Source organism: Anas platyrhynchos, chromosome 5 (genome assembly GCF_047663525.1).
Source record: "Anas platyrhynchos isolate ZD024472 breed Pekin duck chromosome 5, IASCAAS_PekinDuck_T2T, whole genome shotgun sequence".
Lineage (NCBI taxonomy): Eukaryota > Metazoa > Chordata > Aves > Anseriformes > Anatidae > Anas > Anas platyrhynchos.
In genome coordinates, this window is record NC_092591.1 from 66,609,464 (window position 1) to 66,681,552 (window position 72,089).

Sequence of the window (72,089 nt, forward strand, 5' to 3'; positions counted from 1 at the left end):
AAACCTCAGGATGGGTACCAGGACCATGGCTAAGAGCCAGAAGATAAATGTAACCCAGACAAAATCCTTTTGTCTTTGTACTGCTATATCTGCTGCATGCTATATCATTTAGAGATAGTTTCCAGACTCGGGCCAGGGATGTTAGCAGAGCAACTATTTCACAGTAGCAACAAGAATTGCTTTTCAACATAACATGTGTTTCATCATGACATGGTTTCTTAAAGTATGATTTGCATTTGTCCATACTTTAATATCTGTGGATGGAATCTCCAGCAAGAATATTGCTCTCATTTACGCATTGAAGTTTTGTTTTGTCTTGAGTCTGTAGCTGTTCTTGTGATTTATCCAGGGCTCTACGTGTTTTGCCAGCCTGAAAACTTTGATGAAGAATGACAAATCTTTGCTAGGGGGCATGACTACATTACAGGAAAGAAAGTCAATGGCACTTCACACTCATTTTCCAAAATGAACTTCTAGCATAAATAAATCTTGCTGTCTCAGACCATGCACTTATTCATTTCTGTTAAGCCAAAGATGTGTTTTGATCAGAGGAATACAGCTATGTTCTGGCAAAGATCTATAGAGAAGGTGTAACCCTGTAGTCTCAACAGCAGGAAAAAAAAATAATTTACCTGCCGGAAGCAGTGTAAGTTAAAATAAATTTTGTCTTGGGAATGCAATGTGATAAAATCTTCCTGCATGGATTTTCTTTATATCATGTTCATTTTTAACTTTGTAAATAGTATAATTGCATACATCTTTTCCAGTTCTATAGTCAAGAGGGCCCGTATTTGTCCAGTCAGTGATTTATAGTAGGTTAATCATATGTGACAATCATATGTCCAGGTCACCAGGGGGCGTAACAGCAAAGGCCTGCGATGGCAGTAGCGGTGGGGGGTGCTGATGGCATAGCAGTCGGGATCAGAAAGGAGCCCGCAGCTCCCTCACTATCTGGCAAGCCACACGTTTCTGATTGCGGCCCCACATGGCTCTTAAAGGCCTCAGAGACTGCTCGCCAGGTGCCGAGCAATCCCACCGCAACCTTGTCGTTTTTCGTAGCAGAGTCTCACACCTTGACCTCAATTTGGTCCCATGTTTCAGGCTCATAAACTGTCCGATTGTTAATAAGGAGAATAAGCTGCAAGGTTACCAGGACAGTCTTTGTTCCTAAGGACGTATGATTCCCCATAATGTGCAGCTGCTGACCAGCGAGGGGCAGTTGTGTGCGCGGCTCCGCTTCTCTCAGCTCAAGCTTCTTTGCAGCTCCAGCGCGCCCATTTCCAATGACTTTCAGTACGAGCTTCTCGTACTTCTCGGTTTGCTGAGTTTGTCCGAACCTATCTTCATGAGGTGATCAATGTCCCTGTTCCCATCCTGGTCTCTGTTCTGCTAGACTGTTCCTTTTCATTCCTTCTTTCTATTTCTTTATTGATGACATAACTTCATCGTGTTGCCTTTTTTTTTTTCTTTCTTGAGGACAGGCTCCCCTCTTACACCCTTCTCCCCACAGCAGTCCTTTTCAAAAACAGCTTTTCATTGGTCAAACAACTTTGCATATAACAGCACCAGCAAACACCCAGAAACTTCCATGCCTTAATGGCTGGAGAACAAGCAACCTGAGACTGCATGGAGTCTCCTGAATCACACTTCTTTGTTCCCTCTAAACTCTTTTACATTCCTGATGGTCTCATCGTTTAGAGTCTGATGTTACCATCAACCAAGGGGCTTGCCAACCCCCATTGCCACACTCCCACATATCCCCTTCTTTATTAATATCAAACATATTCTCAACACAAATTACCACTCCATATATAACAGTATTATGGTCACTACACAGGAAAATGTGCCTTCCATCATTGCTCTGGGGATCCAATTCCAAATCCCACAGACAAACTCTGTGAGGGCTTTGTCTTTAACTATCTCCCCTACCCAATCAGCAACAGCGACACCCTGTGCCAGTGCACCTGACTGCAGCTAAGATAACTAGAGCTTTTTAGATAACGTGTCTTTAGGGCAGAAAGTATGGGCTTCTTGTGGACTAACAGCAAATAGCTCTGAGCTGTAGAGAACTGATATACATTGCTGACCTGAAGACAAGACCATAGTTCTCTGTGCTATCCCTGCAGCTCAATTTGGATAGGCAGTCACATGGTATAAGCAAATTGATGCCCAGCAATCTGGTATATATCTTTTCTGAATATATAGGCCTTACCCACTAACTATCCCTTGGAGTCACAGGACCAAGCAGGAGTTTTTTGACTCACTTTTCATTCAGTGCATGCTACAAAAAATTACAGATCCACCTTTCTTTAGGGAACTTTTCTGTTCTCTCTGGCTTACCCAACTCTCTGTTCTCTTCCTCCTCTGCTGCAGATGCCTCTTTCCATTCAGCATTTTCCTGCTACAGGGATCCACAGGCAGCTTCACAGGAGATACTTAGGTAACTGTGCCAGCCATGACATTGATGTAACTTACACTATTAGGTGTTCACTTCATCCATCCCTCTCAGTGGATAGTCAAGGCAGAAACAGTTCTGTCCCAGTTCTTCCACTACCCTACTGAAATCTGTTCTTGAGAACCTGGGCACTGTGAGGACAGAAACGAAAGGCAACAGAAAAGTGCCCTGTATTTGACAGGCTAGGTTTTCTCACCTCTGCGTATTCCTTTGATAAAGAGGGGCTTCAGTCTTCTGATCTGCCTGTCATGTCAAGTGGCAATGAATATAGTACAACGTTATCAAACAAAGGATAAAGGATCCAATAAACACCAACAAACTGCAAGCTTCTGAAGCAGTGATTATATTACTGATGAAGACATAGCACCTTATGTCATAGCTGAAAGTGTGAAATGTCTTACTTTTACCAGAGTAGACAGGGAAATATATGAATTATTTCGATGTTACAAAATCAGAAACAGTCACTAAGCTAAAAAGAAATAGCAGTGGTTGTAACACCGTTGAGAGAAGATGTGCTGCTTATAACAAAGGATATTATTAACCGCATACTAGAACAACAAAAAATATGAAGTAATCATAAGACAAAAGCTTGTGTAATTTTATGTAACTATAAAGATTGAGAAGATTGTCCTTGACATTGTAATAACAAAGACTGAGATTGTCCTTGTTTATGTGAACTAGATGTTGGTATGTGTAGTCGGTCCTTGAGAACAAATCGGAAGCTTATGCAAGAAAAATACAGCTGAAATATAAATAGAAGGGGGAACAGAACATGAACTCAAAGGTAGCAAATCTAAGAATATGTTATGAAATTATTAAGCAAAAGAAATAAGCATATTTCAGCAATCATATATGGAAAACTAATAGCTAAAATGAGTGAAAGTGAAGCATGAAATAAGCTGACAAAAGGAAATGGCAGCAGGCAATGTTGATGTGTGGACACACACTAGTGTAATTCAGTGATAAAATGAAAAAATATCATCAACGCAAATAATTAATGATTACCAGTTTGAATTGACATTAAAAGAGCCTATAGCCTAGAGAAATATGTAGGGGAATAAGTTTAATTTATATAGAAATGCTTATAGAAATGTGCTTGAGAACAAAAAACAATGCTATGTGCTAGAGCCTCAACAGTTTTAAATAACAGAAGAGGAAATGAGAACATACTTAACAAAGTCACATTTTTTATGAACTGATGACATGAGGTAGTTAATAGAAAAACAAACATAATGCTAAGCTTTCATCAAGAGATCTGTTTTCTGCAGAGGCATGAACGTATTTTTGTTTTGTAAGCTCTCAGTGAAACTTCTTCTGGAATACCGTATACAATTATGAATTGAATCCAGAAAATAAGTGAAGAAGGGCTCCCAGAATGATTAAGAAGGAGATTCTCTATACAAAAGAAAGTTTACAGAATGTGGCTATTCTAGCCCAATAAGATGAAAGCTGAAATGGGAAATAATTGTTCTCTATGCATGGAATCATTGAATCAAAAGGCAAGTGCTGGCAGAGAAAGAAAGGTGTACATTGATAAATACATTTAGCATGGAAATTAAAGGACAAATAAATAAATAAATAAATAAATAAAAGAAACAAACTAAAACTGTGTTAAAAATGGAATGCAATCATTTTACAAAGGGACACTTCTGACTCAGTGCCTTCGATAGCTGGGCACTAGAGTCCATTAGGCTTCTTTGATCGTATAACTACACTTTCTGTCTTACAGCTTTTTTCAGCCAGTCTGCTGTTCCTAACTGAGCAGTAACTTTCACATCTGTAATATCTGGTACCTTTCAACAACTTGTTCTATACTGGACTGTTATATTTTAGTCCTATGATCTGTATAGCCACATTCTTAAATGGTGTGATGACCTAAGCCTCACATGGCCATAACTAAGCCGCTGTCCTTCCTCTTAAAGGATCACCCTTCCTCTTAAAGGTTCACCTTACAGCACTTCTTGTAGATATCAGCCATTCCAAAATGCAATTACATCAGAAAATTTCAATAGAAAGTAAGAGAGAAAATATCAAACACAAATATAACTAATATTGAGCTGACAGAACATAGCATGGTACCAGTAAAGGTAAAAAGTGTTTTAGTCATTTTTTTTTTCAAAATAAGGAGATTTTCTGAGATTTATTTTCCAATTTTCTGAAACTTAATTTCCAAAGAAAAAAATAAATTTCTTTGGAAATTAAGTTTCATACTTTTGATCATACCTGTCTCAGGACAGGTACTTTTGCTACTTTTAAGTGAAGCACCAAGAATGCAAAAAGAGAAGTGACATTTGTGTGTAGTCATGCAGGAAAAGATGAGAATCAGCCATAGCTGATAGCTGAGCAGCTTAAGGCCTAAAAGGCAGAGTATTGCCCAATGAAAGACAAAGTGTGAGAGGCCAGTATTTTTCTGTAAAAATTTTTCTAGTGAATCTAGTCTTTTTGAACAAGCTTAATGCAAAGGAAACGCGCCATTGCAGACTGATTTTCAGTGAAGAAATCACATCTAATGATGACAAATCCACTAGAAAATAATCACCAGTGCTAAATACACAAGTGGAAGTAGAAGTTACTTCAATTCCTTTAAAGTCTGTTTTGGCAATACAATATATAATGTCATTATTAATGGCTTCAGTACAAAAAGGGAAGATACAGTTAATAATATCTACGTAATCAGAAAGCTGAAAGAGCCGAAAGGAACAGTATCAGAGTACATTTTGAGAATATGGTAGTCCTGAAGACTGAAGCAAGAGAAAATTGAATGAAATTTGATAGTACTGGGTGTTAGGCATTGGACCGAAACTGTTATGAAAATGCTACATGCTAGAGACTTGTTCACTGGAGAATGACACAGAAGGAGAAGTACATATGTACACATATGTAATTTCTTGCAACTATGAGAAAGACAAATAAAACCTAAGAGAAGAGTTTCCAGTAGGGGCGAGTTAAATATTGCTTTAATTGCTGTACATTATTATAGTTACTAGGCTCACGCTAAAGAAAGATGAAATCAGGAAGAGTGCAGAGAAGCACTACAAGAATGACTAGGGATGTAGAGATCTTTCATGAGAAAAGACTAAAATAACTTACTTAGCCAAGGAAAAGAGACTGCTGTAGAATATCATTATTCTTTATAAATTCAATAGAGACTGAATATTAATTAGCATTAATTAACAAATGGAAATGCAAAGTCCTGCCCCTGGGAAAGAACCCCATGCACCCATATAGATAGCACCAACTGGGTGGAAAGCAGCTTTGCAGAAAAGGCCCTGGGGATCCTGGTGGACAGCAAGTTGACCATGAGCCAGCAATGTGCCCCCACAGCAAAGATTAAATTTTAAAAACATCCATAATGCTAAGTACGTATACTCAATCAGTTAATTCATTTGTAAAAGACAAAAGCAGCACTTGACGAAAACCAGCATTACATCGTGGGAGAGTGAAATTGTAACAGTTTCTTCTCATGAGAGGTTTGCTCTGTTTTGAAGCCAAAGAAAGCTTTTAGTACTGTAACTAGTTTCAATACACAGATGAAAATAATTTCCTGGACTTTTCCTAAACTGGTTTAACTACTTTTGGTCAGGCCCTTTGCTTTCAACCATAGTATCTCAAGTTAGAAAACAAATAGTTTTACGTGTATTAATTACAGTATCCTGTACCTCATACAAAACCCTGGATTTGTGCTTTTGCAAAATCGCATCTCCCATATCACAATGAACTGCAGAAGCAAGTTTGTAAATTCTAGTATAAATTCTAGCATAAATCCCAGTCCTGGAATGCACTGCAGCTTAAGGGTAAGATCTGTTAATGCTCATAACATCATAAATACACTCTTCATAAACACCTATACATACAGCTGTTAACCCAATTCAAGTATAGTATCAGCACAAGCACAAAAGTGCTACTACCATGTAAGTTTGCTGAACAGAAACTGTCTGTGTCCATACTTCTGGCAGCATGGAAAGTAAAATTTGATAATTACTAATACTTGAACTAAATGGTTGCATTTACCATATAGAAGCTCACCAAACAGAAGTGAGCATCCATTTGGCTCTCACAAGTAGCTAACTTGTGGTAAATACATGCCTTATTTTATGCAGAAAAAAGCACCCTTTATAGTATGTCCACAGTTCAAAAAAAGAAAAAAAATGACGTTTTTTTGCCTAAAAACAGCTGTTTCTGAGGTAAATAGTGATAAAGTTATGCACAGAGAAACAAAGTTTTTATATGAACATCTTGTTCTTATGGCATGGCTGTCATTTCTAATGATACTTCATGATTTTGGTACTTGTCCTTTCTCACTTCTGCTGGTGGCACTTTTCTCAGTTTCCAAAGCAGAGAGACTGGGGCACCTAGTCTGGGAAGCAGGGTGTAAAAGTGAAGATTTAAAGGTCGATAAAATGCACAACATTTTTACAACAACTTGGGCTCACTTAAAATTGGAGAGATGCAACTAAGTCAGTCCTTTGAACATTCCTGTGAATGAAATAACTTGTAGGTAGGTGTCAGAAACCTGAATGGATATAAAGATGTGAACTGGGTCTCAGTCTCTCTTTCTCTTCCCCCTGACTGTGAATATGGGGGCATTTGTTTCATACTCTCACAGAGAACAAACCAAGGTTTGCCTTTGGAGGCTCTCTTGTTTGTTCACCTGGAGATTTATATAACCCTGTGTCACACTACATTTTTGTGCTGGGTAACAGGCTTTCAAACACCTTTTGTTTAAACTGATGCAAACCTATGTGTTAGTTTTTGTTTGTTTGTCCTTTTTTTTTTTTTTTTTTTTTTTTTTTTTTTTTTTAGTAATTTATTGAGCATTCCCAAACTAGAGCATGTTTATGTGCCTTCTCATTTTTTTCCTCAGATGAAGATTTCACATTGCTACCTACTATAACCAGTTGGGTAGGTTCTTTGAGAAGCCATATGTTACTGCACTAAAGTGCAAATGCATTGTGATACCACGTCACGGTGATGTTTTCCTGCTCATAAATAATTCAGGAAGGATAAATTAATTGTGACTTTGACAGAATTTTCTGGAAAAAAAAAAAAAAAAAAAAAAACAAAAAAAAAAACAGATCATTGGATCTCACAGTATTTCTAAAATTTCTAAGGCTCTTGAGAAGATGAAAAAGTTTTACAGCATTGTGAACTCATTCCGTATCACTGGAATGCTTTGCTTTGTTGAGACATTTTGTCATAGTGCAGCAAGAGACTGAGTCAGACAAATGTTACTACATTGAAACATGTTGATATTTTGAGTTCACTGAACAGAACTCACCAATTATCAGTGTGAATGGATAAGGCTGTGCTATGGCTGCTCTTATACTTGTAATGATCTGATGGCATTGAAGGTAGCTTTGTGATGTTGTGCTCTGCTGTGTTGCCGCTAAGTCACCTCGTGGTGCTGCATGCACCTGATGTGTGCTGATGATGTGGTGATCTTGTCAGAGGTATGGAGCCCACAGAACCCATGAATGTGAAGAAAAACTGTGACTTTCAGCGTATCGATTACATGTTTGATAACTTCTACATATATTTTTCTGGTTTTCCCCTATTCTGCCAAGAAATTTGATTTAAAGTTCTGATGCCAAAATTGCTTTATTATTATTATTATTATTATTATAGACTACAATTCATATCGAGTGCATCAGCTAAGGTATTGTCATTGCATTACAACATATCATTAATGAGTTATGACAATCATTAGATTATACGGCATTTATTATATAGAAAGTTTAAAACCCCACCATTTCCTAGCTGTTATCAAATGAGAAAATGAGACTGGACAAAATATACTGCTTTTCCCTTGTTGAAATACCACTAATATCTGCCCATTTACTTCCAACCTTCCAACTCCTGTAATACACACATTTTAAAAAGTGACTTCTGAAAAAATGCACCCGAATTGAACCACTGTAATAATTTGTTTGTGCCCAATAGGATGTGGACTTTTTTTTTTTTTTTTTTTTTAATAATCTTTCTAAAGAGTAGGTATGCACTGGAAGTAACTTTGCAACTGTATCTCTGAGCTGCTCCACCATACAGGGGAATCTGAAATGCCTATTTCACACAGGCATTCATTCCTATAGTCAGAAAGGCTACAATATGTCAAGATTTCACCAGAACAAGAAGGTGAAACATCCGTGCCATAATAGCTAAAAATTACTATAGTGAAGCAGTAAAATCTTTTAGCAGGATCATGAGAGATTTGAACTAAGATCTTTGCACTGCCTGAGTTCCCTGGTTCTCCTGTGTAGCAGATGATTGTATAATGCTTCAGCTTCGATAAGCAGGTATTACCTGAGGAATAACGTCTTTGAAAAACTGCCCACTAGATGTTCTGATATCCAGCGTTGTATGATTCTAAGCAGTCTGTTAAGAGATTAAGGTTTTCATATCCAGAGCATGGTTTAACTGCTCTGTAATAAATAAATCACGAGAGACTCATCTAACAATGAGGAAAATGTAAACTGAATAGCTGCTAATTACACGAGCACACCTCCCATTCTCATGGCCTGGATCAGGCAGAAACTGTTCCGAAAAAGTAACATGCAGTTGCACAAGCAAAGTCAATGTTTACGGCAGCTCTCATGTAATAATTTATATGCACTGTAATACCGGTTGGGCAAGCTCATATTGGGTATTTCCTAACTTTTGAACACTTGATGTATTTTTTTTTAAATCTGATGCACGTCCACCTGTGCAATGCGTAGTTGTGAAATGAATGGCGTACGGTGGCAGGGGATGGCACAACGGCAACGTACGGCCCGGCGGTATTTGGTAACAACCGTGGGGCAATGTAGCACAATAGCTGTTGTAGCGGAGGCGCGATGTGTACGGGCAATAGGCCGGTAATCAGAGCCAGGCACAGGGTCCAGGGGCGTTTGGCTGCCTGGTTTCTCAAGCGTCAGTTCAGCCAGTGACGGCCGAAGCCGGCCCGGCGCCTCCCTGCTCCAGCCCGCAGCCATTTCGCAGCGCCGCGCGCTTCGCGGAGGGGCGCGGGGCGAGCGGCGCAGGCCTCGGGCCCGCCTCACGGAGCCGGCGTGGCGGGGGCCGCCCGGGGGCGCTGGGTGCGGCTCCCGCCCGGCCGCCAACCCCCGGCGTCCTCGTCCCTCGGAGCGACGGGGCCAGGAGCCAATGGGCGGGCGCGAGCCGCGCGCGCAACGGCCAACGGGAGCGGCTCTTTTAGGGCCGCTGCGTGGGGCCGCTCAGAGCGCCGGGGAGCGGTGGCCAGCGCCGGGGCACGCGTCCGGGAAGCAGCGCAGGGGGCTCGGCGGGGGGCGCCGCCCGCAGCAGGTAGCGGCCGTTGCGGAGGGGCGGGGGCCGCTCCTGCGAGGCGAGGCAGTGGGGGGGAGTCGGCCGCTGCCGTCGTGCGCTTCCGGGGGCTGGCGGCGGCGGCGGCGGGGGGGGGGGGGGGGGGGGGGAGTCCTGAAGGACAGCGCGGGGCTCCGCTGCGGGCCGGGGAGCTCGGCTCGGTGCGTGTGCAAGGGGCGGGGTCCCGGCCTGCTGCCGCCGCGCTCTCGCGTGGGCGAGGCCTGCGGCCGCCGCTCCACCTGCAGGCGGGCCCGGTCCCAGCATCGCGGCCCGGCGGTTCCCCCTTCTCGGTAACGTCGCCGGGGGTGGCCGTGCGGGGGAAGGGAAACGGCCTCGTGCCGCGAACGGCAGCGCCGTTCGATAGGAGATCAGAAGTCGCGGCGGCCCCTGACCGGTGGGGGAGCCTGGGAGGGCCTCGGGGCCCGCGTGGGGCCGGGGAGTGGGACTGATGGGGGGCCAGCTGCAGCGGCACGCGGACTGGTAGCAGGCTTGGAATTGAAGCCAGCCTGAGTCCCAGGGAGGTAGAAACCTTTAATTTCACTTAACCTATTTCACAGCTCTAGCAACTGGAAGCTTTTAATATTTTAATAACCGTTTTAATAGTAATTAAAACAGAATTGGAGCGCTTAGGAGTTCTACTGGCTAGGGCATCTGTTTGTACAAGCAAGCTCTAAATGCCTCTGCCCTCGTCTCCTCCAATTTGTGATATCTTGTCTACACCTCATAACTGAGGTACCAATGCTTTAACAACTTGCAGGTGATGTATTAGGAGTATATTTCTAAGATTTCATATCTTAGTTTTTTTCTATTCTGTTCTTGTACTATCTACCCAAATATAAATCACTTAAAAAAAAATGCACTTTCCCAGCCCAAAAACTCTGGATCTTAAAGATAGGCTGTCTAGTCCTGCAACAGCTAGAACAAACTGAAAAAGCAATATGCAAATGCAGGTCTGTAACTTTCTACTGCGGGTACTGGGTTTAGTTACCTTATGCAGGACTGCAGGTCTAATGAAGCTTTACTAGAGACAATAGTTTCAACAGTAAATGCACCATATGCAGTTGTTTTGCATTTTGTGTGACTGATTAATTTAGAGGTGTATATTTGCTAAATACCCCTTTCCTTCCAATAATTACGATGGTACAAACTATCTTAATTCTCCCTAGGAACTGGTATTGAAAACTAAGTTAGGAATGAGGCATAACTGTGACTGGTAACAGTAAATGTTTTTTCTTCATCCAGTACTTGGTGTTCCTCAGATTTATTTATTTATTTATTTATTTTTTGCAAGTTTACAGGATGTCTGCTGGCTAGGTGTGAGTAGAGAGCATCACTAAGTGTCAGTTCTCTAGTGTGTTTCCTGACAATACCTTTAAAAGTTGGAGTAACACATATCTTGAAATACATGTACTAACATATTTCCTGGAAATGGAGGAGATAGAAGTGTCTATCCATAGAACCTCTTGGCTCCTGACAGGCTCAACTAATGCTTCATCTGAAGCTACCGAGTGCTAGAGAACACACTAGATGTAGTCAAAAGCTTAGCTGTATCATTGCAGGGAGGTCAGGTTTGGCTAGCTTCTCACCTGAAAGAACGTGTTAGGTTTTTTTGTGTGTGTGTCCCAAAATATTCAATGTCTGAGGAAGGTTTGTGTTTGGTAAAGCATGCCTCTTGTCTGTAGGAAGCGGAGCAGCTTTGGAACTTTAAAATGCAAACAAACCTTTTGAAAAGCAACTAGTAGCATCAAAACTTGAACTTTGCTACTTTGGTACTCTGTGGATGGATGGATGGTTTATCTCATGTAGTACTTTAATGGCTGAGTATGGTTAGTGCTATCATGTACATCCATACTGTTTCTCCCAGTTGCTAATTTTGAGCCTTGCAGCAATCTGGCTGTAATGTAGTCCTCCAGTGAGGTTTTATTTAGCCTCAACACTTTAAAAGTGTAGAAGTTGCAAGCAGTCCTAGCAAGCACTGTCTTTCTGAATCAAATCGATACTCTTTTTTTCCTTCTTATCTTTCTGAGTAGGTCCAACATGGGGTTTCTTGTGAGGCTTTCTTTTATAAAACTTCCTCCTCGCCTTTGAGCTTTTCTGAAATCCTTACAAAGAATGTGACTCTATTTGAGTGCCCTATTGTGTTTTTCCTTAGGGTGTGGTTAGAAAGACTGTGTCTACTAGGTCTTGGTAAGCAGCCTTTGGTGTTACCTATACACAAACTACATCATGCCAACCTTTCTGTGTCTTTACTTAGCTTGATGTTTGTAAATTTGTAGGAATTCCTGTGCAAAATAGGTGTAATGGATAGATCTAAGTAACATATGGAGCCCATATCAACTACATAGTCAATAACAGCTGCAGAATTGGAATAAAATCTCAATTCTTCTGAGAACATGAACAGGGGCTCTGTATGCCATTTAATTGGTGTTCACTTGTGTTTGTCTTATGAACAGGACAGGTAGGCAGTATGTCAGTAGCGTTTGCTTTAACTATGTATGTGTGTGAGCTATTTTTTCAAGACACACAAACTGCGGAAAAAGGTCTTTTAATTTTCTGATAGGGTTTTATTCTACAAGTTTTGAGAAAAGGCAAAGTAAACTTTTTTTTTTTTTAATAAATATATGATTAGGCTTCAGATACAACCTACCAGAATGATTGTCAATGAATGGGTTTTTAGGTTCTAGAAGTATTCTTAGGCACATCTGCAGGAAAGTGTTGGGAAAAGAAGCAATCTTCATTGATTTGCACTGGAAAGCCATTGAATTACTTCATGTTGAAATGTTACACTGCTTGATGGCAATATACTTGTATGAAAAACTTTGAAAATGGCTTGTTTAATGTTAAAGAATTAAATTCATGGCTACGGAGGACTTTGCTCTAAGTTTAATGGATGTAATTTCTGGAAGTCTTAACTTGCCTTTTTCTTTACAGCTGTTCTACAACTTGCTCATCAGCAATGAGTTTGTTTGTTAGGTGTGTCCTTTACTACAAAGGCATTAGAAGCCAGGGTTTGGTGAAACATCAAGGGCATTTGAGGATTTTCTTGTGGAAATGTAGGGAATTAGTACTAAACATTCAGATGTACCTGTCAAATGAGGAATTACGGTATTTTTGTACCTTTAAATCTCTCTTAAAATACCTGAAACTATTTCAGTTGGGAAAACTCAGAGGATCACAAAGACTAACTGGTAAGGATTTCCTTTTAAATTGTAGAAATAATGGAAGGAGCCTGGAAGTGGTGATTCCTAGGACTTCAGATCCATTGTATAATGTCTGGTAAAATGTGACTCACACCTTTGCATTCCATGATAAATGTGTAACTTTAAAGGAAGGATAAGAAGGCTTTTTTAGATAAAACATTCTGACTGCAAAGTCTGTGTTAATAAAATTAACCACACAGTTCAAGGAAATACTGCTAAAAGAGTAGCTCAAATGGCTTATTTTGGCCTTCTGATATTTTGAACGGCATGTCACAGAGGATGCAGTTTGAGCTGTTGTCTCTGTCCTGGCTGATCAGCATGAGGAACGTGAATCTGGGTTTTAATTAAAACTTCTGTCTTTGTCTCTTAGCTATGAAACTAGATGTACCGGTGAACCCGTTTCTGTTGTTGTTGCTTTGGTTTTGTTTCTTCCTTCTCTCTTCTCACTTTTTCTTTTCTAAACTATTTCAAAGAATCTTCCATGCCACTGCAAAATGACAGTTATCACAATAACAACTGGAACAATAATCCTGCTTTCAGGATTATTCAGGCTTTTCCTAGTGGATACATGGACCAGTTCTCAGAATACTCTTGTATGAAGTTTTAATTGATGCCTTCAGCTTGTTTTCTTAATGCAATGAATAAACATTGAGCCATCTTGCAGCTTCAGCATTTTCAGTGGTAGGCAACTGTGAGACAGTGTTACTTTGTCCATCAATGTTGCAGGCAGTTCCTCAGGCAGGTTTTAATCTTCTAGGGTTAGCAGTAGAGCTGTGATTTATGCAACTATCTTGATACACGGTAAGACTTTCTTATAATACTTTCATAACCAAAAGTGCAACCAAGACATCTAATGTTGATTTCTAATTAACTTAAATCAAACAGGACCATAGGCCCAGATTGTTTTGTGAATCTTGATTGAAGCCTGGCTCTTGCTTCCTAAAACATGTTTGCAAGTTCTTGTGGTGTAAGTCTTGAGCACAGTTGCATGTGAACTGGAGATGAAATACAATAAATGTTTTTTCTCTTACGAGATGTGCTTTATTGTAATAGTGTTTTGCTTTGTTTTCTGGGCTGATTTATGCCTTTGCCTTCTGTTCAACTTGGAGAAATCAGGTTAATTGTGTCAAAAGATATTTTCTTTCAACATGTGCTTGAAGACCAAGTTCAAACAGTAAGGAGTTTAGAAAAAACATCAGGTTACAAATGTGACTTCCTATAAAGGAGTAGTAAAAGCCTTTTACTTAATTGAATTAAACTAGCTCTTAAAAGGACTTTTATTTTAATTCCTTTTCAGTGCCCTTACTGCAAAGGAAGTGTAATTACAGCAGAGCATGGGTCTCTCCAGTACTCTTTGAAACATGATGCTTACTAGATGACAAGAGCCATTTCCAGGTTAACTGGTATGGAATCCCTGGATAGAGGCATAAGTGAATGCAAACTTGTAGTAAGATCAGAATTACGGGTGAAAGGTGTGCAAACATGCACATAGGAATTAGTTGTATAACTAACTACATGCATCAAATTTGTGTAATAATGAAGTTCTGCTGAGATTAACTTCCTCTAATCTTTCTGTCTTACTGCAGGGAAGGTAAAGACCCCATGACTTAAGGCACAGCTCTGGTTTTCAAGAGTCTTGTTTTCACAAGAATGTTTTTGTACTGCAAATCAAATAATTTGTGGGTTGGGTTGAAAGGGAAACTGTTTACTTCAAATTCTGCTAATAAATTATAGGGTTAGTTGGTTCGAGTTCATGTCTTACAAAAGTAGTTGAGTACTTTTTTTTTTTTTTTTTTTTTTTTGGTCAGGGTCTTAAAGGAGTTCACGGAACTACTGCTTCTGATATAAATCCAGATTTCTGTATCAGAATGCAGTGGTGTAGTTAAGTAGTTCATATGCAGCATTACTTAAGCCTAAACTAAAGCAGTTTAATAATGCTTTTTAACTTGAATGTATGCACTGAAAAGGATAGTATTTTACCCATGAGGAGAATAACTTGTGGAGTGTGTAGTCCAGGAAGAACTTCTAGTATCCAATGTATTCTTATGGGCAAGAGGATTTTTTTAAAAATCAAGCTCACTTGATTTGTGGGCATACATCTATATGCTTAGTCATGTAAACTTTGGCCTCACTATATTAATTGCTCTAACTGGCGTCTTGTTTCATTACTTAAATCATTTAAAATAGACAAATATCTTCATTGGTAGCAGGTTGGTCTGCGAACAAATTCAAGATTGAAGAATATAGCTAGTTTGAAGTATTTTTTTATTCACAAAATCTCTAATATAACCAGTGAGTGTCAGCCACATGTTTGCTGTGTATAGCTTTGGGGAAGCATGAGACCCTTACTGTCTAGCATAATGCCCAGCTTAAATGAAAGACCAGCTAGTTAATATTAAATTAGCGAACCTGTTTTGATAGCTCTTCAAAATGTAGTTCTAATTAGCTTCTAGACCTGGCAATATGTTTTCCAGCTCCTGGAAACATAAATTTTCTTGGCAGGTTTATCCTGCAGTGGACTGTGGCTTACAGCTAGTAAAGAAAATCTCCTTGCAGAGAGGAGATAAGAATTTTAATAATAGTCTAAAAAATGGATAAATGTCTTTATCTAGTTGTGGGAAGAATCCCAAATCTTCCACATGACTGTCAAGTTTGGAATAGATAGGTTTTGAGGTTAACTTACACCAAAATCAGTTTGAAATGGTGGAACAGTATTTTCTATTGTAGTCTCTACTCGTCTTCCAAAACATATCTTTCACAGATAAAGTTTCTCAATGGATATAACCTTGGACCTTGAAGGCAAACAAACTGTCCTTCTTTGGTGATATTTTGAGTAGGTATTGCCCAAATAGGGCAGATCACTGACCCCTGTGGTTGTTGAAAATGTGGACATTTTGCTGATAGCATTCATTGATTTATGTTTGTGGAAACAGGGCTCCAGGTGAAATGAGACATGATATGACCCAAGCTTGTCTTTCTGGCAGTAACTTTGTTTAGATGAGTGAAATATTACTTCCTTTGCTGCCTGAATCTGTCCAAAATCTATCCTAGATTTTATTCTGGATTGCACTAGTGTTCTTCCAATATGACAGTTGAAGCCCTACATGACAGGCTTTACCTTCTGTAACAATTTATCTGTGATGTGTATGCATGTGTGTACAATTCTTGAAAGTACTTGTTGCATTCAGATTTGACGTCTAGGTGGACTACATCCCTTGAATACAGAGAAATGTTTCTTCCACCTTATCAGTAGACCTTATCTTTAGACCTTTTTCTGTTGCACTGCTGCTAGGACTAGGTTCAAGCTGTTAGGGAAAGGGGGAAGTGAGTTCATCAGGCTCTGTTTTGTAGAACTTTGGTTTGTTGCTGATCTGTGAGAGGTTGGGATATGGACACTTTCTGTTTCCTGTGACTGCATAATCTCAGTATGATTGAATTGGGAAGGAGCGTGTTGCTGAACTAATGCTCGTCAGTGATAATTTAGAAAACAGGCCATTTATTCTCAAGGACATTGGTGCATACTCCTAGTTGCTGGATTTAGCATTTAAACATTTGCTGGAACTGCAACAGGCTTTCTTGGCAATTAAAAGACAAATTTTTAGGCATCTTAATTTGTGTTTGGAAAATCTGAGAATTGTTCTTTCTCATCTAAAGACAGACTTGTCCTTGTTTCGAGAGCCATAGAGACCTCTGTTTGAAGCAATGAGTTATATATTGCAGCAGTAGCTCTGAAGGCAAACAGAGCTGCCATTGTTTGTTCCATAATAGCTCTTGCCCAGCCTCAGACAGGAGAATTATTATTTTTTTACAAGATGGCTAGGATCTGGGAGGTGGCTTGTATGCTTGTTTTTCTGAAGTGCTTAGAAGCCCTTGATGTCTTAAAGTACAGCACCCACCCAATGAACGGTATCTTCCAAGTGTCACCATTGGATTAGCCCTCAGCCTGTGGATTTGGAAGTACGCTAGTATCAGTTTTTCTGTAGCAGTTTAACAGAAGCTTCCTCTTCCAAAGTCAATTTATCCCCATAAATCATCTGGTAACATTGATCATCCATGTTCTATACCAAGAGCTCTTAAGAGTAGTCTTACTAAGCCTTGCATCTTTTAGATTGTTTCCCCCCTAACTGTTATTTGCTCAAAAAGTAGCCACATTATAGGAATTCAGGCTCTCCAAAGTGTGCATTAGACAGTGTTGTATTTAGTAGAACTACCTGTCGCCATGTGAAGGAGCTATTAATAAGTCATTGGATAACTGGTGAAAATATGTATTGCTGGTTAATAGATGCAATTCAGCTGTTGCAAGCATGCAACAAATTGTACTCTAAAACTAGATTAAAAGATTGCAGACATTTGAACCTTAAATGCTAAATTTGATTCTGCTTTATTGTCTTGCAAGGTATGTATCCTTCCTGGACCTACTTCAGCCTGTTCTGTATTAAAAGTCAAACTAAACTTACTCTGGGAAATACCAATTTCTTAACTATTTTTTTTTTTTTAAAAAGCATAGGTATCATGTAGTTCTTCAGTAATCTGCTTTCATAGAATCATAGACTGGCTTCTTGTTACTCTTTGTATCCCTTGCCAAGTTTAGTTCTGTCAGTGCCTTGGCACTTTCCTGATCCCATCCCTGCAAATCCGGACATCATTTCTGCACTCATTCCAGGGCGTGTGGCCATTTCCTTCTTTTTGAAGTATTTTTCTTTCCTTCCTGTCTTTTCCTTCTGTGCATTTCCTTCTTTTGCTGAATTTTGACCAGCAGATCCTTATTCAACCATGCTGGTTTCCTACCTTCCCTGCTTGATTTATTACATGTGGAAATAGAGAGCTCTTGCACTCCAGGGAAAATATCCTTAAAGAGTTGCCAGCTGCAATCAGATCCTCTGTTCCTAATGACCATGTCCCATGGGATCTCATCCGCTAATTCTTTGAGCAGCTGCAAGGTGGTTGTTCTGAAGGTCATGTTCCTGATTTTGCTCTTAGCCATGCCCATATCCCTCAAGATCACAAACTCAGCCAGAGTGTGGTCACTGCAACTTAGGCTTCTTCCAATCTTAACCTCTTATTGAGCTCTTCTGCACTGGTGAGCACCAGGTCCAGTAATGCTTCTCCTCTGGTTGGTTTGTCTAATACCTGGGTGAGGAAGTTGTCCTCAGTGAACTTGAGGAGTCTCCCAGATGGCTTGCTTCCTGCCACGTGGCTTTTCCAGCAAACATCCAGATAGTTGCAATCCCCCAGGAGGATGAGAGCCTGAGTGTGATCCTTCCTGTAGCTGGAGCAAGAAGTCTCATCAACAGGCTCCTCTTGATCGGGCAGCCTGTAAGTAGAGCCCAACCACGAGAGGTCCTTTTTTGGTCTGGTCCTTAATTTTTACCCACAGGCTCTTAACCTGCTCTTGGCTGTTCATTACAGGGAACTCTTCACAATCTATCCTGAGTTGGAAGGGACCCATAAGGATCATCAAGTCTAACTCATGGCACCGCACAGGTCTGCCCAAAAGTTTAGACCATGTGACTAAGGGCACAGTCCAAATGCTGCTTAAATTCAGACAGGCTTGGTGCAGTGACTAATTTGTTGGGGAGCCTGTTCCAGTGTGCAACCACCCTCTCGGTGAAGAACCTCTTCCTGATGTCCAGCCTAAATCTCCCCTGCCTCAGCTTAACACCATTCCCACGGGTCCTATCACTGGTGATTACAGAGAATAGGTCACCTGCTTCCCCACTCACCCTTGCGAGGAAGTTGTGGACCGTGATGAGGTGCCCCCTCAGCCTCCTCTTCTCCAGGCTGAACAAGCCCAGTGCCCTCAGCCGCTCCTCATACATCTTCTCCTCTAGGCCCTTCACCATCTTCATCACCCTATCCATTTCTTAACATAGAGGGCAACACCCCCACCCTTCCTTCCCTGCCTGTCTCTCCTGTAAAGCTTGTAGCCCTTTGTTCCAATGTTCTAGTTGTGTGATTTGTCCCACCACATTTCTGTGATAGCAATTAAATCCTAGTTTTCTAATTGTACCATGGCTTTCAGCATGGGAAACAAGCAAGAGGAGCTGGATGTGTTGGTGTAGAGGCATGTCAGCTGGGCTATGGGCCACATCACCTTTTTAGAGGAGTCCTTCCTAATTCTTATGATTCACAGGTGTTTCCCAACACCTTTAAACAGCTTAAGCAAAAAGAACATTAAAAAGTAACACAACTAATGTATAATACCTGTAAGGAAAAGCCTCTTCTGAATTTGAAGTTAGGAGTTGCCAGCAATACTGTGCTAACTGGTGTGTTTTGATTTCTCAGAGAAGGCAGGGAAGGGTGGGTGGAGGATGGGACTGTTCTTTCCCTTTCCTGCAGTTGAGATGACTCCCTTTTCTTTTTGATAGGGCTTAGCATAGGCTGCTGCTTTATTAGTTCTTCTTCATTCACTTCCAGATTCTGTGGGTGCTCTTTTATCCTTAATTCAACTGTAGTGCTTCCAGGCAATTCATTCAGAATCCCAGTGTTTATTGCTGTAACTTTGACAGCAATGCATGCTTATGAAAAGGTAAATATCTTTTGTAGTCAGAAACTTCCGGAGGAATAAAGCAGGAGAAGACAGTGTGGAAAACTGCTGTTAATAAAGACTACCAAAGACTGTAATTGTTGGAGAACAGGATAAAGGGAGATGGTATTGAGACTTTTTCAATAATAGTACAAAAAAAATACGATTTTTTGGAAATAGTGCAGTTAAGAATACTTAAAAACAAACAAACAAAACAGCAAATGTAGGTGTTCCTGTCTCTTAAGAGTGGGTATATGAATATTTATGCACATTTGTGTTTTTTTTTCCTAGTGAATAAATTTCTTCATATGTAATCATAGCTGGATAATGTATAGGTTTGGTGCTCTGTAAAAGTTTGAGGAGAATAGTACTGATATTTTGGATCTGATACCAGCCCAATACTCATAGGAACATAGAAATAACCGAGGCAGGAAATTTTAATGATTATTCTGGCTTTTAGTTTTCTTTATCCCACATTACCCTGAATTTTGTCAGATTTTTCAGCTAGCCAGCTGAAAGTTGGACCATAGCAGCACACTTATTTCAATACCAGTAGTATTACTTTTTTCAGTTCTTTTACAAAACAGACATTGAACTGTAGCCTGTGTGCTGGGGCTTGCAGTGAAGTTCCTACACTTACTTAAAGATTGTCTCTGGCCATGCAAACAGGTTAGCAAACTGGGGATATGGCATTGTGTTCGAAGTAATACTAAACTTCTCTTAAAGGAAGGGCAGATGAAATAATGGTGCGATATGCTGTGACCAGTAGAAAATAGCAGTACTTGTTCAGTTCTGAACCTGCTACTGTATCTCACTATTACGTTATTGCAATTCAGCAATAATTGCAGGAGCTGTTCTCCTTAACAAAGGGAGTTGAACAGAGTGTTGGCACATGGGACAACAAAGCACAAGACTTTGTATCCAAATTCCTGATACTGAAGCTCTTTCAGGTGATAACTCATTTCTGGCAAGTAACCACTTAGAGCACATTCAGAAGTGTTGTCATGGTATGAGCACATGAAAAGCACAACACAAGGTCTCTAATATAAAAGGTACCTGACATGTAGAAAATATTCCAAAACTATATGTATACTTTTTTTCCGGGCAGAAATGCAAATTAAGCCTGCAGTTCTTTATTCCGAACATACAGCATCTCATGTATATTCCATGATAAGTTCCTCCTTGCAATACCCTGCAAAAAAAAAAAAAAAGCAACAAGAAAACACTTTAGCAGTTGCATTCCTGTATTCTTGAGTGTTAGGTGAAAAAAGGCTATCATCCTCTTCGGGTATTCAGAACTGAAATTCTTCTTTGCTTAAGAAACAGTCTCCCACGTTGTTTAGGGGGACATTGTTCTTAAACCATGTTTTTTTATGCAGTCTGTCCATTTTTGTAGTGTTCCATAGATCTGCTATGGGGGACCACAGATATTCTTTACAGAATTGTAGAATTGCTTGGAAGGGACCTAAAAGGTCATCTAGTTTCAACCCTCCTGCCATGGGCAAGGCTGCCACCCACTAGATCAGGTTGCCCAGGGCCTCATCCAGCCCGGTCTTGAACACTTCTCTGGGCAACCTGTTCCAGTGCCTCACCACTATAATTACTATTACTATAGTAATTCTACTATATCAGCTTGTTATTTTTTATGACAGTCTAATTAGGTTAATATACCATTATGGAACTATAGCCATGTTCTGTGGTCTTGTACAGTAGCAGTAAGTTGTTTTAAGGTTCTGGTGAAGACATTAGTGTATTGGACTGCACAGAATGGGCTGAAGTTGGCCCGAGGCACAGTTTGAATTCTAAAGGTCATTAAGGTCATGTGAGAGAGAGCATTATATTTATCCTTAGCAGTTGTTCCAGTTTCTGGTATCTAGAATTAGATAGGGTCCCCAAGCAGTTGCTGGGAGAGAAATAAGAATTTTATAGTAACTGAAGCGAAAGAAAAGCCTACAACACATGTTACTCAAATTTAGCACAGAGGTCAATTCCTTTCGCTTTGCTTCATTAGAAGGCATATTTAAATCTTCATTCTGTGTAAGAATTCTAATACTTTTTTTGGATAAGTTTTCAATTGATGAAAAGACTAGAACCTTGTATCATCTGTGGAAATGTGTTTTTTGTAATCAGTAGGAAACAACAGATCTCACGCCAAGCAACTAACAATCAGCTACCTTCTCTGTGACATAGCACCCTTTGTAGAAAGGTTCAGCCTAATACTGACAGGGGACTTGGCTCACTCAGGCAAAAATGCCAGGGCCAGTGTCAACATATTTGAAGTATCTACTTGTGATTATATTTCAATTATATGACCTTTTGTTTACATGGAATAGCCACTTAGTCTTAAAGGACCATGCGCACAGATAAGTAGCTCAATTTTTAGTCTATTTTTAAATGAGATGGATGTCCAATTCCTTAAAGAAACTATTGAGACAGTTTACAATAAGATCTGGAATGACTGTGCTGACCCTGTAGGACTCTTCAGACTGTCATGGGGGGGGGGTGGGGGTGGAAGACATTAGGCACCAGTTATAGGTTTAAAAAAAAAAAGTCAGGTAAAAGTTTCTTTCAGGTATGAAGTTCAGTGTTTGCGTCTGTGCAGTTTATGTATCTTCGGCAAATCTGAGCTCCTAGAGGTTTCATTAATATATTTTTGCTTCTTTAACTTCTCTTAAGGTCATAATGGTTTCCATACCTGAATACTATGAAGGAAAGAATGTCCTCCTGACAGGAGCTACAGGTTTCATGGGAAAAGTGCTTTTGGAAAAGCTGCTCAGATCTTGTCCTAAAGTACAAGCAGTGTATGTATTGGTAAGACACAAATCGGGGCAGACACCTGAAGCACGAATACAGGAAATAACCAGTTGTAAGGTATGTATCATGTACTCACAAAGTGCATTTTTGTCATTTTGTATCTTGTTCATAATGAAATGGAAACAACTTTGGTTTGCCTAAAGCAAAATAGTTACTTTTTTTGTTCTAGCAGAAATCCTAAACCTAGGTTCTTACAGTGTTTGTGACAGTTTTCCAAACTGTTATTCTAGAACAAGTGCAGTTAAGAAAAATTATTCTGTATTTAATTTAGAAGGAGGGTGTTCAGCTGTGATGTAGGATTGAGAAGTCAAATACCTGAGTTAAAACTTGTTAAGAGAACATGTAATCAAGTGCAAAAGGTATTGTGGACTGGGATTTCTAAGACTAGATTAAGACCCTTCTTTGGAGGGTTTCAGGTCGCTTTTTCTCCATGTGCCTTATTTTCTTTTCTGTAAGATGAGGTTTAGTGCTTCGCTTCTCTTGAACGTGCTGTTGGATCTACTGGTATGCAAGGAGATATGTTTTCAACAGGGTGTTTAAATAGCTTAAACTGCATCTGTATTGCCCCTCTCCAATATGGTGTATCCCATTTATAATGGAGTGATCTCTAGCATAAACTTTGGTAAAACAGGGTTTGTTTATTCCTATTCATGCCTTCCTCTATTATGGGATGGCAGGGTTGGCAGTTTAATATTTCAGGCTTAGGAAATGTGTTCAGATGCAGTATGGTTTGTTCAAAGTGTGTGCTTAGAGGGTGCTTAAAGGGTCTTGGTAAGAGTATGACTGCACTTAGGGCATGAGAAGGTAAGTTATTTAAAGCAGGACTCTGAATTTTCTTACATGTCTGACTGGTTAAGATTATAGCGGATGAGAAGATAGCTTTGTCATAAACTCTTCTCAATAACCTTGTCAAAACTCTAGCTCGTTACCCAAAAGCATCTGCTTGCAGTTCAGTACCATGTTACAAAATGCAGCAGAATGAGCTACAGTGGTGTTCTGTCTTAAAATCCAGTTTCAAATTCTGTACATGGAGTCATCACTTTTTATTCTCCAAAACAAAATTTCAAACTAAACTCCAAAAGGAGAAAGCTTCTCAGTCCGTCCTTTGTATACACTATTAGCCAAGTAAACCTGGATAGTATTCAGGCAGAGGGGACAGTAGTGTTGGTCTGGGCTGACTTAAGCTTCGCTGAAGTTTAAGCCCCTGTATGTAGCTTTTGGGAAGCTCATGTCTTGTAAGAGGATTTTACATTTCAGTCCAAATCTTCTGCTTATAGCCTATAGTGACTTGTGCTCAGTTAGAACAATCTGTGTTCTTTTTAAGCTGGGTGAGCATTTATTGCTGGAACAAGTTCAGATCTGATGTCCTGTTTTAAAAAAAAGTGCTTGAGGTAGTCCTATATTTTAGTCCCTAGAGAAGAGTGTAAGTGGATGCTGTTCCCCAACTATCTACAGGGATAGCTAAAACCAGATGTTTGTTCTGTCATTATCTCATGGTTAGGCAAAATAGGTTTGAAAGTGTATAGATTAACTAGGATGCCTCCAAAGGACACTGAACACTTTTAATGGGACCTGTTGTCTTAATTTGTCTTTTGCAAGGGCCCTGCCGTTAATTTTTTTCGATTTAGATGGGCCCATTAATTGGTTCTACAGATGCTTGGGCATTCTTTCTTGAAGAATCTAGTCTAAATGAGTGAATGCAATAGTGAAGATGAACTGATCTGCAAATAGCCCAAAAAATTGAGGTTTCTGTTTCCATTGGGCTTCAGATATCTAATTCTTATGTAAACACAACAACTTGTCATGTGTTGCATGTACTCTAGCTGTTTGTTCTTACTTCCCTTTTGTACTGGTATTAGTGCTAGTATGAGTAATGTGATAAGGATGTATGGCTATGGATGTGAAAAGGAGAACATACAGATTAAAAAAGCCATACTGTTTCTGTGTGTTTTAAATGTTTATCAGTGAGACTGCTTTCTATTATAATTCATGTCACACATCTTAGTATGGTTAAAGGGCAGTGGTTTCAGTATGCTAGAGTCAGGCAACATTGTTCCAAGTAAAAATATAACAAATTTATTTAAAAATGACAAAAGGCTTCCAACCCTTAAGTAAGCACTGTTTGCTGTAACATGTGAATTAAGAATCACAGGCTTTAAATGCTGCCTTGGCAACTTTGTCCTTTAAGGTGAAATTTCATACTTGGGAGATCAGTCCAAGACTGGTAGCACTGGATATGATCCATACTCTCACTGCAGTATTACCACTATAAAATACTGGCACGTGTGCAATTAAGAAGGGTTAGCTCTGGTTTAAAAAGGGAAAAAAAAGGTGTTTTATTTCAGTCCCATAGTATTTTGCTCAGGAAAACTTGCATGTTGATTACCAGTGTGTTAAGCTGCGTGATTAGAATCCACTTAATTAAGAGGGTGTATGATGAATGCAGTTAACACAGTTGTGGGTGAAGTTTTCTTAAATGGGTAAGATTTGCTTAGATGTTCTAATGCAGCAAGCAGCCTTTAACCCTGGCTTTTTCTTTCTTAACTGGCCAGAGAAACAGATGTTTTGTTGAGGTTTTTAATCTGGAAGTTCCCCAGAGCTGGCACAAGTCAATGATTTTCTTAAATGGTTGTGTTTTTTTTTTTTTTTTTCAAGTTTGATGAAAGCTTTCTAAATCTGAGAAACAGAATGACTTGTGCAGGTTTGCAAGAATCTGAATAGACACTATCTACCTTGGAAACTGGCTAAGCTGTCATCTTTCCCCTGTTGAAAGAAAAGATAACGGTATTTAGACTGCTACTGAAAATTGCTTTAATTTTGTGTGTCTAATTGTTTCTTCTGACATTGAGAGATCCTATCTTAAGGATAGGCATGAGCATTAGAAAAATTCTTTATAAGTATACATCAATCTCACTGCTTTTCTGTGCAACGCATGCAATACTTCTGTTTTCACCACTTGGGATAAAATGTATACAAACAACATCACTGAGTGTGTTCACGGTAAGTCAGTAACGTATTGTAGGACACCTAAAACACTATCTTACCACTACTGATCTTGAGAAATAAGGCAATATAGTTATATATGGCCAGAAAATGTCTTTTATCTCCAATTATAAAATGTGCCTTTTATCTTCACTGGGTATTAGTTTGAATTCTTAATCCTGTTTTGACAGCTCTTTGACAGGTTGAGAGAGGAGCAGCCTGACTTCAAAGAAAAAATAATAGTAATTACAAGTGAACTTACACAGCCTGAACTGGACCTTAGTAGCCCGATCAAACAAAAACTTATAGACTGCATTAATATTATATTTCACTGTGCTGCTACAGTCAGATTCAATGAAACACTAAGGTGAGTTTAAAATACTGTACCTTCTAGTTCAGTAAGCTGATGGTATTCAGAGGGAAGGAGTAATTCAGGTGTCTGCAAAATCTTGCAAATATTCAGGCTGTCTGACTACTAATCTCATTTTGTTCTTGTGTGTCTGGTCAATTCAATGATTCCCCATCAGGTATTAACCTTTTCTCCCTACCTAAAACTTGCTATTGGGTGTTCATTTGCTTTTCATAGAAACACAGAAGATACATTATTTAAACCTGCTTTGCCAGCAGTTAGAATACACTATTTGACATGGAAAAAAAAATCACATCTTGAAAAAGCTTTAGGCAAAAAGACATCTATTCTTGGTGCTTAGAAGCAAAATAAATGACTTCTGTACTGTTATAGGCCCCTTAGTGTTTTTTACTAAATTTCTGTACCTGAATTTTAAAGCCCTTTTTGAAGGGAAGCTGTTGAGAGAGATTTGAATATGTTGTTTTTCCAAGTCTTCCTAACCTCATGTGTTGCTCTGATTTCTGGGATGGCTGAAGAAGCTATAAATAATCTGTAGCTGTATGTACTGTGCTCACTACTGATATCAGAGCTTTTTTGTGTAAGAGAACACAAACTTTTCCTTTAGCTCCCCTTGTTAGCAAGTATATGTGTTTAGAGAATGAGTTTCCCAAAACTGGGATGGGGGTGGAAACTCTAGTACTTGTTTTCTTTACTTGATGAACAAACAGTGAATTCAATGTTGCTCAGCCTTCAGAAAGTCCACCAGTAAGAAGAATGCAAGTTTGCATTGGAGGGTGTAGGGAGAATTAGGTGCGGAAGGAGAATGCTTAAGACTAAAAATTGAGTAACTTCTATCTTGTACAAAGTTTATTAAAGAAATAAACCAAAAAAAAGGATTCTCAAAAGCAAGAAAAGATATCTGCTTTTTAGAAACAACGACCTGATTTAGTGATGAAACACTAGAATAAATAAACAATTTGGAGAAATGACTTTGGAAAAATAACTCCAATTTTTATGAATGTAAAGCAACTCTTAGGTAAAGAAAATCTGAGTTGAGAAATATTTTGATTTTTTTTAAATGTTGGCATTACCTCCAAGAGTGCTGTATCGTATACTGAAATGACATAAGGTAGCCCATATTTATTGCTATTTCATGGACCTTCAATGTTGGGGAACTGCCAACCTGTCAAAAGTCTGGAAGGACTTTAATGTGATTGGAAAAACTGGTGGAAAGGTCTTGATTCAGAAAGCTTCTGGCAGTTTTACACTTTCCTGGAGGGCCTAGTACACTGTTTAGCAAAATAGAAAATCAGTTAATTAGTTTCTTAGGAAGGATTTTAGGCTGGAACACATAGCAGATGTGCTAGAATGGCTTTTTTTTTTTTTTGAGGAACCTTACAAATCTGAATATCACTTAGAGCAGCCTTCCTATATTAATTAATAGGATTAATTGATGTAAAGTTCAAAGTATTTAGCTCAGGGTCAGTGATAGGAATAAAGCCAAGAAAGCGAATACTTTAGCTTATTTTGGAACCCTTCCTGGTTTGTATTGGCTCTGTATTTCTATATCTTAAAACGATGCTTGCAGCTATGATTATGAACTTCTTTCCTTTGACCTCTTTGAAAGAAGCACTGAAGACTTAAAAAAAAAAAAAAAACAAAACAAAAAAAAAAAACAACTTATTTTAGATGAAGTAACTTTTTCAGAAGTAACACTTTCTAGACTTAATTGCTTTGGGATGAGGGTTCCTTGTCCATTGCACACCTGATGTTTTAGTAATAATATGTGATAAAGAAGCCTTAAACTGTAACACCAATGCAAAGATTTTTGAGGTTTTATTTAGCAGTATTCTTAAAACTTAGTTGATTTGTACATTTATACAAGCACTAGCCTTGTTTACAGTTTCTAGAGGCTGGAGAAAAGGTCTGAAATACATAAAAATCATCATAGCTGGTCCATAAGCTGTATTCTGATACAGTGCAAAATGTAGAGATACACCTTCTCTCCTACAGTGTACTTAAGGACTCTGTTTTAATGAGAAGCATTGTGAAGGTTGGAGGGATGCAAGTGTGGATCTTGATTTTTTTTTTTTTTTTCTCCTTTCACTTTTTTTTCCTTCCTGTAATCCTGTTGTACTATTGAGTCTTGTGCTATTCTACATGAAGATCAACTTACTAGCCCCCTAAACCTTCATTCTGAGGCCTTGACCTAGGAAGCTCAAGGCTGCTGTTAAAATTGACTGGCATCTATACCTTTGGCAGCTAGGTGTCCTGTTGCAGTTGTTCCATCACATTTTAGGAAACGCTTACTGGATTAGAATTTAGCTTGAGCAGATCAATATTCTGATATTGCCTGTTTAGTAACAGAGCATGAGGATGCCAATAAGAACAAGGTAAAACTTACAAAAGTTATCCTGAACACAGAAATTTCTAGGTGGAATGTGTCATTGTTTTGAGAAGAAAGTTAGGATACTACTATCCATAGTGGTTTTGGTGGGGAGGGGGTTGAGGAAGGGGTCCAGAAACTAGAATTACTGTATATACATCCACCACCAAAGCATTTAGGAAAGAATTAGGGGGTTGACCAGTTATTCCTTTTTGCTTGCTGTTTTTGTTTTGCTTTCTACTAATCAAGTTTCTGTTTAATCAACAGAGATGCTGTTCAGTTAAATGTGCTTTCCACAAAACAGCTCCTCTCATTGGCACACCAAATGACGAATCTAGAAGTATTTATACATGTTTCGACTGCGTATGCATATTGCAATCGAAAACACATTGAAGAAATTGTTTATCCACCTCCTGTTGATCCCAAGAAACTGATGGATTCTCTTGAGTATGTGTTGCTTTACCAAGTTACTTCAGTAATCTGTAACCACTTACTTCCTAGTAATGAAGTACCAAACAATGATTAAGAAACAGATGAAGAAACTGGCTTATGACGTTCTGTTAGTCTAACGTAAGGCTGATGCTACCCTTTCCTGTAAGGGCAATAGGTTAAGGTTTCATGGTTTCTTTTTAAGCTGAGCTAGGGGTAGAACAGTGCTGAAAGAGGGGAGATGCTCCAGGCTATTCCTGAAGCCTTCTGTATGAGGAGCTAGATCAGGAGCTATTAAAAACAAACAGAAGAAAGCTGCACTGTTCCAAATGTACTGGTGCTGGTACTGTGAAGGACAGAGAGCTAAGTTAGCAGCTCACCTTTACTACCTTCAACCTTCACTACCTCTATCTAAGGCCATTGCAAGATCAGTCTGATATACTGAAATACTATTATTTAACTACTCAGAAACAAATGTACAAGCAGTTCTGTTAGGTCTTTAATGTTGGTGCTTTCTGAATACCCATGTTCTATAGACTTTTGTATTGGATATTATTAGGGGAAAGTTATTTGTTCTGTATTGTGTGTGTACATTTGCTGTCCTGAGATCTTACGTAGTAGTCTTATTTAGTAGCTGTCAAGCCCTAAGTGAAAAGGACAAGTGTGAGACGAGTCATGTGCAATGTAAATAATAGTAATCTTACATATAAATCAGTCTATCACTTCCTCCATGTCATACAAAATCTTACCTTCTTGTAAGTTAATCATTTTTAGTTTCATAGTTATCAAGGTAAGGAAGAAATCTTACTACTTACTATAGATGTAATAGCACTAGCATTAAAAATGAACTGAGGTAATGATAATACTTCTATGTTTTCCTGCGTGTTCTTTTGAAGAAAAGATTGTATTTTAATTGCAGAATTATTTTTGATTGGTCTGGCTATCGTTTTTCCTTCACTTCCCCAGTAAAATAGTATGCAGTAACTTATACTTGCCTCTTATTTTGTTTTTGTAGGTGGATGGATGATGGCCTAGTGAATGATATTACACCTAAACTGATTGGCGATAGGCCTAACACATATACTTATACAAAAGCCTTAGCTGAATATGTAGTACAGCAAGAAGGTGCAAAATTAAACACAGCCATTATAAGGCCATCTATTGTTGGTGCTAGCTGGAAGGAGCCTTTTCCTGTAAGTTGAGTTTTAACATGACTCATGCCTGTAAACGGTAGCACATACTGACAGCTTGTGTATGTAGTGACCTTCGTAGAGGAAAATCTTTTAAACTTAAAGCTGTGGCTTGTCTGCTTCTGGGTAACAACTCTCATGCAGAAGATACCAAATATCGCATTTGTATATGGGAAGCTTAGGTGGATAAATTACTTCTAAGCATAGAACAATACATTTCTGTTACAATGGGAGATACTATTTTACACACAATATAGTTATACAGAATCTTGAAGTAAGAAAGGTAATTTCATCTATTTTCCCCTCTTCAAGGTGCTTTGGTGTGTCAATAGCTGAATAGTATCATTAAGGAATCTGGGGTCTGCAGGATGTAAAAATGTTTGGACTCCACTTCTTTTAGCCAAGACAGGAGATAGTAGAAGCTTTATGTACTCTGTTATATTGATGTATGGTATATATGCTATGTGCTTCTTCCAGTATGGGAGATAGTGCTGGAACAGCTTTTCCAGTTCAATGCTGAATATTTCTTAAGCACTTAAAAACACATCAACATCACATGCCTTTTTGAGTAGGTACAATGTATGTATATGTTAGACAGTAAGTATATGTTTAATTAAAACTTATATAATGTTTAAACGTTAGCATTGAAGTTGAGTGAAAATGTCTGTGAAACTTAAAAAAACAAAACAAAAACACAAAACAAAACAAAAAACAGAACAAACAAGCAGTTTTGCTATGGACTGTTAAACTGAGTTGATATAAGCTAGTGAAATATTTTCAACACAATGTATTTATGTAGGAAGTACTTTGCAGTTTATTAACTAAAAAATAAGCATTTGGAGGAGCCAAATGAAACTACAGATGGATCTCATGTCTGAGTTGTAGCAAAATCTGATGAGTTACTATGGAAGAACTTGGTTTAGAGACATGGAAATTGGTATTGCTCTCCTGTGTTGTCAAGTTTTCACTTTAAACTGTTGACTTCACTACACTAACTAAAACCTTTCCTTCCTACCTGTGATAGGGATGGATTGATAACTTCAATGGACCTAGTGGCCTCTTCATTGCTGTAAGTAATGGGAAAAAAATCTTTCTTCCTTTTAGAAAGAGCAAAATTTCATGTGATTTACTGGTGGGTCTTGTCTTTTTTTCTCTTTTAAGGCAGGAAAAGGAATTCTTCGAACAATGAGAGCTACCAATGGTGCAGTAGCAGATCTTGTTCCAGTAGATGTTGTTGTCAATATGACACTGGCTGCAGCCTGGTATTCCGGAGTTAATAGGTACAGCGGGTGACGATAGAAAGTACTGAATACTTTGAAGCGATGGTACTGTGCATTTTGATAAATCAGTCTTCTATTGAACTTCTAATCAGTGTCCTGCTGTTCATCTAGGACAAAGGGGTTCTAAGGTTTTAACAGCATTAGTCCACCAGAGTGTAACTTAGGATAATGGCCAACATTTAATGATGAAGAGGAAGACATCACCTATGATTCAATTGTATAAGCTATACCTGATTTCTTTTTTCCTGGGCTTCAGTGCAATCAGTATGACTTACAATACTGTAGACAAAGCATTCTCTAGGGAAAAAATATACATTTGTCATTTATGTATATATAAACTGTGTGTATATATACATACGTAGTTATAAGCTATCATATATACAGTAGTTAAAGATGGCTTAAAATACTGGAACGATTCAGGAAGCAAAAAACCTAATGTGAGGCTGACAACTTTTGCTTTATGTAAATAATGGTGAGGGCAAAGGTAACTTTAGATATGGCTTTTGATAAGTTTTGTGTGTTTTTTTTGGTCTTCTGATGTGCTCTTTGGCCTCTTTCCCCTCCAGACCAAGAAATATCATGGTATATAACTGTACTACAGGTGGTACCAACCCTTTCCACTGGAGTGAAGTTGGTATGCCATATTTCTTTTTTTTTTATGAGCTTTAATAGAAAAATAAGATCAGTACTAAAAGCACAGGCTATAGTTGAAATTAGTATAACAGCCATAACCCAGTTTTGCAGTGCATTGTGCTTTTTCATTCTCTTCTGTTAATTTTTTCTCCTTGTAGAGTTATCACTTCCATTTTGTTCTTTGTTTTTTTAATTAAATTCTTTTAAAGTATGGCAGAACTGATTTTTCTGCTTGATGCTTCAATGACTTAATCTGTAGAGTGCGGGTAGTGTGCAAAGAAAAGCATTGCCAAAAGGAGTAGTGCTAATGTTGGGTTTAATGCCAACCTTCCTGTAAATATATGGGTAAACAGCTCAAAATGCGTAATTGAGGGTGTATGATAATTTTTGCACTTGAAGCTTTTTTGTTACGTCTAGCTTCATTTAATTGTTGGTTGAGGTGGCTCTTAATCTTTAGATGGTTATGTGAGACTTCCTCTATACATGCTGAGGGAAAGTAATCTCTAAGAAAGTAGGGCCGCCTATTTTCATCTTAGATATCCTGACTAAAATGTAACCCACATTTTGAGAGCTCTGTAATAGACTTCTATAATAAATAGCAATGCAAGCTGGCTGGTATGGTAAAGCTGTTAATTAGCTCTTTTTTTTTTTTTTTAAGAAATAATTTCTCAGTTAAGATCATCATTTTTCCTCTATCTTAAATACTTAAATCCATGTTATTTCTCTTGACAACTTTCTTCACCCTTTTTTGCTTTTGCTGATTTATGTATCTATATTTATAAGCCTTATCACTTCAGCTGAAGTTGGAAAGTTGCTGGCTTCATTTATATTGCAATTCTAATTGGGGTATTTAAAGACTTCCTGTAAGCAATGGAATGAAATTACAAGAGATGACTACAAAGATAAAGTGAAATTTGATATACTTTAAGATGTACATGTCTGCCATGTACAGAATTTTCAGTTGTCAATGAGAGTTTGACGTGGAGTCCAATCCTAACAATGTTTTTAGAAAAGCTTAAATATGGATAACTTGTTAAATGTAATTTGAAATGCACTTCAGATGCTTGCAAAGTCCTCAGCCTACTTCTTTAAAGTGTTCTTCATTTAAAAGATTAGAATAGCCTTTATGAAATACAGATGGATATTTGAATAGCTTTACATGCTATATAAACCGAAATTGCTGTGAACTTTCAAAATCAACTGAAGGTAGGGAAGAGGACCAGAAAGAGAAGCTACGGTAAAGCTGCAGTAAAATATTCTGAAGATAAAGGTATGAAAAACTTTGATATAATAAGAACCAGTTTAACACTATCTTAGGTTTAAGGCTTATAGCTGTTTTAGTTTTTATGGTTATTAGAGTTAGGATGGTTACTTAAATAGCATACTAAAGTAAATATTGTACGCTGTAATGTACTTTGAAAACCATTGAACTTTACATGGTTACCATCAAAGCTGTTACGCAACTTTTCTTTCTCAGAATACCATGTAATTTCTACTTTCAAGAGGAATCCTCTCGAACAGGCCTTCAGACGGCCCAATGTTAATCTAACTTCCAATCACCTTTTATATCACTACTGGATTGCTGTAAGCCATAAGGCCCCAGCATTCCTGTATGATATCTACCTCAGGATTACTGGAAGAAGCCCAAGGTAATGGTGACTAGCTCTGTCTCTTCTGTTACTCTTACTTTTAAACAAAGCTATGCTTACACTATGGTATATATTGATTTCTTCTTCCCCTAAATGTTGTGTGACTAAAACTCACCTTTTCTATTTCTTTTTTTTTCTCTTTGAGAATAGGTCATTGAATTCAAAGTGAATTTAAACTTTCTAGCAAAAATGAGGATGTTTTTTGTTGGATATTTTGTTTGGTAGGGTTGAGTATTCGAGGTAAACAGAATATAAGATCTAGAAAAATTATGTTCATTCTTGAATGATAAATAATTAAAATGTTGATCCTTATTTTTTCCTACAGTAAAGCACCTATATTTGAATTACACGACAAATCCGTTAAGCAGTGCAGTAAGGCACCCTAGCATGAGTCTTTGTTCAAACCCCCTTTTGCATCTCTGTCGGACCACAGTCTCCCATACATTGCCTGCATTTTTTCACGATGTTTTGCTCAGATTGACAGGTCATAAGCCATGGTAAGAAGGACAGGGCTAAAAATATTTTGATAAGGTGGTGGAGATGAAGATGACACAGCATGGGTACTACCTAGACTTACTAACTATAAGCAATAACAATCCATTGACTGCATTTCTAAGAGATTAATGTCTGACTCAGCAATGTTGTCCAAGATGTATCTCAGGTCAGAATCCTAGTCAGTCATTAAACTCAGGGAAGTGGTTGGCGTTAAGATTGTTGTTGCTATTATAAACTGAAAATGGAAGGGAGGAAGAGTAAATAACTGTGGGTTATTCCTGTAGATGATACAGCTTGATCTGGCATACTTTGTATCATCTCAACATTCCATTCAGTTTATAATAATTACACTACTAGCTGGCTAACTTCTGAAGTGGTAAAAATTGCATAATTCTGCCTAAATAGGCCAAACTAGATTACATAGAAAAAATATAAAATGTCATGACAATTCGTTTCAGATTTGCCAAGCCATATGATCTTAACTCATTGCATATATTATGTTTTCAAAAGTATTTGTCATCAGACTCTAAAATCTTCACTATGGTGACAGTATTAATACAAGTGAGTATTCATTCATTGTCCTGTAGTCTAGGTCTATCTTACATTGCTACCTTTTACTGATCCAGTCCTAAGTATTAAATAAGTTTTCCCCTCCTTGTATTTCATTTGTAGGCAAAAACTTCTGAACTACCTTGGGTTCCATTGTTCCAAGCCTAATCAATAGCATAGCACTCACAGCAACAGTAGGGACAGGCAGCTGTGCCTATGCAGGCACATTATCTCTGCATTGAAAAGATTTTAAGCTCTATGGATCAAAGCATGAATTCCTAGCTTTTTAGGTTCTTTTGCAATATAAAATGTTTTTCATAAAAACTGATAGAAATTCCCTGATACATGTCAAGATTCCATCACTTGCTAAAAATAACTATACTACAGATATCAACCTGCTATCTTCCAAATGGGAAATAATGCTGCCAGAGTCATGTCAGTCTTTGGAAGTCCAGTCTTTTAAGTATTTAACCTAATGAGAGTAAAACAAGGCTATAAATAAACACGTTGTTTAGAACACTCAACAGGCATGAAACATTGAATCTTGTTTTTGGCTTTTTCTGGAGTTCCTATTTAGTGTTCAAACACAGAATTTAAATATTAATCAGTACTAGTACAAGAGGTGACATTAAAGATGTATCTTCTGGCCCGTGAAGTATAAATTATATGAGTATTCCTAATTAGTTTTATGTAGTAGTGGCTGGATAGGTTTCCTATCATGCAGAAAACTTCAAGTTTGGAGGAAAGATGGGAGGTTCAATTAAATCAAAAAGTGATTATTCAGTTGCTAAGGTAGCAAACTGTAGCACATTTTATTCAGTTGCTTGGAATTAAAACTTGAAGTTTGATGCCCAGCATGTAAGCATGCTATATAGCTTCATGCTATATAGCTTTCATTATATGGGGATTCTTTTCTTTAAGCCTTTTTAAAAAGCTTTTTTTTTTTTTTAAATTATAGAGAGGAACTCTGATAGAGGTGCAATTTTAAATCCTAATGGGTTTCATGCATTATTTAATAATAGAAGAAAATTGAGCCAGATCTTTATTCTTCTGCTTTTTTTTTCTAATTGTCTGGTTCAAAGTACTTTGAAACCTACTTTAACTGACAGGCTGGAGATGGTACTAGTATAGGGATGTACTACTGTTGCTGTTGTCATTCTGTCTGGTTGACCTCTGGTTTTAATTACCAAGTAGCATGCACTGGGAAACTTCTAAAGCCTTGGAAGCATAATTACAGATTTTAAAGCTTGTTACAATGCTTTTCTGAGTGAAGGGCTAGCTTAATCTAAAATGTGACCTCTGCACCACAACTTAGCAAGAACAACTTGACTGGTGTAGTAAAAAAAAAAAAAAAGATGAAATCAGCACAAGCAAATGCAAATGTTGTGTTAACTTGACTTCACATGGTCTACGATCTGCCCTTTGTGTTGAATATGAATATATTTCTAGGCTCTTTATTGCATATAATATAGGAAAAACTAATCAGTGAAATTGCTGCATAGGTTGAACTGCACTATTGGCATACTGTCAGGATATTATACCATCACCATATGAGAAATTCTTAGCAAATAAAACTAATTGGGTTTTATAACCCTTTAGAATTAAAGGAGTATGTTCATAACTATATTAAAAAATCACCCACAAAAACTAAGTCCTTTCTATTGAAGGGTTTGAATTTTTTTGGAAACTTAACCTATTGAAATCTTTATGCAATATGAAATTGTTCTGGTACACTGTACTTGTGGAAGTAGATAAAGCTTTTAGTGAGACAAAACTTATTTTTCATTGCTTTTGCATCTAGTGAAACATTATTGAAATTAACAATTCTCTGAGTAAGAGTTAAGGAAAATTAAGGAGGAAATAATGCATGTAATTCTTCTGAACTTTGTAGATGGAATAAGTACGATAAGGATCAAATGACATAATGAGGATTTAATATTCCAAACTACTTAAGTAGACTTCTGTAGTATTGTGCTTTTATATGAATAGTGGTGATAATTCTCACTGTACAAGTTTGGCAGTGTTGTCAGTAGCTTGCTTTATGTACTTGCATAGCAAAGCTTATTAATTGCCTAATATAAGGCATAGTTCTTGCCTGTAACTTTGCATAGGACTTACCACAGCAGAACTATCTCTTCTCAAAAGCAGCTCAGTGTATTTGATATCTTTAAAGCCATTTGAAAATATGCACCCAGCAGGTCTTTCCAATTACTCTGGAAGAACAAGCACAGGGAATATACCTGAATATGACAGGGCACTTCTTTACTGTGAGGGTGACAGCACTGGAGCAGGTTGCCCAGAGATATTGTAGAGTCTCCTTCTCTGGAGATACTCAAACCCACCTGGATGCCATCTGGCACAGTGTGCTTTAGGTGCTCCTGCTTGGCAGGGGGGTTGGACTAGATCTTCAGAAGTCCCTTCCAACCTCAACCATTCTGTGATTCTGTAACAGAAAGTAGCATGAAACATTGAAGCTGTAATTTATGTGTTTCTCCAGCAATTCATTTTCTGCTACTTCTTCTTAGAAAGCTACAGAGGAGGTAGAGCTGGTGGGTGCAGAGAGGTTTAAAGAGATCACTTCAGTTAAAGTTTCTTAAAACTTAACATGAAGCACCCTTGACATAGTCTCTGTCTTACAAACCAGAAATGAGTGAACAGTATATTTTCATTGAATAGATGACTTTTTTCCCCTTGCAAATACTTTGAAAAAAAGTTCTGCACTTACAAGAACAACAGAACTGCTAGAAACAAAGAATTCCTCTTTCTCTTATACTTCAAAACTTATAGCTAAATAAAAACTTACCATTTTACAAATATGAATACTTGTATCATATACCTTAGGAGGAATCTCTTAATTTTTTTTTCCAACTGTCTCTAATGCTTATGCAGAGACTTGCGTATTAACAACGCAGATCTTCTGAAGGATATCTTGTATTGGCTTCAGAACCTTTTAGCCTAGAGAAAATAGATGGTGTAAGACTTGAAAATGTGGTAATAACCTTAAGCCAGGTTATTTTTTGTCTGCTACAGAAACATGCCCACCTAATTTACGGATACTTGATTTGTATAACTGTTGCTTAAAACTCAATTTCTGTGACGTGCTTCTTGATTGGTTGTGTTTTGATTGTATTTTGTGCTAATGGCAATAAGGGCTAGCTAGTAGAGGCAAAATTATACCTAGCGTAGGTGAAAGCCTTGCATATTGTCACACTGGCTGACTGCAGCAAGTGTTTGGCTCCTTATGATCAGCAGGTCTGATTTTTCTGTCCTAAGCTTTTGAAGGTGTAATACAGTATTTGATATTACACTGACTTTATATATATAGTTTTGATATTGAAGAATTGTAGCTAACTGTTGTCAAGTGTATGTATCAATTTCAGGCTGAGAGAAAGCCTCATTACATACTTCTCACATTCTTCTTTGTCATCTGTATTGCTATTTGCAGGAGGAATGTGATGCTATTGAAGTTTGAAAATCTCTCTAACAAAACTTAGTCTGCCAGAATAAGCGTACAGTAAATGACACTTATTGCTGATATCTCTGAATATAAGAGGTTGTCACTATAATTCCTTTTCTTTTGCAAAGTGGGTGGGAGAGGAGAACAGTTTCATGCTGATTTATTGCAGGCTACCAACTTGTCACTGAGGAAGCTGCCCTCCCTTAGCCACATGTTTCTGTCACTTCTTTCGCGTCAGATCTAGCAGTTAAGAGTATGTGGAGACATTTGATTATTTTGGCTGATATAATGAGAAGCTAATACTAAAAAAAAAAAAAAAAAATTCCATTTTATGATGACGAACTTAATTAGCTGGTTCTGTTGCCAGTCACTAAATCCAATGTGAGACAGAGTCTGCAGCTGAGGTAAAAGAATTGTCTTTAGCCGCTTGTTTTTTTTTTTTTTTTTTAAATCAGCTTATCTGTATTCTAAAACCATATCCATAAGTAGAGTCAGCAGGATTCCCTGTGAAGGTTAGAGACTCTTCTTAGAAAAAGAGCTAAAAATAATGTCAGGGGCTGGTAGCAAGCTCCAAATTTACACTTATTCAGATTTTCATTTATACCATTTAGTTTTTTTGCAGGGACCTAAGTTTTCTAGTACTAAAGCAGTCTAGGCACTCTAAGTAGAATCCAGCTATTCTTCCGGTTTAACATAACAAACTGGAGAGGCACAATAAGTTCAACTACATTAAATAAACTTTAGACTGTCAGTGGGCAGGCATCCACAGAAGAGTCTGCCACATGTAGCTGCCTTGTCCTGTTTTGCATTATTGTTATCCAGGGCATTTTGTGAAGTGCTCTTTCTGGCTATTCTGACCAGTGAGCTCTTTGCTTTCTGAGTCTATGTTTTTGTGACTTTTTCAGACTTATCTGTTAAGACAGCTGCTGGAGGATCATTCCTTTTTTTTAAAAACCCAGTTTAGTCTACTGGACACAGTCTATATTCTTAATTATTTTTTGAATCAGAGGAACTCCAACTCAGCTCCCGTACAGCCAACTTGCCCAGCTGGGGAAACTATAAATGGGTGTTAGTAGACATTCCTAGATGCTTTCAAATGAAATTAACTGTTAGAACTGTATTCCAATTTTAGCCTTTAATATGCTCCTGTGGAAGGTTTTAAGAAAGTGTTAATACTTTTGTACTTCAGATACACTTCTGCTTTTTCAGTGGTCTCAGCCATTCGTAATACTCTGTTTCATGAGACTTAGAGGCAATTTCACTATTCCTTTACATAGTGAGATACCAGTCATTAATGTTAGTCAATGTAAATGTTTGGAAGAGTTTCTGGGACTGTGCTGTCTCCTCTACAAGTATGAATGTACCAAGGCAACTTTCTGAGAAAAATCAGGGAATTATATTGCTGCTATGTATTTTATTGAACAAAACTGAGCTTCAGAAAGCCATTTCCTATTACTGCTGGGTTGTTCTGCTTTCTTTGCTTTTCCTATGTGCCCCTCTGCTCTGCTTAAAATGACCATTGTGCCCTCCTGTAAGGATCAAATTGGAAGCAATTCTTTGAGATGGAAATAGCTCAAGCTCCATAAGCAGAAATGTAATAGCATTTCATGTAAATACTACCTAGTACTTACTAAAGCTGAGTGATCATCTGTAGCTCTGTAACACTTTACAACAAGAAAACTCTTTCATCTAAGAGTGGATAACTCATGTTTTTTGGGTCTACTTCAGGTATTCTGATCAAAGGGAAATTTGCCCAAATTGATCCTTATAACATAATTTCTCTGCATTCCAAGTGATATTTTTATAGAGTTGTCACCCATGTGTAATAAAGGATAATGGAAGGTATTTCTGCATATTTTGAAGTAGCCTGGAACTGATCACCCAATTAGCAGGATCTGCTATGGTTTATCTGCCCATTGAATAGATCCTGCTCTTTGCTGCGGTAACAGTAGGGGGCAAAGCTCTATTTCTGGTGGTTCTAAGCCTTGGTCTCTTACTGACCATAATAAATGAGTTTTTTCTTAGAGATGTGGCATTGCACAGTGTGCCAGAAGGTTAGGGAAATTTACTCCCTTGCTGTGTTCTGCACTGTGTAACTCTATTTTAAACATGTTCATCAAGTTAAATTGTTCAGTACAGCTAGATATTTGTTATGCTGAAATGAGAAGTGTTAAGTATCAAAGTATTAAGTATTGTCCTAAATTACAAAGAAAGGATGGTAAAACTCTGTCTTCTGTTGGCCATTCGTTTTAGAGAGGAAACTTACTGTTCCATGGGGAAGTAGAATTAAAAAAAAAAAAAGCTGTCCAGCAAGTTCTGCTTTCATATCAAGATTGGACAGCTAAACTCCAGTAACATCTTGCTTTAGACTGATAGGATACTTCTGTGTATTAACTTTTTTTCATGGTTTGGATACAGAGTAGGATGGGTTATGTTGAAGGAGAGGTGCGGGGTTATAAAACTTTTTTTTTATTTACCACTGTAACCTGTACATTCTGTTCCTTGGACTGTAGGATGATGAAAACAATATCACGTCTTCATAAGGCCATGATGTTACTAGAATATTTTACGAGCAATTCTTGGATCTGGAATACTGAAAATATGACTATGCTAATGAATCAGCTAACCCCTGAAGACAAAAAGGTAAGTAGCTGTATGGTATGGAGACTGAAGTACAAACTTACTGTTCTAATATGACATGAATCAGTAATGCTGCTTACTGCAATGTGGAACGAAGCATGGTAGGAACTCAGTTCTGGATAGTCCTGCCACAGCCATTTGAATGTACCAAGGTGTTTGTACAGGGCTGTGTTGTAAGCCAGATCAGTGGTCTGATCAGAGATAAGGACAGGACTCCTTGAAGGAAGCTGTGTACAAAAGACAGTTGTTAGGGTGGCTTGATCATACATGATCAGGTGTTGCCCTATATGTCAGTCAAGTAGCCAAGCTGTGTTACTGGTTTAACTTGCATCATGAGTAAAACAAAGCTTTATTTCTTGACCACTATCTTGTTTTTCTGAGGAACAGGAAGTAGTTTTTGAGGGTTTTTTTTGTTTCCTTTTTGTGTTTCAAACTAGTGACAGTCTCTGGGTACACTTTTCGTGCTTTGGCAATACAGCTACATGTCCTCAAATTCTCTCACTCATTGTGAACTAAAACTGCCCTGTGCAATGGGGAAGTGTACCTAGAAGCAGGATGACAAAAGTCCTGAAGGTGGTTGAGGAGGAACAAAAACTGTTGTTGAAAATACCTTATTCTTCCTGTTGTTCCATCCTCTCCCCTTCCAGATTTTGATAGCTTTTCCAGGATTAGGTATGTTATTTTCTGAAACACAGTGGAATTGTATATTTATTGTTGCTAACTACATTTTATAGCATAAGCTGTAGTCAGTTTCAGACTTGCCCTGTTCGGTGACATTTCACTATCAGCTTGTTCAAATGTCATTAAATACAGTATTTTTAGTAGTTAAGCATCAGATTTCCCATCTCTGCTCAGCAGATTATTTTTTCTGCTCTTTTAACATGTTAAAGCTTATCACTGAGCACTGCAAGACATTTAGTGTGATCATGTAACCGAGGAGGAATTGTGAACAACAGAGGAGTGAAACTTGCAGAAACAGTAAACAAGCTGTTGTATTAGCCTGCGGTTTCATAGAACAGTCTTATTAGGCAAGTTCTTACAGAGCAACGTTTAAGTATTTTGTTCAGAAACTGTGAGCTAGAGGTTTTATTGTCTTTATTGGGACTTAACTGGCTGCTGTACTGTAGTGTTGTTTGAGATGGAGGTAATGGACATCAGTGAGAAACTGAAGTTGTGAAGTTACTGTAGTAACTTCTGCAGCAGATATTCTTATGACTCTTTACAACATAGTGGTACAACTACAAGTACAGTTAAAAGAACTGCATCTCTATCAGTGAACTTAGTACAGAGCAGTGTGCTTATTCCATAGTATGTGAGAATTATTTCCTGTCTGGAAAGGAAACAAGTAGAGTTCTTTATGGACAGATTAAATGTGAAACTAGTGTGCTTGGAAGCTGAGAGAAGAATGTTACTGAAGAGGGAAAAACAAGGCATGGAATAGTTGAAATTTGCAGGAGATGGATTGTATGAGAATCTGGTGGTTGGGTCACAGATCTTAATGTGAATTATTCTTATGATTAAAGACAAAATTTTTGTCATTGCAATGAAATTGATCTGATGTAAAGAAAATAACTACCTTTCTATCTTTATCAGAAATGATTGACTTTATGGCAGTTAATAGTGAAAGCTTTCAATTTTTATGCAGACTTTTAATTTTGATGTTCGACAACTACACTGGGCAGAATACATGGAAAATTACTGCATGGGAACAAAGAAATATGTGTTGAATGAAGAAATGTCTGGCCTCCCTGCAGCTCGGAAACACTTGAATAAGTAAGTGTACATCTTATTTTTGTTTCTCTGTCCTTGTCAAATTTCACTTTACCATTTTTATAATTTACTGTTCTTAATAGCATTTGTTTAGTTCCACCAGAGTTCTTCTATTCCAGGCATGTTGTCTAAAGCATTTTCTAATGCTTTAGTCAGATGCCATCTTTCTTCCTTCATTTGTAGATCTTGCTTTATTCTCTATATTAGTAATCCTAGTACATCTATGGCCATAGTACATTTATGGCCATAGCTCTGATTGCTAGTGTATGCTGGAATCCAGGTTTCTGATGTTACTTGTGTATCCTTTCTGGAACATCAAAAAGGTACACAGTAATACAGGGTCAGAATGGTTTGTTCAACTACGGTAGTTTAATACAACAATAATTGCTTCTTTTGGGAACATGACTGCTGGAAGGAGGCAAGTAAACAGGCATGGACTTTCCACTGCAGTGCAGGAAACTTTGTTGATGCTGTAAGATGAAGTCTCTTAGCCTCTTATCTGTGACTTAACTCCTCCAATTTAAATGCATTGTAATTATTCAGAACGTTACTGGTATAGTGTCACTTATTTTATTTTGGGGTGATTCATAAAGACAGTTGATATTCTTTAAAGAGAAAAATCAAAGATTGAAAAAAGAACAATTTATCTTGTTCTGCAATATTGCTTATCTGTTATGCTGACAACCTGAGAGTAAGTGGTTTAGGTCATCTTCAAAAGAGATTGGCATGGCACAATCTCAGTGAGAATTTTGGCTAAACTTGCTAGTGTTAACCTTACAATAGCGCATTCAGAGACACAGCTGTAATACATGCTTGTAATATACACATGGTATAGCAACAAAGTAATCTGAATTTGTGAGAAATTCTGGGTTTCAGCTAGATGTGTTGTAAGCCTGAATTACATTTGCAGGCTGTTTTTAATGGAAATGAAGGTTTTCTGGATTTCCAGAGATTAGTTCTGAATCTTGACTAGGACTTGACTGACAGAATTAACGCTGATAGAAAAAGACTGAAAAGTGAGGGATCTAGAGGACCAAGTAAATATCCTTGTATGTTTAGTTTGACTATGTTTTTCCTGAATCCTCTTATAATGAGGCTCTTTTCAAAGAATAAAATAGATGATTAATATCTCTAAAAAGTATATTTGAGATTTTAAATTTCATCTTTGATAATGATGGGCATAGCTGAAGAGATGTCCCCTTCTAGTTTTGGATTTGGATGCAGTTCAGAAATGCACTGAACACAAGTGACATTCTTTGTACAAAGGATCACGCCAAAATAAGATGAGAAATAGTCCTATATTGGAATGGCATCTGGTCATCCTATGTAAAAGAAGGCCTGGTGGTAATAACACCCGGTATACCTATGCAGCAACGTAAGACCAGTGAGTATTTTCTTAAAAAGAGCTGTCTTTCAAATACAAATTTTTATAGTCTACTGAACCAAAGATGTCATGTTCTTTTTAAGAAATCTGAGCAAATTCTGGTTTCAAGTCATCTTGGAGCTTCTATTTTTACATGAGAAATTTGCTAAAAATCAGATACCCTAAAACAGTACTTCCTTTTTTCCTAATCCTTAAAGGATTAAGGTGGAAGTTCTCTGAGAAGGAACAAGTTTAAAATTGCTATGGAGACTATGAACTTTGTAGCTGGAAAAATCTTGAACTTTTTTGTCAGCAGTAATAGGTGTTTCTACAAATACATTATTTTAAATACATTATTTTAAATGCTTGGAAGGGAGCTAGGGTGAAATTAGCCTGGTTTTGGGTGAGTGGCTGTCTTGAGGTGAGTCAGTGTGTGTGACCTTGGCATTCAAAGGTTTTACCAAGCAACTCTGAAGCAGTAATACATGTAGTTAGCTACAAGGCTGGTTCTATTCCTGAATTTTCACATTTCTCTTTGAGCAGTGAACAATTGGAAAGGCCTTCTCTGCTTGTTCTTCAACTTACTTGCTTACTTAATACCCTAACTTAAGATACTTTATTAAAGTGGTGTTGAGATGAATAGATGAACAAGTTAAATTCTACATTATAAGTTATTTTAATGCTCTTTACCCTGTAGTTCTTGGTACCTTGGCTTTTACATGTTTTTTTTTTTTCTTCCCCCTTAGGTTAAGGAATATACGCTATGGATTCAATACAATTCTTGTGATCCTGATCTGGCGTATCTTTATTGCAAGATCACAAATGGCAAGAAATATCTGGTACTTTGTGGTTAGTCTGTGTTACAAGTTCCTCTCATACTTCAGAGCCTCCAGTACTATGAGATACTGAAGAAGAGAACTGAGCATTAGGGCATCTATGCATATGGTGGTCTAACTACACAAAGCCTGTAACGTAGTCATCTCACATCTTGTAGAAGCATTATTTCATCTTAAATTGGAGTGCAGAATATGGTATGGTATATGTACTGTTAACTGTATATCTTCCAGAAAACATAGAAAATAAAATGGTCAAGTGCCGGTCTGAATTGGCGTTAGACAAGCATTTAAATAACTTTAAATCATTGACCTAGGGAGAGAATGTTTTAGACCACTGACCAACATAACTGTGCAATTTGGAACATTTTGATTGAAATCTGCCTTAACATACTTATTCTGTTAATTTTTACACCACGTTAGGGAAGGTAAATTGTCATAGTAATTGCTAGTTTATTAACTATTCCTTTTGAAATCCTAAAACTACAAAGGATTTTGAGTTTCAGAGGTGTATAAATGCTGGTGGATCTACTAGAAAAACTAGTGGAGTACTTCTATAATTTCTTTACTTCTTTCGCTTCTTCCCTTCTCAAAGTATGGTCATAATGGTGACTACTTTGCTTTTAAAAGGAAAATAAATCTCCCTTAATTATGGAAAAGCCTTTTGTTTTATCTGGTTTTCAGAATGCACTTAGTAATTCAGTTCTGTGCTCAAAATCAGCCCCATTCTATTTGTGTTTATCAGCATGAGCAATTTGCTTTTCCAAAAGCAGAAGTGATCCTATCTGAAAAAGATGAAACGGAACGTTACCATGAGGAGGGGAAAATATTTGTTGACCATCCTCTTTTTTTTTAATGATTTTTGTTGGGAATACAGAGCCAGCACTTGATTGTTACATTTCTGACTTCAAAAGGTAAATGTATTTAAAAAGAATTTATTATGCCTAGTTGATACTTATATTATTGGTAACTGTAGTTGGACAAACTGTAGGCTTTCATTGAGAGATACCTGTTCTTAAATTCTAAGTAATGTTAGCAAATACTTCATGAACTAATAGCTTTTCAAAAACTCTGAGCTATGAAATTTGATGCATGGATAGACCAATGCATAAGCACACTCATCTATGTCCCAATAAAACCCTCTTGTTTCACTGGGCAAGCAGAGCAAGAGGCATCTTGCTTCAAAATTTGAAATATATTAACAGATTTTAATTTATTTCTTAGATTTCTTCAGATTTAAACCTAATAATTTAAACTTTTTCTGTGTAATTTGTTTTGGTAGGTAAAACTCAGACATAAGAAGTTGTAAGAAAAGCCTGAGTCCCTTTTTAAGGCAATACATAAAGATTCTTTGAAACTCTGGTTGCACAGAATTCTATTTGAGAACACTGTTCCTCTTACTGATGCACTGACCAGCACCCTTGCCCAGTGTGTGTTCATTCAATTTATACTGTATGTGAATGTTCTTGAATCTGCTTGGAAAGGCAAATAATGACTTAATTACACAAGAGCTACATTATACTTGCCCTTGGTAGTTTTTTTGTCCTATTTGAATTAAGTATGTAAAGAACTTATTTTGCTATTCTTGTGGAAACTTACTTTAAAGAGAACACCTTTCATGCAGGTGTATGCCATTTTGAAAAGATAATGGCTTCCTTGTTGAAGCTAAGTATTCTGTAGTAAGTAGTAGTTAAGCTGTAATTCCTTTTTAAAATGACCTGTGTGTGTATATATATATATATATATAAAGCTAGTGATGGAAAGCCTAAAAGGTCTAGGACCACACCTTGTGTGAGAGACCTTACTGTGGCTGAAAATAAATTATGGCTTCTGTGACTGAAGATGTTATACTTTAACAGATACATTAGGTATGTTACATTTTTAGTTACCTCCAGAAGCATCTTACTAGATCTGAAAGTATGCTTAAGCATTCCTGCACTGCAGACTTTTTTTTTCAGAGGTGCCTACAATCCAGTGATGTCCCTCTTCCCGTGTTGGCATGTGACTGGTTTGCAAAAAGACATGCATCATATTCTGAAAATTATTTCTGTGAAGCAGTTGACTTTAGACTTTTTGTTCTTTATCACCATTACACGTAATACTTTTATTGTTGATTTGTTTATACTGGGAACTATGAAGCCAATTAATAGATTACTTCTGATCCATGCTACTTAGGAATCTATTCTGTTTAGTACATAACTGAAGAAAAGGATTGCTTCAAATGTAAGGACACTTAACCTCTCCTCTTTAAACACTTGGCAGTTTAGAAAACCACCTTTATCTTTGGGGGCTGTGGTTATCTGTTGACTATTGGTATCTTAAACCCATCAGTCATTCTATTTAATTGACAGTAGATTCAGTGTCACACTTGTTACATCTGTTTTTTGTGGTCAGTCTGTGAAATTTCTATCTGAAGATAATATTTTATTTCCATATCAGAACTCTGTTTTATTGCATTTCTTCATAAGTGTTTGCATGTAATGGATGTTAGTCAGAAACAGACTTGAACTTTATTTTTGATAGAGAAAGTTTGATTCTCTGTACTGACTAGCAAGTTACAGAAAGTATTCTAATTGGTTAAATAGGAGAAGCAGTTGAAACAACAACATGGTCACTTAACAGTTACTGATAATTAAATTTGGGACCAGGGAAAAACTGCTTTTTCCTGTAATGTTTTTCTGCTATAGGAACACATGTTTGGAAACAAATGCTAAATCTGTGAGCTTTTATAAGACAAACAGAAATATTGGGTGCCTTTTGTTTGTAAACCAAAAATAAACAAATCCCTTAAAAGTGTTGTTAGTGTTTATTGTATTTTTGCTGGTTTTAGTGGAAAACTAATGTATAAATTCTGTCTTAATATACACATATATGAACATGTTCTTTCCTTTATGAGAGACTTGGAAAATCAAGTTAATGGCTAAAATTGCATTTAAAAATAAAAAAAAAAAGCAACACCTCCTTTCTCCCCCAGCATCCTCCCAGATCAACCCAAAAATAATCAAAAGGTAAAAAATTAAATCTTCATGAGGTGATAATGAAACATGGTGCGTGGTCATGGAAACTTACTTCAGGTACTTTTCTTCTTACTGTTACTGACATCTCACTTGTAATATCAATTTCAGTTTTGTTTAAATAGGTAGGTGCTTTTTTCACGTAAGTTAAAAGAGCACTGTAGTTTACGCAGTAGCTTGTGGATTACCACTTCAACAACTGCAAGCAACCACAGCTGTTGTAGCATCTACATTTTGTGGTGAGGCAGAGGAAAGTACCACTGTTAGTGTATTACCTAAATGCTGTGGCTTAGTCTGTTTGGCTTCTGTTTAAAATGTTAATTTCTCAGAATCCTCAAACTTATGGGATAACAACCTTACAGTGATATCCCTCATGTTTTGTGCTCTTAAACATATTGCCCTTTCTGTGTAGTATAGTATTACATAGTGTATTTTCAAAAATGATGTACAGGCTGACAGTGGTAACTTGAATCTGGAAAGTATTCTGTACAGTGTTGGGAAGCATAACTCTTCATATTACTATTTTTTCATATTTCAACAATCTGCTGAGCAGACTAAAAGAAAAGTGAAACAGTGACCGGAGAAGGGCTACTCAGGAAAAATGTGGGTTGCATTAAAATGTGTTTTGCTGTTTGTCCATCTCTGTGCTGATATATGTGAGATTTGTTTGGAGTCTTTCATTGTGTATTTATGAATAAATCCATAGAAATTTTAAAACAGCTCCACAGGAGCTACTATTGTCTACCCCAATTTTTAATATATACTGTAACTAAACTTAAACACTAAAGTTGGCAGGTCTCACTCTTTACTTTAAACTCTAGGTTTTCTTGCTTTCTTTTTCTAGAGCATTCTTCAGAGCTTCTTCAGACACCTTTGTCTTCCTTTCTGTCTGGAGATGACTGCAAGTTAAAGGCTGCTTAACCAAACTGACTTAAACTGAGCTACTTCTGTCATCTTGAACTAAACTTAACCCTGTGCTGCTTTTTAGATATTTGTTGTGTTCCCTTATGCTATCCTGGAGCTTCAGTGCATAGTTGATACATATTTTGGCTTTCTTTGCTTTGCAACCGCTATGACTCACTAGGAGTGATTATACAATTACACAGGAGTAATTATACAATTGGTGATAGTAATTATACAACTGGCTTTTCTGGAATATTGAACAATGACAGCTTTGAATGGCTTTTATTCTGTATGTGTATGCTCTTAATTCAGCTATATTCACTAATCACATATATATAATACTAATAACTGTAGCGATTATTACCAGTAGCCTTTAATTTCATTATAATTGACTTTTATTTTTTTCAGGATGGTAATTCTGTTGTTATAATCACTTCCAAAAAAAAAAAAAGATAATATCCTGGTGTAGAAGCAGGACCTATTGGTTGCTTTTTTTTTTTTTATGGACACAAGGAAGATTAAAGCATGAACTTTTATCCTGAATCATCAAATTTCCCTAAGGTTCTTTGAGGAAGTGAAAAGTTTAAAAAAAAAAAACAAAAAACACAAAACAACAAAAAAAACACACAACACTGCTTGATTAACCTTTTCTGGATATAGGAAAAGGATTAAATCTTCAATTGCTCTTGGCTCATAAGGTATGGCATACAAAAGACATATGGGACAGTTCTATCTGTAAAAACAGCAGTTCAGCCTCCTACAAGAAGGGTCAGAAAGTAGGTGTACTCTTGTTTTGTGTTGACAGAAGTCTGATTTACTAGTTGCACTTCAGTGCAAATTATTTAATGCTTAGCCGCTATTAACTTTAAGTAGCATGTTAGCTGTAATCCAGATTCAAGACAGTGTCATGTACCTGAAAATTTTTATCCTTAGGAAGTTCCATATGTTATCTGTTCCTTCATTTCTGATGAAATTATCTCACAACTGGATGTCTAGAGACAAAAATACTTATGGTTTTAGAAACATAACTAAGGCAGAATTCAAGAATCTGAAGTTAGGAGGCATGATTTCCTCTATTATAGGTATTTTACTAAGGTTCAGAATCGTAAGGCAAATGCTTAAACAGGGTCTTCTCAAAAGCAGTCATACTGCAAGGTGGAGAGAAATACTTCCTTTGGAAGTGGAAGGAAATAGTATTAAGACTGTTCCCATCATTCAACTGTCAGTATTTGTTCTCATTTCAATAGGTATGTGGTGTTGTAGCTGTTACTGACACTGCTGTTACACGGATCATAATTTGCATTGTATATAAAGCTTCTTGTCCAAGAAGATCAATCAGAGAGCAGAAGCTAACTCTGAGTAAGTCTCTCATCAGCTGTGTTCTCACTTAATACATGTATACTCTCCTTGGACAGTAGTCATTCCAGGATAAGGGACAGCAGCTAAGGAGATGCCTGTTTACAATATTGCTTACAGTGCATAGAAGTCTGCAGAGTCTGTGGAAGCTGAGATCTTTGCAATTTATGGCATAGAAACTTTTTTGCAAGTTTGTTTACATGACATAAAAGGCAGCAGTGTGTTCCTCAAACACACATTAACCACTCCTATGCAATATCATTTCAAATGGGCTTTAAAAAATATCATGTACTTCAAGGAGCTAACTAATCTTGAACAAATTGCGTAGGCTAGAACAAGACATCTTGGTATCTACTGCAAGTCTTTAGCAGGAAGAATGGATACTTCCAGATCCATTTGCTGTACTGTAGACTTCCTTGCTTCATGTTCTTTCAAGGATGTCTTGTTCAACACACTTAATTTTTAAATTGTAAATTAATAAGTATAATTATTTAGTTGTTAGTCTAGCTTTTTCTTTGCCTGTATCTTTCAAATCCATCTACCTTTTCAATTTCACACAGGCCCTCCCAATTTTCAACAGAGATGCTTTTTGTTGCATAAAGCGCACAGCACATACTTTCAGAGTTTTGTGCATAGTAACTAGGAAAAGGATTCAAGCCTAATACAGGCCAGAACAGCGCAATCCTCCTGAATCTGATGAGCCTTCACAGAGTAAACTGTGAATCAACAACATATGCTATTCTGACTGTTCATGTGATGTTTTCCAAAACTGCAAGTGAAAGACCTCTTTTATAATTCTGTGTTGGAGGACTCATAAAATCATTTTCCACTACATTGTTTGTTGTCAGCGCACTTGTCTGTAATCAACTATTTAACAACAGTTAGGTAGCTTAGGATTCACAATCATCACTTGTTTCTGTATCATATTATACAAATGACAATCCCGTAGGTTGCTTCTGTGTTTGGATTTTTACTCTCCCATTTCTGAGAGGGTGCTTTTTTTGGCTTCTTGGGTTTCTTCCCCCACTCAAGTTCTACCATTGTTTCCTATGGTCTTGCCACCCACTCAGTTGACTGACCCTAGCCATGGTGCTCGGCCTATTGAGATTAAAAAATTGTATGTTTTTGATGGTAAATGCTGCACTCCAGGCACTGAACACATCAGGAAATTGGCCAGTTAAGTTTTTTTAAGAAAGAATATTAAAATCTGACTCTTGGAAACAAATGAAAGACTTCTAGTTCCTCTGTGATAACAAATATCAGTCTAAATTATACACTTGTATGGTCACTTAGCAGAACAGATCCCTCTACTTTTCAATCTGTGTGTGGTTTTAAGCTGCAACTAATCTTTCCTTACCAGTCACACCTATGTTTTTCCTGTTAAATATTTGATTTTGGAAGAAAAACATGTAATGTAACTTCCACTCTTTGACTTCAATTTAAAACCAAGCCTATTCATTTTTAATAGGAATGTGCTGCTCTTAGGCTAGTAAGCCAGTTTCTGGATGAATTAGTTACTTCAGTGCTGTTTTGTGTGCCATGTAGTTTCTGTGTTTCAGAACCAATAGGTGCTTAGCATCTATATATACATATTCAAAGAGTATGAAATTACTTGAAATTAGAATAGTAAGCTGCTGAAAATATTTTATAGTCTTTCCAATAGTATTCTGTGAAGGCTTTCTTTATAAAAACCTTTAGCTAGAGAGAGGTGAAGAACACTCGACTTTTACAAATGCTAAGTGATACCACTTTTAGATCTGTCTCCACTATTAGAATGGAGAGAGAGTTAAACCACTAGTAGGAAATACTAACTAGCTATGTCTAAATTAAACTATTTTTAGCTCATTAACCCAACTTCATAGAAGAGGAATACTGGAAGAATTCAGAGCTGCGAAACATGGAAGCAGTTGGTGCTTTTCTCTTTAAACGTGGTGCCAATACCTATCAAATAACCAACCAGAACTTGACTGCTACTTTGTTAGTTCTTTTCCGTACAAACCCAACACCAGAAAGGAAGTACTGGGGGTGGTGGTGTGGAAATCAGTCCTTGACACTTTTTGTTCTTCTGGAATTAAGTGTAATCTTGTCATTTTAATCATTCTGTTGTAGACTCAGATTTTGTGCTTCTTGTTTGTCTTTTGTGGAAATGTCAGGAGTTATTACCCTGTGTGCCAGCAGTGGTCGCTTTAGCTGGCATATTAAGCTGAAATGGGGAATCTGAAACAGATGCTCCCTTTACTCATGGTAGCTTCACAGGTACTTGGCATCCATATTTAGTAATTAACCTTTTTATGTCTTACATCTCTTAGATTAAAGTGGATATGAAGCTGGATATGCAATGTAATGGTAAGGTAGCTTGCCTGAAAAGGCCATCTCTTTCAGTCACTTGTGGTGGGGAGAGCAGAGAAAAAATTACCTAGAATAGCCATGCAAAGTGGAAAGTCGGTGTCAATGCAGTGTCACTGTATATTTAAAGTAATACCCTTTCTAACTCCTGAGGTGGTGTTACCACCCATGAATGTTTTTGCATTTGAATGTTTTGCTCCAAGACCTGTTAAAACCTAAGTGAGGATGATGACTTGTATCTTGATATTTAAAGCATGACATCTCTTTCAGGACATCTATCTCCTAATTCTGCTTCCCACCAATGAAAGTATTGGATGGCTCCTATGTTATGACAGATTGTGTTAGAAATCCAGGTGGGAGAGTTTAGAACAGGTACTTAACATTTCTTTTTGTAAGAAGACACAGGCGTTGCACAAAATTAACTGCCTGGGGCTCTGATATGGAATGAGAAGCCCACCTGGGCCCCCAGTCCTGGTGAAAGAATAGGCTGCCACTGCTTTCAACTGAAAGTATCCGTTGCTGGTCTTTCTGCACAGTTTGCTTCCCATTCCTTTCATTCCTTGATCTCCAAGGTTGTTTGCTGCTGTATCTTCTCAATCACTTTTAGACGCTTTTGCTTACTGTTTTCATCAGCTTATTTCATAAGGTTCCATAGGAAGTAGGTCTAGAGATGGACATAGGCTTTCAGGTAAGGCAAAAGCACAAATGAGTGTTGTTTCTCTACAAGGAGAGAACAGAAAAAAGCTGAGATGTTTTTCTGAATAGCAGCTTGGTTGAACTGACCCGACCCATGGTGAACTCCTTGCTGATCTGCCTCTTTATCTATTCCATGTAATGGACATGCCCCTCCATGCTGGCTTGTAAACAGTTGCTTCCAAAATGACCGTTTGCTTCCTCTACTTCACTGCATTTAATTAAAGCATTTGTCCTCAAATGCAGGCCTTTTGGCAAGCGTAGCTCTTTTGATATGACAGCATTTTTTTTTTCTGTTGGAATTTATATTGTTTTAGCTGGCATTCGAATTTGTTTAATGGATTTTGGGTTTTGTAGAGCTTCTCAACTGTCCTAATAAATAGACTGCAAATGACTTCCCTTATGTAGTCCTTTATCAGTTCAGTGCTTCAGTGTCCTTAGTTTGACTGGCTGTTGAGATGCAGTTCACCAGAAAAATACTGATGTGATTTTTTGTGCACAGTCAGCCTTCTGTAAGGTAAAACAGATTTTTTTTAATGTGAAATATTGTATACCGAAAAATTACTCTTTGACTTTTCCAGATGTGTAATGTCCTATTTTTTAATTGTTAGGTTTTATGTAACTAACTTTACATGCAGTACATATAGTTTCTGTTGTCCAGCCTTCTGGATTATTGCTCTTCTATTTACACTCCTTGGAAATAGTCTTTGGCAGAACTTGATTTAGAAGTTGTCTTGTTTCATTGAAGTATTACTCAACTGTGTTAATTACAATGCAAAAACTAATACTAATTTGCACGCATAGTATAGTAACTTAAGAAACTTCCGAAATGCGTGCATGTCTCATCTCAATATTCACGCACATGCATATAAAGAACAACGTATATATGGCCAGTCTTTCTCTGCTCTGTTTTTATTCAGGGTTTCTGTTTTGCTGTTCTATCAGGGACTATTTCTGGAAATAAGGGTGGAAACATTGTTTTCAAAATCTAGCTGCTTTATTAGAAGGCTAATTATACAATGCCTATGGTAACTTGTGTGAACCATTGGATACCTGGCTTGTATCAAAGCTGCGCTAGTCTGGTGTCCTTTCTCTGTGTTATATGAAGGAGCACCCTCTGGTCTGAGAAGAAAACATGAAGTTGACCTGGGCATAGTATTACTTGAAACTTCTGGGCTACTGACTTGATGCTGTGATGTAGAATTAAATATTCTTAAGCATGTGTCTGCCAGTAATCTTCTAAAGAAGGCCTCTGAAGCATACACAATTAATAGATGTTAAAATGTTAATAGATTTAACTTAGTTTACTGCAGGCATCAGAACTGAAGTGATGGAAGCACAGATTGTCACCTGGTATCTCTAGTGTGTTGATGTAAAGCGAGGGAGGGGAAAGAAAGAAGCCTTTTACTCTTATTGCAGGAATTACTTCCCAAGACTCCTCTAAAGCCTTCTGCCTTGCCACTTCTTGAAAGTAAGAAGCACAGGAGCTTAAAAGAAAAAAATGTGAAGTGGTTAGAAAGTATTATTTTATACAACTGATTTAATACAACTTGTATAGCATGTGGTAATATCTTCACTTCTCCTTTGGAGAAGTGGAAAATGCAAGTTAAAATGGAAGCTGGATGATAAATCAGCTCTTAAAATATTTCAACTGTTGTTCTTTTAGGGTGGAAAATATGAGATTTGTTTTGAAAGTAAATATTCTTACTAAGTTATTTCGAAGACTGATTTTACTCGTGCAGGAACTGATCATAGTTCATTAATAAAATTGCTGTTGGATGATATTTCTTGGGCTTTTAAATTCTGTTCTGCCAAAATAAAATATTTGTTGGAAGACAAAACTTTAAAAGGCTGTAATTGAAATTTAGTTTGTACGGTAGGTTTTGATCAACAGACTTCTGGGCACTGTCTGGGATTGCTTTGAGCTAAAGTAACTTGAATACATGTGGTGTTAACTGGTATACTCTGCTTAGATTTAACTGCTGAATCAGTTTGGACTGCATGCATTAATAAGCATACCAGAAGAGCAATATTCAGTGTTCTAAGGAAGCAACATAATAATTGTCTTTATGAACTCAGACTGTAATATTATCACAGTAGATTTTCTGACATCCCTGTTCTTTCACCTTTTTTTCTTTTAGAATAAAAGAATGACTATGAAGATTAATTGTTGGAAACTTTAAGAAACAGATCCCAGATCTCTGTTACCTGGCAGTTAATTTCTTTAGGAAAGAGTCTTGCTTCAGAAGACTAAGTGATGCATGTCTGCCCTTATAGGGTTTTTAAAAGTACTGCAATGAGTCATTAATACAGTCAGTATTTTTTCAAATAAATTGAAGTTTAGCACTATGGATAATACCTGCTATATTGTGATTTTGCCAGAAAGCTCTAACTTTAATTGAATTAAACAACTTCCATGTCATTAGTTACTAAAATACTAGCCCAATACTTATTTACAAATAAAAATAATCCTCTAAAATACATGACTTCCTTATTTTTTGTCTAAATTCTAAGCATGTGTATGCATATACATGTATGAATGGCTTCTCAGTGTTTATCTCTAGCAACATTCTCTACAAACATAGCAAACATTTGCAGTTCAAAGTGTATGAGAGGATTTTCACTGCTTTACAGAACTAAAAGGTTTATCATTATAGGTATATTAAATGTAATATGCAGTTTAGACCCATATCATTGTATTTTTGATATATTATTAGCTATTGCATATAGAGACAGTGATGCATGTAATGTTAGTTCTGCTCCAAAACAATTTAATTTTGAGTAAAAGTATTAAGAGTTTGGAAATACTAAAGGCTGCAAGTAATAACTTTTTTTTTTGACTGCATCAAGATATGTAGGTTCTAGTTTATTTACCGTTGGGTTTGAATGTTTGATCACTAGTAAGTAAACCTGCATGGAGGCTGTCAGAATTTTTAAACACACCTACTACATGCTTAAGCAAGTAGCAATAAATGGAAAGGTGAGAGAAGAGTAGCAAGTTCAGCTGCAGTCCATGAAAGGCACTTTCCTGCTGCTACTTAATGAAAACAACCTGGGAGCTTGTAACTGCACGTGCATGCTTTGTGTGTGTCTATTGTTTTAGTTTTATTTTTTCCTGCAGCTCTGTAGAAGCTATATTCTAGGATTAATTTTTAGAGCAATTTAAATATGCATCCAAGCAGAAGCTGAGTGAAAGTGCTGATACACCAGTAATGATATTGCAGGTGCTGTTGCTTCAGTGAGCTTATGGACTGGCAATTCATTTGAATTGAGACAGCATGCCAAAGGAGGAAGTTTTAAAACAGGGATCATACAATAGACTGTTGTTGCACTGCAAACTGTTAGGTAAGCAGTGATAAATAGACTGAGTGCACGTCAATGGCAATTGCTGTGTGCTGTGTTTTGAAAATGTGTTTTCTGACAAGCCACTGCAGTAGTAATGCTGTATTAAGACTATTGTCTGACTTCCTTGGTGTAACAGAATTCCCTGGGGTTGGATACCTTGAGACAGGCATTTAATTTTTTATTTCATATACCTTTTATTCTCTTGTTATGTGGTAATACTTACACTCTTAACAGGTGGCATCACTGTGAATGTCCTGCTCTGCAGAGATGAGAAATTCAGATGTCTGGCTTTATTTATTTATTTATAGTTATTTATGTTTTTGTGAGGTCACTCCAAGCCCCTGTTGTTACAAAACTGTTTCTGTAGTAAACTCCAGGTCTACTGCCTGCCTTCAGGGTGGAACTTGGCCAGGCCTGATTTTGCTGCCGCTGATCTCAACTGCAGGATCACGAATAAAAAGAGGGAGTAGGGTCTTCTGAGAAGTTTAAAACAGATTCTGGATCATGGATACCTTACATGGCAAAGCCAACTCTTTCCAAGGTTTTGTGCACATGTGCACACTAAACATCTTTTTGGGGAAGAGGATTGTTCTGATTAAAGGTAATTTTCCCAATAGAGAGGGGAGGAAAAATGACCAAGCAGGCAAACAACGCAGCTCAAGTGCTGTTTGGGGCTGATGGCTGATTAAAGCCACAACGCAGCAGATGACTTTGCCTAGCAAACAGTGAGTCTACAAGTATCTTCTGTGACTCAAGGAATCATAAGCTACTAGAGAGAACTTCATGTTAGTGAAGACTGCAGTGCTTGCTGGGAGTTTGTGTACACAAAGTATTCCAGCTGTGACAAAACAGAGCTTTCCGTGGGCTTGATTGCTCTGATAAGAAGTCAAGATGGTTAGCCTAAGAGCTTGGAGAGTTTAGGATATTGACACTTCTGGGTGATCAAATAGTCAATGTGTGTAAAATGACATGCAACATAAGAGTGATGTTACAGTGTATTGTTGTTTTGACAACAATTGATGAATTGGTGTTTTTTTCTTCTCTCTGATTCTAAGTTAATTTAGCCATTGTGCTATTCTAACCTTTGCAGTGACCACTCATACGAAGTTAATTTTGAGAGTTAATTCTGGCTGTATTTAAATGTATCCTTTAATAATAGGGTTTTGTATGGGAAACTTTGGATATTTCAACATGAATATATGAGAAATGAATGAGGGTAACTAAAAAAAAAATAAAATCTAAATTTTTAAGAAGTCTTTAAGCTGAAGTGTTTCTAGGTCTGTTCTCAATGTTTTTCCACAGTTGTGAAGTTTAAACAGTTGCTTTGTGTATTTCAAGCTTATTTTTTTTCTAGGAAGCAGAAGAATCTAGGCTAAACACAGCTCACAAGTGAAGGTCTGTGAAAGGATAGAAAACTGGAATGTAACTGGAAGTTTCTTGTTCTCAGTGTTAAATCCAGTCCATAGGATAGGCTTTGTGGCACAGCAGTGTCAAACACTGATTTATCTTGGGTTTAGAAATGACTCACAGTGAACACACCTGTTAAGCAACCAGTGCATGATTCTTAAGCAATCTTGCATGATTCTTTACTGCCTGTAACAATGAAAATGCTGGACACTAGTTTAATTATTAACTCTTCATGGTCTTAAATCTGGAATGTGGCAAGGTGAGATGAGGGGCTGAAACTATAGAAACATTTTTGGTTTGCTTTCTTGCACATGGCAACAGCTCAGGACTCCAAAGAATACATTAGATGCATGGAAGAACTCTAAAATAGTTGAAACAGTGTGGGAAGAAAACGGCTCTCGGTTTTGGTGGAGAAAAGCATGCAAAATCTGCTAACCTGATGGGGTAGCTTATTTGGAGTAACTACTTGAATGTCAATGGCAGTGCCTCCATTGGCTGTCTTCTGATGTTTAGCCCACAGCCCTGGTACTTCTCCTGTTTTCAACTCCATATGACATCAGTGTCAAACTTTTTGCTTACTCTGGATCTTGAGATGTGCCTCACTGAAATTTGCTATACTTAGATTGCAAGTTTATCTAGCCTATCCCATTTCCGGTCATCCATCCATTCCCACATGTACACAGTTGGAGTGATATATATATATATATATATATATATATATATATATATACAAATATATATACATATATATATATACACATTCTTTGTTGAATGAGAAAATAACAAAAGCTACAGCTTACCTCTGACCTCTGTTCTGAAAAAGGCAGAAAGTTCATGAATCATGAATTAGTGATCTAATCCTATGCATATTGCATTAGGGCAAGGAATAGTGCAGCAAGTGATGTACTCTAATTCAATGTAACCTAGCACATAGTGGCACAAAACTACAGTATTCTGCAGAATTTGTGAGCTGCAGTGTTCTAGGGGCTTGACATGGCACTTTCCTACATGAAAAGGGTTGCATTGTGTACAAAGTTGTAAAAGAAACACTGCTGCTCAGTGTTTTTCAGCTGTTTATCTGTAGGGAGTTAGTATTTGCTGTCAATTTTTTTGGTAGAATTGGCCAGAGATCTTGCATGATCAGCATGGTGCTGCTCACAAATGTGTGGCAGACCCCTATGGCAATGAAGTGTAAGTCAAGCATGTACAGAACTTGTGGATGTTTTTGTTCTATCTCCTTCCTTAAGATCAACTTTTATTCTTAAGTTGCTTATTCTAATTGAAAACTGCTTCTGTATTGGTTGAATTCACATTGTTTTGAGCTTGTAATAAATGTATGATCCGGTCTTCTACTGCCACATAGCATACAAAGCATTATTCCAGAAACATAGTAAGTTGAAGACAGAGTTGACATTAAACCTTAGGTGGCCTATATTTCAGTTGTTCTGTGTAGAAAGAATTTTGCTGCTTGAACTATTGCTAATTGTGTGGAATATCACACATCTGATGATTAAAGGCAAATGCCACTTTGAACATAATGTGTTTTTTGTGGTGTTATGATGTTCATTAAAGGCCTTCAGTTTTTGACTGTAGTGCTTTAACAGAATTGACCAGTGATGTGGTTTAATTTTTATCATGCTAAGGTCTCATATCAGCACTGGAACTCCTTTTAAAGTTAATTTTCTTAAGCTACGAAGAATCTCCTATAATCATTTTTTTTGCCATGTGCTGCTTGGAGCTTGTTCTGGCCTGTCATTGCAGATATGATGGCAGTAACTTAAACCCTCAAACTCTGGCATCTACCCAATCTTGCTGAGACAGCTGAAATTCACCTCCTCCAAAGTGGGGTCAAGATGGAATGGCTGTACATCCATGTCATCTCTTCATAGCATACATGATCACATTCCTGGTGTACAAAACATTTTAGTAGCTGCATTATTTAGCTCTTTCGTATTGTACCCAGAGTATTTGATGGAAGCTCTCTGTATTTACTGGCTGCTCAGTGGCCTTGGCGTACTCAAATTCTTTTCTAGTGTTCCCTAAGCTCCTCTTTCCAAAGAAAGACCATTTGTCTTGACTTCATTAAGACATTTAGTTAAAACGTTTGCCCAGTGTGTTACAAACCTGAAGTCTCAGCCCTGCCTGTTTTAAAAGCAGGGACCTGAACTTCATCCCAGATACCAGTTTTTGCTGCTGGTTCTTCTTGCCTCACCTCTCCACAATTCTTTTTGCAAAGACCTCAGTTGTGTTGACATATTCAAAACTCTGAAAATGCTTAATATCTTGTAAGACAGACCTTCTAATTTCTTTTTTTTTTTTTGTACTCATAGCTACATCTGCTACTGCAGAGACGGGGAATCTGTCTCCTTGGCTTCATTAGAAGGGTTTTGTACTTCCCCTCTTTAATCCTCCTGTGTGGTATATACCACAGCTCAGCACGCGGAGTATGTTTCACTAAAAGGGAGAACTAGTAGTTCCATTGCTGGTTGCTAATACCTAAGCAGTGAGTGTCCTGTGGCAGAAAATACTGCAGGTGGTTGTAGTGGTAGAAGCAGCTTGCCCCTTCTTTGCCTCTTGGCAGAGGGCTAGTTATGGAAGTGGGAAAGTAAGCATGTTAATCCAGTTAGGAAATCTTAAGCTAGCTGAAATGTAAACAATTCCAGAAAACTTGGGCAATGCTGTATCAGTGCATATCCACATACTAGGATGAATCCTGCTTAGATTTGTCAAAGGGAGAAAATTCAGAAATGACTGTCACTTGCAGTCAGCATGGGTAAGATACAAAACTGGCAAAGCCATACAAAAATCATGTAGGAAGAGCTGTGTAGTGTCACTGTTATTTGTAGTAATTTTTCTTTTGATTAGATAGCATTTCAGGTTTCTTGGTTTTCTTCAAGTTCTCTCTGCTGTCATGGAAACAGTTTAGAACTGACTCTTTGAAAGTCTGTTAAGAGGATCATGAACAAGACTTTTGAACAGTCTGATGTGATTTTAGATATTTCACTGGATTTAAATGAGGTTTGTCTTGCACAACCCATAGCAGTACAGGAGGGAAAACTTTTCTACAGATACTTTCATAACTGTGTGTTTGCAGCAACTATCACACTGTCAGATGTAGCTCAATGACACCTGTGACAGAAATGGTGTTGCTCTGCCACCTTATGGCAGAGCTGAAGCCAGACACACCACTTCCTACTTTTAGTTTCAATGGAGATTACTGTGTTTGTATTAATGTGTGGAAGCTAGAGCAATAAACATGAGTGCAGATGCTTCTGAAAGGGGCTGTTTTAATTATCAATAAACAATTTCATATTGTCTTCTCATTGTTCTTATTAACTTCTCACTTCTCTACTAAATTGCCTGCTCTGTGGGTTTGGGCTGACCTTCCTTGTACTTCCTGTATTCCTGTGTTACTATGATAGTGTGAGATAAAAACAGAACTGTCTACTGACTCTGTTAAAGATTTCTTCTCTGGCTTTTCTGTCTCTATTTCCCTACTTAAATGTAGGGACGGTAATGTCTGCCATCTTTCACCAAACCAAAAAAAAAAACAAAACAACTAGTGTGTTTTCCCCCAAACAAAACCACCATCCTGCTCTGATTTCAGTCTGAAAACTACCCCTAAAATTTTAAAATCTGCCTTTCTGCAGTTCTGGCACAAAGTTTTCTAGGCATGCTTCTTTTGCCATTCTCTTCTTTTCTTGATGGACCTCTTGTTCTAAACCAGTACCTGCAGGCTGCTACCCTGCTTTCTGCTTCTTCCTATGCTGACTGCGTTGCATACTGGGTCCTGAAAATAAGCTGTTAAGCCATAGAGAGCAAGCATGGTCAAGAGCACGTAGACTGTGGTTATGTGCTACTTTTATGCAATAGTGGAAGCTGTCTCATCAGCTGCTCAGGAGCAACAACATGGATTACTTTAGGATGTCTTGCTCTTGGAATTTTAAGCTATTTTGACAAATCTTTCATCTCTAATACCCTATCATTTGGACTTGGTTTCACCTCTGCACTGGTAAAGCAGTGATACCCTCACTGAAATCAGCTGCACAATGATACTGAGTTTTAGACTTTATATGTTAGACTTAATGGGATCATGAACTGTGGTCCTTTTGTGTCCTCATGTCGATGTGATGTGAAGTACAGACATCACACTGGCAGGATATACACTCTAATGTGCTACACATTTATATTTAGTATGTTTCTGAAAAAAATATGCAAGAATTTATCTAATTGCTGTTTGACTGAGATGGGATAGTCATGTATTTTGAGCATATTTCTTAGCACTGTAATGCAGGAACTCTTTTTCCCAATTGTTAAAATCAGACATTAGAATGTGTGTTCACTATGTTCTCTGAAAATCAAGTTATTTGTTGGCTTTATTTTGGATGATGTGTCATGTCATTGAGTAAGAGATGTGCAATTTAATGAGAGATGTTCTCCTTCTAGGACTCCCTCTGCTGTATGTGTGCAAAACTGCAGACTGAGACAGCTGGTGGGAGTGAAGGGCCTGTTTCTTCAGTGTCAATCATTTATCTCTTGTAGTTGACATGCCTGCTGAGGGGGGAGATGCCCTGTGCCCTTTGTGCTCGTAGTAACTGTGGTACAAGGCCTTGTGAGCTCAGGTTCATTGAATTTCAGGCTTTGCTCTTCTGGATGTGAGAGGGTGCCAAGTATAAGTTCTAGATGCCTGCGGAGGAGGAAAACAAAAAACAGTAAAAGCTAGCATGTTAGCTCAGCATATGGTAGTACAGTTGTGTGAAACTAATGCTTTAGCGTTCCTACATTTGTTTTATGTTTACTGAGGAGCGTCCACTGTTCTTGGACTATGTATTTCATTAGTGACAATACATTCCTGAGGGGATGCTATACGTCTGGGAGCTAAGCAACTAGGGTACTTCTGACCAGCACTGATTTCCTTAGTACATATGGCAGTCTGTCCTTAGCTAAAAAAGGGTAGTATTGATCTTTTCTTACAAAGCATTTTGAGATACTCTGACCAAATACTTAAGCTAAGCCAAATTTTGCTCCCTTTCTCTTTCTTCATTTGTCCTTTACCAATTAATCAGTTATGCTCTAGGTTGAAGGCTGGACTTTATCCAAGGAAAGATCACAGAATCACAGAACGTAAGTAGACAAATCACTCAGATTGTTGCACTTGCTCATAGGGATAACTTTGCCAAAATAAACTTTTTTTTCAGTCCTTTCAGAGTATAAATGATTCAAGCCATGTTTCGATTGGCCTGGTGAAGAGCCAGCAGGATGTTTATAGGAAAGAAGTCAGCTAGATCCTGCCTTCTAAGTAAAGAAATCTGGAAAAGGGTACCTCCCGCAGCATCTCCATCATCCTGCCTAAAATGATTTCCTTACAGCATTCCCTTCCCAGAGACCCATGCACAGAAGATCTTCCCTCTTAAAACTCTTGCAAGGGGAAATACTGAAAAAAGCAACCATCTCTTGCCCCATGATAAAATTCTGTGAATCATTGTACAATCATAAATGATCACAAACATAAGCAATTTGTCATAGTCCATTGCTATGTTGCAACATTTTCAGGCTATTTTTAGTCTTCCTTGTGTTACAGAGGCATTTTGTTACAAACAATTTCTTTTTATAATTTTACCTTTTTTTTATAATGTCTGCTGTGCAGTCCTGGTCTGTAACATGATCAGGGATATGTGGTGCCAGGCTCTAACCTGAAAGAGTTTATAGTCTGTATTGAATTTACAGTGCAAGATACACATTTCAATTTTAAATTCTGCCCCGGCGCTGTGAACCACCACACTGACGTACGGCTGTGTTTTCACTAGAGCTGTACTCAAATTTATTCATGATAAAACCCTTTGAACAAAACAGAGATATGTCAAGCCATAACTTCTTATGAACAAATTACTGATCCTGTTGAATGGGATGAAACCTGTACTCTGTGCTCTCGTTTCTTCGGCTTTTCTCATGCAAATTTACTATCTGTTATAAATTGCTTAGATTTGGCATCGAGAAAGAAATCTTAAAACTTGGCGTCCTTATTGTTTCCTTGAACTGTTGAATGATTAGCTTTTCTCTTCCTGAAGTGGTGAAAATAATGAGTGAAAAACTTGCTAAACTTTCTTAGGGAAATCCTTGAGTGACTGACAGAATTGGGGGGACCCTCAATCAAGAGAGCAAGCCACAAGCTCTCCAAAGTCCCCTGAGGTAAAAGGAAAGCAATGCAGTGCTTTGCAAGAGAGAGAAGTGCTCTGAGGGTGCTCGCAGTAATTTTGGTCAATCTAAATTGCAGTCACTGAATAAATCACACAGAAACCTTCCACTGTGGCTGTCAGCAGCAAAAAGGACTGAGAACTGCGTGTTGAGGATCTCTCCTTGGAGGGCTGTCCTCTTACTCTGGGGCTGTCCCATCTCTCAGTATCTGAAAGAACAAAATGGTTTATCTCTGGGCACCCACAGCAGGTACAGTCCCTCCACTCACAAGCATTTGAAGCTTTCTACAAACCAAGTGAAAGACAGCACATCCAGAAACTAAGGAAAGTATGGCAGAGCATGCTGTGTAGACAACAAGTATATCCTGACCATTTGAGAAGGGCAAGCAGAAGTCCATCTCGTGTCTTTCTCTTCTATTCTAAGGGTGTCTCTGAGATAATGTCCCATGAGCTGTTTTGTGTTATCCCTTCACTCGTGACTTGCATCAATAGTAGTAGTCACCCATTTCCCTTTGAAGAGCAGAGCTGGAATCTAAGGATCCTCTTCCTTGGTCTATCATGGAAATACCACTGGTAAAACAACACTTCAGTGATTCAAGTTTATGACTCGAGTTCATCTAGCTCCTCTCCAGTATGTTGTGTCCTCCTCAAGACCTCTAAGAGAACAAGTGAGTTCTGACCTTTAGCTGATCTTTGCCAAACAAACAAACCCTTCTTTCAGTCCTTCTGAGAATCTTCTAGGGCTCTAGAAGCTAGAGAGATTGTGAGTACAGAGCCTAAACTCTGCAGAGCCATTCTCTGCCCTTTTGATCATGTGGGGAAGTACCACAGTGTCTGCAAAGCAAACATTCAATTTGCATTATCATCCACATTGCCAGTAATTAAATCACTGGCTAATTTGTTATAAGCTTAGCTGCAAGTAATCGATGTGAGATGAAACTTGTTCTTCTTCAGTGATTAGTTGGTCTTTGATATACTTCTTCCTCGCACAGAATCTGAATGATTTTGCACATATATGTATATGGCAAAAATTCTTTAAAGGGCAAAAATTAACTGTTGCAAGCACAGATATTCCCTCATTTCATAAGCTCTGAAGTGCTTTTGCTGCAAGCTGACTTTTCAAGTTATATCTGTTACTGGATGTTATGGGTCCTCTTTCCCCATTCCAGTGGAAAATGCTGAATGGCTTTGAAAATACAGAAAACACAGAAAGGCAAATCAGTCACGGTGAACCATCCAGAATTTGGCTCCTGCTATTAAACAGCACAAATTAGGTAGCAATATGAATTTTAGAGGTGCAGCTAAGTCAGTAGTATTCAGGGAGAGGAAGGGGGACTTGGCCTCTTTCTTAACATGTCATGCTTTTTATAGTCTGCAGTGTTTTTTGCATTTGTTGACATCATTCATCTTGATTGGTTTTGATCTTGTTTACTCTGAAGGATAAAATCATCATCAGTTAGAAGGCTTAGTTACAGAGGGAAAAAGTATTTCACGGCATTATCCATTACAGATACAACTGAGCATACATGTACATCTATGATACTCATATACTGCTGAGTTCTGGGAGCAGGAATAACAGAGCTACTGTGAAAAGTGGGAAAATGCTAGCAGGTGTTGTTTCTTTTGGCTTTCAGTCGCATTCAGCTAGCGTAGCAATTATTCCACTTTGCTTTGCATAATGAAAAAGACCTTAATGCATTTTCTTTTGAAGTTGCACTTTTTCTTTGCACAGGAAACTCAAATAGATTTTGATGCATATCCAGAAGTTTGAAATAAAGACTAAATGTTCTGGGGAAATAAAGTTGTGGGTCACTTCTGTGGGTTTTTATTCTACCAAGTACTCTTCTGAACATTCTTGCTATTGTGTGCTTTGTTTTGTGCCTTGACGAGTCAACTTAAGAATTTAGAAAGGTACAGCAAGATAAAGTAAAAACACTGTCAAGAGCCAACCTTTCTTGTTTTACTGCTCCCTCTGAGTCCTTGCCTTAGTTAATTAGAAACAATAACTGAATGTCTCTCTGTGAGGGAAGAACACTGGCCCTTTCAGTTGTGCTTAAAGCTGTATTGGGAGCACAGTGGTAACAGAGGAGGAAATGATGAACACAAAGTCTTAGAAAGTAATCTGTATCTAAGGGAATTTGTTATATTGGGCTGACTAATATTTGGGAGGATGAGGAGTGGGTGTAAGCTGTGCAGGGGTGGTAGCAACTATCCTGTTGAAGCTATGGAGATATAGGGTGACCGTGCCCTTTAACTTTTGTTATGCTGCTAAAAATGTATTAGGATGCTTTGTCCTTTCAGGGATCTTCGTGCTCTAAGAAAAAGAACTTTCTAGTTCCCAGAGTGTGGTAGTTGAGAGTTAAATATCACAAAATGTTCAACTCAGATGTATTTGCTAACCAGAACCAGATAGGATGTTGTGGCAAAGCTTAGAATAGAACTGAAAACACTAAGTCTGGTTTTAGGACAATATCATGTCTAAAGTCCAGTCTGGCTTCAGTTTCATGGTTGGTTTAGGTATTCTTAATTATGGAGGTTGCAATCAAAAAGAATGAACTGATCTGTTTAATGTATGCATTCATTTCTCCTCCTTTGCGTTGGCACAAGCATTCAATTTTTGAGTAACAGCTTTAATCAAGAAGCTAATCCAGCTATGAAATCAAATCCAGCTACATTTAAAAAAAAAAAAAAAAAAAAAAAAAGGAGAAGAAGAATATTCAGCTCTCCTCACAGCCTGACCTGAACTGGGGCTAGCACAAGGGGAATAGTAGCAACAGGGGCTTTTTTTGGAGATTGGCACAGCTGTCTTTTTGGTAGCAGCCTGAACTTGGATTGGTTTAAAGCAACTGTGAACCTACAAGCACAATGGGAACATACTTATCACTTGTGAAGAATTTGCGTTGTGTGTTTTTAACAGTTTGTCCTTTGTAGAGTAGCAATCCATCATCAGCACTGTTTTTGTTAAAAGATTCAGAATGGTCAGGGTGGTCCTTGCTGAACACTTATCTCTGGCCATTTTTTATAAATATTTATTTTCTTAATTTTCAGTAAAAATCTAGCTTCCTAAAAATGGATATGAATCTTTCTGGAAAATGAGTTGATAGCATTAAGAGCATTATTTAGCAAAATTTCAGTTTGTAGATCTTTTCAGCAATGTTTGCCAAGCATAATCATAAACCATAAAATAGCTGAACTAGGAGCTGCAGGATTGATGTGGGAATGTTGAGATGAAACTCTGTGGTTTGTAGTATGCAGGAGGTCAAACAAATTTATTGAATTATCTCTGCTGGTCTAAAAGTACACGAATCCCAGCTATGTAAACCCCAGCTGAAGGTATAATAGTAAGGCAGAGTAGCATACATATAGTTCTGCTCTGAGATGAGACATAATTTGTGGAGGCAGAGGAGAAAATGTTTGTGAGTAGATGAATTATTAAACATTATGAATCTAGGAATGGATGATTTCAAGAAGGGAACTCCTTCAGCTTTTCAACACATTGCTCTCTGAAGTAAGATGAAGGTTTTGTCTGAAAAAATAGTGAACGAAAAGTTAAACATTCATGTGTGCAGGTTTGTGCGTGGTTTGTTTTTATGCTCATTAAAAATGAAGTGACTGTTTTTGTGCTGGTTATATGCGGTGTCTTTTATATGTATCTGAATTACTTTGGAAAAATGTTAGGCAATAATGGAATAATGAAAGTTAACATTGATTTTTTTGTTACATCAGACTGAAGCATGATTTGAATCAAGTAATTGGAATTACAGTAGGCTAAAATTGCTGAAAAATTAGTTTGGAAAGTTGAAATACATTTATTTCCTATTAAATCTTCATTAAAACATCTGGTTCTCTTTTCGGTTAAGAACTACTGGATTCATAAATGTAATACATGAATCATAACATTTATGAAGTTTAATATTTAAACCGTATTTTCAAAATACAGAATTGTTAATTTTATCGAACAAGTTTTCCAGTTTTCAAGCAGTGACCTTGCAAACAGTTCAGATAATCGGTGACCCTTAAAAGCACAAGCCAGTGTTTTCAAAACAAAACAAATTTCCTATTTAAATATCTCTTTTCTAGTGATCTTCTAAGAGGTTAATTACTAACCAGCATTTGCTGCTTATGTTATGATCTTCATCCTACATCCTTCACTCCTTATCTCTTCTTTTAAACTTCACGTTACTGTTATTTTCCACCTTTCTTCTTGGATGGATGGCATAACATGAAACAACTTTTCTAGTCAGAATAGAATAATGTCTGAAATTTATTTATGCATTTACATTTTTCAGTCTAGTTGTGTCAGTGGTCCACTGACCTTGACTGAACAGCAGACTGCATTCCCTCCTACCAGCCCCAACCACCCCTAGACCAGAAGAACTGAGCAACCATTCTGGAAGGTTCCGATGATGAACATTATTTATATAATGTTCATCATTCTTCCAGTCTTAAACATATTTGTACTTATTTGCTCATTGTGATACTTGGAGTGTATTTCTTTTGACGTGTGAATTCTTGGAAAAGTTCTGTATGGAGGAATGCAATTAATTACATTATTCTATTTTAATTATTGTGTGAATTGCATGATCTGACAGCAATTTCAGTGTACGCCAGTGCAGTAATGCATAGAGCTTTCTAACTTTAGTAAACTGGATAAACATTGATTAGTGAATGCTGCTAACATAGTATGGAGGAAGTTAGAAAGTTTTGCCTTGGAAGGAAGTGGGATAAAATTGATTGTTGTTTGTTGTGTAAAATAAAAAAAAAAAAAAGCAGTTATGTGCTTCGCAGTGAATTAATCTCTCCCTCTCTTCTTAATCCTGACTACTATGTCTTTTTTTCTTTTTTTGCCTTTTTTTTTTTTTTGAAATGATTTTTTTGTTTTGTGGCAGGTTTATTAATATAATAAAAAAAGGCAACTCAATAAACTCTTAAAGGCTTGCTCAGTGGTTGGTATGCGTGCACTTCTGTAAGCTGTGGGTTTTGGGGGTTCTTACACAGGGAGACTCAGGGGGCCCTCTTTTGTGCTGACGTAAGCATGGTGCCTGGATTCTCGCTGGTATGATCTTCTGAGGGATGGGATGTGCTCGTGGTTGGATAGGTAATGAGAAGAAGAAATATTATGAAAGAGAATCACCAGGAATATTCACAGACCTCAGTGTGGTGCATTCCTGGATTCAAGAAAATATGAGTGCTGGTATTAAGTCTCCACAGTAATTTCTCTCTCACTTGTGACAATTCTTCTGTCTCATAACAACATTTCATTTATCTTTTTCAAGATACAGTACTAGTATTATCCCATTATTCCTGTCAAAGTATTACAGCTTTTCACAGTGCCTTTAAGTAGATGGTACTGATTGGTAATTGCCAAAACCACATTGAGATGTAAACAATTGTTTATCTTCCACTTTGTCTTCTACCTGGATGATGTATGTATTTATTTATTTATTTAGTATTACTTGTTTGTATATTACCTTTAAGGATGGTCCTTTTATCCAGCTAGCCAGTTAGCCTGGAATTTTTGTTTTTAAGTGGAAATTTAACTAGTTGAAAGCGTCTGAAATTCCATATGCACATCTTTGAAGTTGCTTATCATTTTTCTCAGCTAAAAAGTTTATTGGACATTTGACTGTATGGGGAAAAGTCATGGTCTCAAAAGCATTTCTGCTTACTCTGCCCGAAGGGCTACGTCCTCTGTAAAAATGGAGCCGCATGAAAATTATCAATCACTTCCAAAGTCATGCAGATGGAGATAAAAAATAAGAAAATAAGAAGATGGAGATAAAAAATAAGAAAAATATGTCTAGGTGTTAACTTCACTCAGAGCATTAAGAGTGTGAATTAATATTTTCTTCTAGTTTGAGCTGTGTTTTTTAAAAGATAAAGGAGATTATAATCAAAAGTATGAGGAGAATTTGAAAACTGAGGAGGTGTGTTTGAAAGGTTTTGTTAGTCAATGCTTTAAACAAATGGGTGAGGAAAAAAATAATAGTTTCCTAGTTCACTTGCCACTCTTTTACACTGTTGCACTGGCGCAAAGAATCTGGACTGTAAGTGCTGTCAGGTCCAACGTCTGTGTCCCTGATGTGATGGAAGCAGTTGGATTTTGCCATGTAAGGCGCGGGGCTGGCTGTGCCCTGAACCGGGATGGTGCTATCGGGACGGTTCGGGAACCGGCAGTCCAGCAATATGCGGGCTTGCCTCGGGCGTCACGGAGACACGCTACCCCCTATCCCGGGGGACCAGCCTCGATCGGCATGGGGGCCGGCCGTGCCGTGAAGAGGGAGACTGGCGTCTGCTGGCTCGGGGACCGGCCGTCCCGGAGACCGGGGTTCGTTCCTGTGAGGAGTGGCAGCCAGCCATCCCGAACACCGTGTGCCTCCATCCGGAGTCGCGGGAGCCGACGGTCCCCAGCCCCTGGGCTCCGGTTTCGGAAAAACAAATGCTATACACCCTTGGGTCCGTTGTTGACCTCGGTCGGCTCGTGGACGGCGATGGAATGGCAGAGGATCGGGCCACATAATGCGCGGAAATCTGTGCCTTGAACCGTGGTGCTGCTGCCGGGAAGTTTGGGGACCAGCGGTCCCGCAATCTGTGGTCTGGTCTCGGGCGGCGCGGGGGCAAAACCCAAAGAACTCAAAAACCCAAGAAGAAGCCCAAAACCCAAGAACTACATCTCCCGGCATGCTTTGGGCACCAAACATGGCCTCCCAGAAGCCCGGTGCCGGAAAACTACACCTGCCAGCATTCCCCAGACAGCCGGCATGGCCAATCACAGGCCGAGTGTTCGAGAATTACATTTACCAGCACTCACTGCAACCCTAGCCCTTACCGCCCTTACAAAAAAGCTTCAAGCCACTAAAAAACCTCCAAACCCCTACAGGCCTAAGCCAAACCATTTACCACACGAAACCCCTGAAGATCTATGCCTAAAAGCCCTAACCCAAACACTTAGGATGCTCAAAACCCAAACCAAAATGCAAAACTTTAGGACGCTCAAAACACAAACTGAAAACATTAAGACACACAACACCCAAACTCTAAAATTAGTGTGCTTAACATCCAAAGCCCCAACCCAAAAAAGTACGACACTCAAACCCCTAACCAAACATTAGGACGCCCCATTCTCCCATTGTGAGGAATGTTTTAACAATTCCAATTCGTGTCCATAAATTTGTGTCCATAAAGAACAATTCTGTTTGAATCCTGTCTGCCTCTGGGCCCTGCACTGGCAATTTAATTCTTGAACCACAGATGCAGTGTGTCCCAGTCTCCCCCTCATTCCAGTCAATTTATCACGTCTTCAGAAAACACTCCTTAAATTTATGAACCTGTTTGCTTTTGTTATTCCTGACTTCTAGTTCTAACAGTTACAGCCTTTTTTCCTGTCTTCTTCGAGATTAACTTAACACTGCTATAGATGTGTCTGTGAATGGCTGGGGAAGAATGTTTTAATTACTCGTGAAGCGTCAAATAAGAAAGCTGTTTGTGTTTGATGTCTGGGAGTTTCAGAACAACTGATAACAACTAGTGACTGTTATGAGATACTATGTGGATCCTTGGTATCTGGCCAGGGGGGCCAAGAGATTAAGAGGAAGAAAAAAGAAGCTGAAGGACGGTTGGGAGACAAGACCTGTGGAGAGTGTACAGAGAGTGTTCCATAAACTTGGAATAGTGCCGAGTAAGTACAAAGGGTGAGAGGAAGACTACGAGCCTTCAGCATGAAAGACCCCTAGAGACCCCCAGAGGAGACTGATGCGCATGCTCTAGTAGGAGGAACTGGACCCCGGAAGCTAATTATAATAATCTATTTTTTTTAGAAGTAGTAATGAATATGTATTAGTCTAGGTGCATAAAAATCAGCTGCTTGATGTAACTGGTGTGCGTCCTGGTGGAGCGGAGACTCCCGGTGCACCCAGCGCTGTTTGCTTACCTCTATTCCTTTATATTCTTTTAATAAATCCTATTTTTTTATTTAATCCTAATTTGAATCCTGAGCCATTTATAACAATTTGGGGGCTCGTCCGGGATGGCTATAGTTCCTGAATTCTGATTTAATCTAGGAGAGGCGCCCCACCATTTGGTGGCTCCTGTTTGAGTCAGATCGGGACTAATGCCATCCTGAACCTGAATAAAAGTAAGCAAAGAATTTGATTTTTTTTGAGCTCCCTTGTTGCCGGCTGTTTTTTGCCCGTAATTCTGCGCGCGAAGATCCGGACGAAGACGACAGAGTCGTTTGGATACCGTTCGGTTGGATTCCGGTGTCCGGAATCGAACCGGATGAAGACGACAGTCGTTTGGATACCGTCTGGTTCGATCCCAGACGAAGACAGCAGAGACGCTGGTGGATACCGTCCGATTGGAGTCTGGACGAAGACGACTGATTCGTAAGATACCGTCCGGTTGGGTAAGGGTACGGTTGCCAGTTTTTGTGTGTGTGAGTGTAACTGAGACTTCTAAAGTCAGCGTGGAGGTCTTTTTGTTTTCTCACTGGTTCTAATCTCCTGTCGGGGGGGCTAG

General features: G+C 38.0%; 1 protein-coding gene across 3 annotated transcripts; it reads left to right on the top strand.

Annotated features, from left to right (window-relative positions):
- The first annotated feature begins 9,593 nt into the window (after positions 1–9,593).
- Positions 9,594–47,110, top strand: FAR1 (fatty acyl-CoA reductase 1). 3 transcript variants are annotated; one of them, XM_027461318.3, is made up of 12 exons: positions 9,594–9,751; positions 22,172–22,366; positions 25,483–25,658; positions 28,294–28,473; positions 29,471–29,648; positions 30,670–30,714; positions 30,807–30,925; positions 31,492–31,559; positions 33,036–33,207; positions 40,222–40,351; positions 41,994–42,121; positions 44,228–47,110. In XM_027461318.3, exons 2-12 carry the CDS (start codon positions 22,178–22,180, stop codon positions 44,388–44,390), a joined length of 1,548 nt encoding a protein of 515 aa, XP_027317119.1. In that variant the 5' UTR covers positions 9,594–9,751; positions 22,172–22,177; the 3' UTR covers positions 44,391–47,110. The 3 variants fall into 3 exon arrangements, with proteins under 3 accessions (XP_027317119.1, XP_027317120.1, XP_071895553.1); XM_027461319.3 differs by lacking the exon at positions 9,594–9,751 and adding an exon at positions 9,927–10,059; XM_072039452.1 differs by lacking the exon at positions 9,594–9,751 and adding an exon at positions 10,216–10,290.
- The last annotated feature ends 24,979 nt before the right edge of the window (positions 47,111–72,089 follow it).

Coding starts and splice junctions, on each gene's coding strand:
- FAR1 (XM_027461318.3), top strand. CDS start 22,178: ATGGTTTCCATACCTGAATACTATGAAGGAAAGAATGTCCTCCTGACA. Junction 29,649..30,669: donor GCTGGAAGGAGCCTTTTCCT/GTAAGTTGAGTT, acceptor TACCTGTGATAG/GGATGGATTGATAACTTCAA. Junction 33,208..40,221: donor ATTACTGGAAGAAGCCCAAG/GTAATGGTGACT, acceptor CTTGGACTGTAG/GATGATGAAAACAATATCAC.